Raw genomic sequence first — 71174 nt, 5'->3', positions numbered from 1 at the left:
ACAACCGGCTGGCTCCTTAAAATCTACGATACGCAGGATGGTTCCCAGACCAGAGGTGGCACCAGTGCCAAGTTGGGCTGGTTTGATAGTACCAAGTGGCTTCTGCAATCTGCCATCCAGAAGCGGGGCAGCTTACTTTTGTTTGCCAGGGAAACGGGCCGAGCTTTGTGTCTCGGGGCCTATGGCTGTGAGTGACCGGCTGGCTCCTGAAAAGCTTCGATAGGCAGGATGGTGACCAGACCCATGGTGGCACCAGTGCCAAGTTGGGCTGGTTTGATAGTACCAAGTGGCTCCTGCAATCTGCCATCAAAATGTTGTCAGGCGAGTTTTGTTTTCCAGGGAAAAGCGTCGTTGTTTGTGTTTGGGGGCCTGTGGTTGGGAGTGGCCGGCTGGCTCCTTAGAAACCACGATACGCAGCATGGTTCCCAGACAAGAGGTGCCACCAGTGCCAAGTTGGGCTGGTTGGATAGTACCAAGTGGTTCCTGCAATCTGCCATCCAGAAGCGGGGCAGCTTACTTTTGTTTGCCACGGAAACGGGCCGTTGTTTGTGTTTGGGGGCCTGTGGCTGGGAGTGGCCGACTGGCTCCTTAGAATCCACGATACGCAGGATGGTTCCCAGACCAGAGGTGGCACCAGTGCCAAGTTGGGCTGGTTTGATAATACCAAGTGGCTCCTGCAATCTGCCATCCAGAAGCGGGGCAGCTTAATTTTGTTTGCCAGGGAAACGGGCCAAGGTTTGTGTCTGGGGGCCTATGGCTGTGAGTGACCGGCTAGGTCCTGAAAAGCTACGAGAGGCATGATGGTGACCAGACCCATGGTGGCACCAGTGCCAAGTTGGGCTGGTTTGATAGTACCAAGTGGCTCCTGCAATCTGCCATCAAAAATCGGCAAGCGAGTGTTGATTTCCAGGGAAAAGCGTCGTTGTTTGTGTTTGGGGGCCTGTGGCTGGGAGTGGCCGGCTGGCTCCTTAGAATCCACGATACGCAGCATGGTTCCCAGACCCAAGGTGGCACCAGTGCCAAGTCGGGCTGGCTTGATAATACCAAGTGGTTCCTGCAATCGGCCATCAAAATGTTCGCAGGCGAGTTTTGTTTTCCAGGGAAAAGCGCCGTTGTTTGTGCCTGGGGCCCTATGGCCTGGAGTGGACGGATGGCTAATTAGAATCCACGATACACAGGATGGTTCCCAGACCCATGGTGGCACCAGTGCCAAGTTGGGCTGGTTTGATAGTACCAAGTGGTTCCTGCAATCTGCCATCCAGAAGCGGGGCAGCTTACTTTTGTTTGCCAGGGAAACGGTCCGAGGTTTGTGTCTGGGGGCCTATGGCTGGGAGTGACCGGCTGGCTCCTGAAAAGCTACGATAGGCAGGATGGTGACCAGACCCATGGTGGCACCAGTGCCAAGTTGGGCTGGCTTGATAATACCAAGTGGTTCCTGCAATCGGCCATCAAAAAGTTGGCAGGCGAGTTTTGTTTTCCAGGGAAAAGCGCCGTTGTTTGTGCCTGGGGCCCTATGGCCTGGAGTGGACGGATGCCTAATTAGAACCCACGATACGCAGGATGGTTCCCAGACCTGAGGTGGCACCAGTGCCATGTTGGGCTGGTTTGACGGTGCAAAGTGGCTCCTGCAATCTGCCATGCAGAAGCGGGGCAGCTTACTTTTGTTTGCCAGGGAAACGGGCCGAAATATTTGTCTGGGGGCCTCTGGCTGGGGGTGGCTGGCTGGCTCCTGAAAAGCTACGATAGGCAGGATGGTGACCAGACCCATGGTGGCACCAGTGCCAAGTTGGGCTGGTTTGATAGTACCAAGTGGCTCCTGCAATCTGCCATCAAAAACTTGGCAGGCGAGTTTTGTTTTCCAGGGAAAAGCGCCGTTGTTTGTGTTTGGGGGCCTGTGGCTGGGAGTGGCCGGCTGGCTCCTTAGAATCCACGATACGCAGCATGGTTCCCAGACCCAAGGTGGCACCAGTGCCAAGTCGGGCTGGCTTGATAATACCAAGTGGTTCCTGCAATCGGCCATCAAAATGTTCGCAGTCGAGTTTTGTTTTCCAGGGAAAAGCGCCTTTGTTTGTGCCTGGGGCCCTATGGCCTGGAGTGGACGGATGGCTAATTAGAATCCACGATACACAGGATGGTTCCCAGACCCATGGTGGCACCAGTGCCAAGTTGGGCTGGTTTGATAGTAACAAGTGGTTCCTGCAATCTGCCATCCAGAAGCGGGGCAGCTTACTTTTGTTTGCCAGGGAAACGGTCCGAGGTTTGTGTCTGGGGGCCTATGGCTGGGAGTGACCGGCTGGCTCCTGAAAAGCTACGATAGGCAGGATGGTGACCAGACCCATGGTGGCACCAGTGCCAAGTTGGGCTGGCTAGATAATACCAAGTGGTTCCTGCAATCGGCCATCAAAAAGTTGGCAGGCGAGTTTTGTTTTCCAGGGAAAAGCGCCGTTGTTTGTGCCTGGGGCCCTATGGCCTGGAGTGGACGGATGGCTAATTAGAATCCACGATACACAGGATGGTTCCCAGACCCATGGTGGCACCAGTGCCAAGTTGGGCTGGTTTGATAGTACCAAGTGGTTCCTGCAATCTGCCATCCAGAAGCGGGGCAGCTTACTTTTGTTTTCCAGGGAAACGGGCCGAGGTTTTTGTCTGGGGGCCTATGGCTGGGAGTGACCGGCTGGCTCCTGAAAAGCTACGATAGGCAGGATGGTGACCAGACCCATGACGGCACCAGTGCCAAGTTGGGCTGGTTTGATAGTACCAAGTGGCTCCTGCAATCTGCCATCAAAAAGTTGGCAGGCGAGTTTTGTTTTCCAGGGAAAAGCGCCGTTGTTTGTGTTTGGGGGCCTGTGGCTGGGAGTGGCCGGCTGGCTCCTTAGAATCCACGATACTCAGCATGGTTCCCAGATCAGAGGTGGCACCAGTGCCAAGTTGGGCTGGTTTGATAGTACCAAGTGCGTCCGGGAATCTGCCATCCAGAAGCGGGGCAGCTTACTTTTGTTTGCCAGGGAAACGGGCCGAGGTATTTGTCTGGGGGCCTATGGCTGGGAGTGACCCGCTGGCTCCTGAAAAGTTACGATAGGCAGGATGGTGACCAGACCCATGGTGGCACCAGTGCCAAGTTGGGCTGGTTTGATAGTACCAAGTGGCTCCTGCAATCTGCCATCAAAAAGTTGGCAGGCGAGTTTTGTTTTCCAGGGAAAAGCGTCGTTGTTTGTGTTTGGGGGCCTGTGGCTGGGAGTGGCCGGCTGGCTCCTTAGAATCCACGATACGCAGGATGGTTCCCAGACTTGACGTGGCACCAGTGCCAAATCGGGCTGGTTTGATAGTACCAAGTGCGTCCTGCAATCTGCCATCCAGAAGCGGGGCAGCTTACTTTTGTTTTCCAGGGAAACGGGCCGAGGTATTTGTCTGGGGGCCTATGGCTGGGAGTGACCGGCTGGCTCCTGAAAAGCTACGATAGGCAGGATGGTGACCAGACCCATGGTGGCACCAGTGCCAGGTTGGGCTGGTTTGATAGTACCAAGTGGCTCCTGCAATCTGCCATCAAAAAGTTGTCAGGCGAGTTTTGTTTTCCAGGGAAAAGCGCCGTTGTTTGTGTTTGGGGGCCTGTGGCAGGGAGTGGCCGGCTGGCTCCTTAGAATCCACGATACGCAGGATGGTTCCCAGACCAGTGGTGGCACCAGTGCCAAGTCGGGCTGGTTTGATAGTAACAAGTGCGTCCTACTATCTGCCATCCAGAAGCGGGGCAGCTTACTTTTGTTTGCCAGGGAAACGGGCCGAGCTTTGTGTCTGGGGGCCTATGGCTGGGAGTGACCGGCTGGCTCCTGAAAAGCTACGATAGGCAGGATGGTGACCAGACCCATGGTGGCACCAGTGCCAAGTTGGGCTGGTTTGATAGTACCAAGTGGCTCCTGCAATCTGCCATCAAAAAGTTGTCAGGCGAGTTTTGTTTTCCAGGGAAAAGCGCCGTTGTTTGTGTTTGGGGGCCTGTGGCTGGGAGTGGCCGGCTGGCTAATTAGAATCCACGATACGCAGGATGGTTCCCAGACCAGAGGTGGCAACAGTGACAAGTCGGGCCAGTTTGATGGTGCAAAGTGGCTCCTGCAATCTGCCATCCAGAAGCAGGGCTGCTTACTTTTGTTTGCCAGGGAAAGGAGCCGAGGTTTTTGTCTGGGGGCCTATGGCTGGGAGTGACCAGCTGGCTCCTGAAAAGGTACGATAGGCAGGATGGTGACCAGACCCATGGTGGCACCAGTGCCAAGTTCGGCTGATTTGATAGTACCAAGTGGCTCCTGCAATCTGCCATCAAAATGTTGGTAGGCGAGTTTTGTTTTCCAGAGAAAAGCGCCGTTGTTTGTGTTTGGGGGCCTGTGGGTGGGAGTGGCCGGATGGCTAATTAGAATCCACGATACGCAGGATGGTTCCCAGACCTAAAGTGGCACCAGTGACAAGTCGGGCCAGTTTGATGGTGCAAAGTTGCTACTGAAATCTGCCATCCAGAAACGGGGCAGCTTACTTTTGTTTGCCAGGGAAACGGGCCAAGGTTTGTGTCTGGGGGCCTATGGCTGTGCGTGACCGGCTAGGTCCTGAAAAGCTACGAGAGGCATAATGGTGACCAGACCCATGGTGGCACCAGTGCCAAGTTGGGCTGGTTTGATAGTACCAAGTGGCTCCTGCAATCTGCCATCAAAAAGTCGGGAAGCGAGTGTTGATTTCCAGGGAAAAGCGCCGTTGTTTTTGTTTGGGGGCCTATGGGTGGGAGTGGCCGGCTGGCTCCTTAGAATCCACGAGACGCAGGATGGTTCCCAGACCTGAGGTGGCACCAGTGCCAAGTTGGGCTGGTTTGACGGTGCAAAGTGGCTCCTGCAATCTGCCATGCAGAAGCGGGGCAGCTTACTTTTGTTTGCCAGGGAAACGGGCCGAAATATTTGTCTGGGGGCCTCTGGCTGGGGGTGGCTGGCTGGCTCCTGAAAAGCTACGATAGGCAGGATGGTGACCAGACCCATGGTGGCACCAGTGCCAACTTGGGCTGGTTTGATAGTACCAAGTGGCTCCTGCAATCTGCCATCAAAAACTTGGCAGGCGAGTTTTGTTTTCCAGGGAAAAGCGCCGTTGTTTGTGTTTGGGGGCCTGTGGCAGGGAGTGGCCGGATGGCTAATTAGAATCCACGATACGCAGGATGGTTCCCAGACCTAAAGTGGCACCAGTGACAAGTCGGGCCAGTTTGATGGTGCAAAGTTGCTACTGAAATCTGCCATCCAGAAACGGGGCAGCTTACTTTTGTTTGCCAGGGAAACGGGCCAAGGTTTGTGTCTGGGGGCCTATGGCTGTGCGTGACCGGCTAGGTCCTGAAAAGCTACGAGAGGCATAATGGTGACCAGACCCATGGTGGCACCAGTGCCAAGTTGGGCTGGTTTGATAGTACCAAGTGGCTCCTGCAATCTGCCATCAAAAAGTCGGGAAGCGAGTGTTGATTTCCAGGGAAAAGCGCCGTTGTTTTTGTTTGGGGGCCTATGGGTGGGAGTGGCCGGCTGGCTCCTTAGAATCCACGAGACGCAGGATGGTTCCCAGACCTGAGGTGGCACCAGTGCCAAGTTGGGCTGGTTTGACGGTGCAAAGTGGCTCCTGCAATCTGCCATGCAGAAGCGGGGCAGCTTACTTTTGTTTGCCAGGGAAACGGGCCGAAATATTTGTCTGGGGGCCTCTGGCTGGGGGTGGCTGGCTGGCTCCTGAAAAGCTACGATAGGCAGGATGGTGACCAGACCCATGGTGGCACCAGTGCCAACTTGGGCTGGTTTGATAGTACCAAGTGGCTCCTGCAATCTGCCATCAAAAACTTGGCAGGCGAGTTTTGTTTTCCAGGGAAAAGCGCCGTTGTTTGTGTTTGGGGGCCTGTGGCAGGGAGTGGCCGGCTGGCTCCTTAGAATCCATGATACGCAGCATGGTTCCCAGACCCAAGGTGGCACCAGTGCCAAGTCGGGCTGGCTTGATAATACCAAGTGGTTCCTGCAATCGGCCATCAAAAAGTTGGCAGGCGAGTTTTGTTTTCCAGGGAAAAGCGCCGTTGTTTGTGCCTGGGGCCCTATGGCCTGGAGTGGACGGATGGCTAATTAGAATCCACGATACACAGGATGGTTCCCAGACCCATGGTGGCACCAGTGCCAAGTTGGGCTGGTTTGATAGTAACAAGTGGTTCCTGCAATCTGCCATCCAGAAGCGGGGCAGCTTACTTTTGTTTGCCAGGGAAACGGTCCGAGGTTTGTGTCTGGGGGCCTATGGCTGGGAGTGACCGGCTGGCTCCTGAAAAGCTACGATAGGCAGGATGGTGACCAGACCCATGGTGGCACCAGTGCCAAGTTGGGCTGGCTAGATAATACCAAGTGGTTCCTGCAATCGGCCATCAAAAAGTTGGCAGGCGAGTTTTGTTTTCCAGGGAAAAGCGCTGTTGTTTGTGCCTGGGGCCCTATGGCCTGGAGTGGACGGATGGCTAATTAGAATCCACGATACACAGGATGGTTCCCAGACCCATGGTGGCACCAGTGCCAAGTTGGGCTGGTTTGATAGTACCAAGTGGTTCCTGCAATCTGCCATCCAGAAGCGGGGCAGCTTACTTTTGTTTTCCAGGGAAACGGGCCGAGGTTTTTGTCTGGGGGCCTATGGCTGGGAGTGACCGGCTGGCTCGTGAAAAGCTACGATAGGCAGGATGGTGACCAGACCCATGACGGCACCAGTGCCAAGTTGGGCTGGTTTGATAGTACCAAGTGGCTCCTGCAATCTGCCATCACAAACTTGGCGGGCGAGTTTTGTTTTCCAGGGAAAAGCGCCGTTGTTTGTGTTTGGGGGCCTGTGGCTGGGAGTGGCCGGCTGGCTCCTTAGAATCCACGATACTCAGCATGGTTCCCAGATCAGAGGTGGCACCAGTGCCAAGTTGGGCTGGATTGATAGTACCAAGTGCGTCCGGGAATCTGCCATCCAGAAGCGGGGCAGCTTACTTTTGTTTGCCAGGGAAACGGGCCGTGGGTTTTGTTTGGGGGCCTATGGCTGAGAGTGACCGGCTGGCTCCTGAAAAGTTACGATAGGCAGGATGGTGACCAGACCCATGGTGGCACCAGTGCCAAGTTGGGCTGGTTTGATAGTACCAAGTTGCTCCTGCAATCTGCCATCAAAAAGTTGGCAAGCGAGTTTTGTTTTCCAGGGAAAAGCGCCGTTGTTTGTGTTTGGGGGCCTGTGGCAGGGAGTGGCCGGCTGGCTCCTTAGAATCCACGATACGCAGGATGGTTCCCAGACTTGACGTGGCACCAGTGCCAAGTCGGGCTGGTTTGATAGTACCAAGTGGTTCCTGCAATCTGCCATCCAGAAGCGGGGCAGCTTACTTTTGTTTTCCAGGGAAACGGGCCGAGGTATTTGTCTGGGGGCCTATGGCTGGGAGTGACCGGCTGGCTCCTGAAAAGCTACGATAGGCAGGATGGTGACCAGACCCATGGTGGCACCAGTGCCAAGTTGGGCTGGTTTGATAGTACCAAGTGGCTCCTGCAATCTGCCATCAAAAAGTTGTCAGGCGAGTTTTGTTTTCCAGGGAAAAGCGCCGTCGTTTGTGTTTGGGTGCCTGTGGCTGGGAGTGGCCAGCTGGCTAATTAGAATCCACGATACGCAGGATGGTTCCCAGACCAGTGGTGGCACCAGTGCCAAGTCGGGCTGGTTTGATAGTACCAAGTGGCTCCTGCAATCTGCCATCCAGAAGCGGGGCAGCTTACTTTTGTTTGCCAGGGAAACGGGCCGAGGTTTGTGTCTCGGGGCCTATGGCTGGGAGTGACCGGCTGGCTCCTGAAAAGCTACGATAGGCAGGATGGTGACCAGACCCATGGTGGCACCAGTGCCAAGTTGGGCTGGTTTGATAGTACCAAGTGGCTCCTGCAATCTGCCATCAAAAATTTGGCAGGCGAGTTTGTTATCCAGGGAAAAGCGCCGTTGTTTGTGCCTGGGGCCCTATGGCCTGGAGTGGACGGATGGCTAATTAGAATCCACGATACACAGGATGGTTCCCAGACCCATGGTGGCACCAGTGCCAACTTGGGCTGGTTTGATAGTACCAAGTGGTTCCTGCAATCTGCCATCCAGAAGCGGGGCAGCTTACTTTTGTTTGCCAGGGAAACGGTCCGAGGATTGTGTCTGGGGGCCTAAGCCTGGAAGTGACCGGCTGGCTCGTGAAAAGCTACGATAGGCAGGATGGTGACCAGACCCATGACGGCACCAGTGCCAAGTTGGGCTGGTTTGATAGTACCAAGTGGCTCCTGCAATCTGCCATCAAAAACTTGGCAGGCGAGTTTTGTTTTCCAGGGAAAAGCGCCGTTGTTTGTGTTTGGGGGCCTGTGGCTGGGAGTGGCCGGCTGGCTCATTAGAATCCACGATACGCAGGATGGTTCCCAGACCAGAGGTGGCACCAGTGCCAAGTTGGGCTGGTTTGATTGTAACAAGTGCGTCCGGGAATCTGCCATCCAGAAGCGGGGCAGCTTACTTTTGTTTGCCAGGGAAACGGGCCGAGGTTTGTGTCTGGGGGCCTATGGCTGGGAGTGGCCGGCTGGCTCATGAAAAGCTACGATAGGCAGGATGGTGACCAGACCCATGGTGGCACCAGTGCCAAGTTGGGCTGGTTTGATAGTACCAAGTGGCTCCTGCAATCTGCCATCAAAAAGTCGGCAAGCGAGTGTTGATTTCCAGGGAAAAGCGTCGTTGTTGTGTTTGGGGGCCTGTGGCTGGGAGTGGCCGGCTGGCTCCTTAGAATCCACGATACGCAGCATGGTTCCCAGACCCAAGGTGGCACCAGTGCCAAGTCGGGCTGGCTTGATAATACCAAGTGGTTCCTGCAATCGGCCATCAAAATGTTCGCAGGCGAGTTTTGTTTTCCAGGGAAAAGCGCCGTTGTTTGTGCCTGGGGCCCTATGGCCTGGAGTGGACGGATGGCTAATTAGAATCCACGATACACAGGATGGTTCCCAGACCCATGGTGGCACCAGTGCCAAGTTGGGCTGGTTTGATAGTACCAAGTGGTTCCTGCAATCTGCCATCCAGAAGCGGGGCAGCTTACTTTTGTTTGCCAGGGAAACGGTCCGAGGTTTGTGTCTGGGGGCCTATGGCTGGGAGTGACCGGCTGGCTCCTGAAAAGCTACGATAGGCAGGATGGTGACCAGACCCATGGTGGCACCAGTGCCAAGTTGGGCTGGCTTGATAATACCAAGTGGTTCCTGCAATCGGCCATCAAAATGTTGGCAGGCGAGTTTTGTTTTCCAGGGAAAAGCGCCGTTGTTTGTGCCTGGGGCCCTATGGCCTGGAGTGGACGGATGGCTAATTAGAACCCACGAGACGCAGGATGGTTCCCAGACCTGAGGTGGCACCAGTGCCAAGTTGGGCTGGTTTGACGGTGCAAAGTGGCTCCTGCAATCTGCCATGCAGAAGCGGGGCAGCTTACTTTTGTTTGCCAGGGAAACGGGCCGAAATATTTGTCTGGGGGCCTCTGGCTGGGGGTGGCTGGCTGGCTCCTGAAAAGCTACGATAGGCAGGATGGTGACCAGACCCATGGTGGCACCAGTGCCAAGTTGGGCTGGTTTGATAGTACCAAGTGGCTCCTGCAATCTGCCATCAAAAACTTGGCAGGCGAGTTTTGTTTTCCAGGGAAAAGCGCCGTTGTTTGTGTTTGGGGGCCTGTGGCAGGGAGTGGCCGGCTGGCTCCTTAGAATCCACGATACGCAGCATGGTTCCCAGACCCAAGGTGGCACCAGTGCCAAGTCGGGCTGGCTTGATAATACCAAGTGGTTCCTGCAATCGGCCATCAAAAAGTTGGCAGGCGAGTTTTGTTTTCCAGGGAAAAGCGCCGTTGTTTGTGCCTGGGGCCCTATGGCCTGGAGTGGACGGATGGCTAATTAGAATCCACGATACAAAGGATGGTTCCCAGACCCATGGTGGCACCAGTGCCATGTTGGGCTGGTTTGATAGTAACAAGTGGTTCCTGCAATCTGCCATCCAGAAGCGGGGCAGCTTACTTTTGTTTGCCAGGGAAACGGGCCGAGGTTTTTGTCTGGGGGCCTATGGCTGGGAGTGACCGGCTGGCTCGTGAAAAGCTACGATAGGCAGGATGGTGACCAGACCCATGACGGCACCAGTGCCAAGTTGGGCTGGTTTGATAGTACCAAGTGGCTCCTGCAATCTGCCATCACAAACTTGGCGGGCGAGTTTTGTTTTCCAGGGAAAAGCGCCGTTGTTTGTGTTTGGGGGCCTGTGGCTGGGAGTGGCCGGCTGGCTCCTTAGAATCCACGATACTCAGCATGGTTCCCAGATCAGAGGTGGAACCTGTGCCAAGTTGGGCTGGTTTGATAGTACCAAGTGCGTCCGGGAATCTGCCATCCAGAAGCGGGGCAGCTTACTTTTGTTTGCCAGGGAAACGGGCCGAGGTTTGTGTCTGGGGGCCTATGGCTGAGAGTGACCGGCTGGCTCCTGAAAAGTTACGATAGGCAGGATGGTGACCAGACCCATGGTGGCACCAGTGCCAAGTTGGGCTGGTTTGATAGTACCAAGTTGCTCCTGCAATCTGCCATCAAAAAGTTGGCAGGCGAGTTTTGTTTTCCAGGGAAAAGCGCCGTTGTTTGTGTTTGGGGGCCTGTGGCTGGGAGTGGCCGGCTGGCTCCTTAGAATCCACGATACGCAGGATGGTTCCCAGACTTGACGTGGCACCAGTGCCAAGTCGGGCTGGTTTGATAGTACCAAGTGCGTCCTGCAATCTGCCATCCAGAAGCGGGGCAGCTTACTTTTGTTTGCCAGGGAAACGGGCAGAGCTTTGTGTCTGGGGGCATATGGCTGAGAGTGGCCGTCTGGCCCCTGAAAATCCACGATAGGCAGGATGGTTCCCAGACCAGAGGTGGCACCAGTGCCAAGTCGGGCTGGTTTGATAGTACCAAGTGGCTCCTGCAATCTGCCATCAAAAAGTTGTCAGGCGAGTTTTGTTTTCCAGGGAAAAGCGCCGTCGTTTGTGTTTGGGTGCCTGTGGCTGGGAGTGGCCGGCTGGCTAATTAGAATCCACGATACGCAGGATGGTTCCCAGACCAGTGGTGGCACCAGTGCCAAGTCGGGCTGGTTTGATAGTACCAAGTGGCTCCTGCAATCAGCCATCCAGAAGCGGGGCAGCTTACTTTTGTTTGCCAGGGAAACGGGCCGAGCTTTGTGTCTGGGGGCCTATGGCTGGGAGTGACCGGATGGCTCCTGAAAAGCTACGATAGGCAGGATGGTGACCAGACCCATGGTGGCACCAGTGCCAAGTTGGGCTGGTTTGATAGTACCAAGTGGCTCCTGCAATCTGCCATCAAAAAGTTGTCAGGCGAGTTTTGTTTTCCAGGGAAAAGCGCCGTTGTTTGTGTTTGGGGGCCTGTGGCTGGGAGTGGCCGGCTGGCTAATTAGAACCCACGATACGCAGGATGGTTCCCAGACCAGAGGTGGCAACAGTGACAAGTCGGGCCAGTTTGATGGTGCAAAGTGGCTCCTGCAATCTGCCATCCAGAAGCAGGGCTGCTTACTTTTGTTTGCCAGGGAAAGGAGCCGAGGTTTTTGTCTGGGGGCCTATGGCTGGGAGTGACCAGCTGGCTCCTGAAAAGGTACGATAGGCAGGATGGTTACCAGACCCATGGTGGCACCAGTGCCAAGTTGGGCTGATTTGATAGTACCAAGTGGCTCCTGCAATCTGCCATCAAAATGTTGGTAGGCGAGTTTTGTTTTCCAGGGAAAAGCGCCGTTGTTTGTGTTTGGGGGCCTGTGGGTGGGAGTGGCCGGATGGCTAATTAGAATCCACGATACGCAGGATGGTTCCCACACCTAAAGTGGCACCAGTGACAAGTCGGGCCAGTTTGATGGTGCAAAGTTGCTACTGAAATCTGCCATCCAGAAACGGGGCAGCTTACTTTTGTTTGCCAGGGAAACGGGCCAAGGTTTGTGTCTGGGGGCCTATGGCTGTGAGTGACCCGCTAGGTCCTTAAAAGCTACGAGAGGCATGATGGTGACCAGACCCATGGTGGCACCAGTGCCAAGTTGGGCTGGTTTGATAGTACCAAGTGGCTCCTGCAATCTGCCATCAAAAAGTCGGCAAGCGAGTGTTGATTTCCAGGGAAAAGCGCCGTTGTTTGTGTTTGGGGGCCTGTGGCAGGGAGTGGCCGGCTGGCTCCTTAGAATCCACGATACGCAGCATGGTTCCCAGACCCAAGGTGGCACCAGTGCCAAGTCGGGCTGGCTTGATAATACCAAGTGGTTCCTGCAATCGGCCATCAAAAAGTTGGCAGGCGAGTTTTGTTTTCCAGGGAAAAGCGCCGTTGTTTTTGTTTGGGGGCCTATGGGTGGGAGTGGCCGGCTGGCTCCTTAGAATCCACGAGACGCAGGATGGTTCCCAGACCTGAGGTGGCACCAGTGCCAAGTCGGGCTGGTTTGATAGTACCAAGTGCGTCCTGCAATCTGCCATCCAGAAGCGGGGTAGCTTACTTTTGTTTGCCAGGGAAACGGGCCGAGGTTTGTGTCTGGGGGCCTATGGCTGGGAGTGACCGGCTGGCTCCTGAAAAGCTACGATAGGCAGGATGGTGACCAGACCCATGGTGGCACCAGTGCCAAGTTGGGCTGGTTTGATAGTACCAAGTGGCTCCTGCAATCTGCCATCAAAAAGTTGGCAGGTGAGTTTTGTTTTCCAGGGAAAAGCGCCGTTGTTTGTGTTTGGGGGCCTGTGGTTGGGAGTGGCCAGCTGGCTCCTTAGAATCCACGATACGCAGGATGGTTCCCAGACCAGAGGTCGCAGCAGTGCCAAGTCGGGCTGGTTTGATGGTGCAAAGTGGCTCCTGCAATCTGCCATCCAGAAGCGGGGTAGCTTACTTTTGTTTGCCAGGGAAACGGGCCGAGGTTTGTGACTGGGGGCCTATGGCTGGGAGTGACCGGCTGGCGCCTGAAAAGCTACGATAGGCAGGATGGTGACCAGACCCATGGTGGCACCAGTGCCAAGTTGGGCTGGTTTGATAGTACCAAGTGGCTCCTGCAATCTGCCATCAAAAAGTTGGCAGGCCAGTTTTGTTTTCCAGGGAAAAGCGCCGTTGTTTCTGTTTGGGGGCCTGTGGCTGGGAGTGGCCGGCTGCCTCCTTTGAACCCAGGATACGCAGGATGGTTCCCAGAGCCAAGGTTACGCCAGTGCCAAGTTCGGCTGGTTTGATAGTACCAAGTGGATCCTGCAAACTGCCATCCAGAAGCGGGACAGCTTAATTTTGTTTCCCAGGGAAACGGGCCGAGGTATTTTTCTGGGGGCCTATGGCTGGGCGTGACTGGCTGGCTACTGAAAAGCTAGGATAGGCAGGATGGTTACCAGGCTCATGGTGGCCCCACTGCCAAGTCGGGCTGGTTTGATAATACTAAATAACTCCTGAAATCTGCCATCCAGACGCGGGGCAGCGGATTTCTGTTTGCTGGAGGAAAGTTCCGTGGTTTTTTTTTGGGGGTATATGGCTGGACGTGGCCGGCTGGCTCCTTAAAAATCTCGATACGCAGGATTGTTCCCTGACCCAAGGTGGCATGAGTGCCAAGTCGGGCTGTTTTCGTAGTACCAAGTGCGTCCTGCAATTTGCCATCCAGAAGAGGGGCAGTTGAGTTTTGTTTGCCAGAGAAAAGGACCGTGGTATATGTTTGGGGGCATATGGCTGAGAGTGGCCGGCTGGCCCCTGAAAATCCACGATAGGCAGGATGGTTCCCAGAACCAAGGTGGCACCAGTGCCATGTTGGCCTGGTTTGATAGTACCATGTGGCTCCTGCAATCTGCCATCCAGAAGCGGGGCTGCTTACTTTTGCTTGCCAGGGAAACGGGCCGAGATATTTGTCTGGGGGCCTATGGCTGGGAGTGACCGGCTGGCTCCTGAAAAGCTACGATAGGCAGGATGGTGACCAGACCCATGGTGGCACCAGTGCCATGTTGGGCTGGTTTGATAGTACCAAGTGGCTCCTGCAATCTGCCATCAAAAAGTTGGCAGGCCAGTTTTGTTTTCCAGGGAAAAGCGCCGTTGTTTCTGTTTGGGGGCCTGTGGCTGGGAGTGGCCGGCTGCCTCCTTTGAACCCAGGATACGCAGGATGGTTCCCAGAGCCAAGGTTACGCCAGTGCCAAGTTCGGCTGGTTTGATAGTACCAAGTGGATCCTGCAAACTGCCATCCAGAAGCGGGACAGCTTAATTTTGTTTCCCAGGGAAACGGGCCGAGGTATTTGTCTGGGGGCCTATGGCTGGGCGTGACTGGCTGGCTACTGAAAAGCTACGATAGGCAGGATGGTTACCAGGCTCATGGTGGCCCCACTGCCAAGTCGGGCTGGTTTGATAATACTAAATAACTCCTGAAATCTGCCATCCAGACGCGGGGCAGCGGATTTCTGTTTGCTGGAGAAAAGTTCCGTGGTTTTTTTTTGGGGGTATATGGCTGGACGTGGCCGGCTGGCTCCTTAAAAATCTCGATACGCAGGATTGTTCCCTGACCCAAGGTGGCATGAGTGCCAAGTCGGGCTGTTTTCGTAGTACCAAGTGCGTCCTGCAATTTGCCATCCAGAAGAGGGGCAGTTGAGTTTTGTTTGCCAGAGAAAAGGACCGTGGTATATGTTTGGGGGCATATGGCTGAGAGTGGCCGGCTGGCCCCTGAAAATCCACGATAGGCAGGATGGTTCCCAGAACCAAGGTGGCACCAGTGCCATGTTGGCCTGGTTTGATAGTACCATGTGGCTCCTGCAATCTGCCATCCAGAAGCGGGGCTGCTTACTTTTGCTTGCCAGGGAAACGGGCCGAGATATTTGTCTGGGGGCCTATGGCTGGGAGTGACCGGCTGGCTCCTGAAAAGCTACGATAGGCAGGATGGTGACCAGACCCATGGTGGCACCAGTGCCATGTTGGGCTGGTTTGATAGTACCAAGTGGCTCCTGCAATCTGCCATCAAAAAGTTGGCAGGCCAGTTTTGTTTTCCAGGGAAAAGCGCCGTTGTTTCTGTTTGGGGGCCTGTGGCTGGGAGTGGCCGGCTGCCTCCTTTGAACCCAGGATACGCAGGATGGTTCCCAGAGCCAAGGTTACGCCAGTGCCAAGTTCGGCTGGTTTGATAGTACCAAGTGGATCCTGCAAACTGCCATCCAGAAGCGGGACAGCTTAATTTTGTTTCCCAGGGAAACGGGCCGAGGTATTTGTCTTGGGGCCTATGGCTGGGCGTGACTGGCTGGCTACTGAAAAGCTACGATAGGCAGGATGGTTACCAGGCTCATGGTGGCCCCACTGCCAAGTCGGGCTGGTTTGATAATACTAAATAACTCCTGAAATCTGCCATCCAGACGCGGGGCAGCGGATTTCTGTTTGCTGGAGAAAAGTTCCGTGGTTTTTTTTTGGGGGTATATGGCTGGACGTGGCCGGCTGGCTCCTTAAAAATCTCGATACGCAGGATTGTTCCCTGACCCAAGGTGGCATGAGTGCCAAGTCGGGCTGTTTTCGTAGTACCAAGTGCGTCCTGCAATTTGCCATCCAGAAGAGGGGCAGTTGAGTTTTGTTTGCCAGAGAAAAGGACCGTGGTATATGTTTGGGGGCATATGGCTGAGAGTGGCCGGCTGGCCCCTGAAAATCCACGATAGGCAGGATGGTTCCCAGAACCAAGGTGGCACCAGTGCCATGTTGGCCTGGTTTGATAGTACCATGTGGCTCCTGCAATCTGCCATCCAGAAGCGGGGCAGCTTACTTTTGTTTGCCAGGGAAACGGGCCGAGCTTTGTGTCTGGGGGCCTATGGCTGGGAGTGACCGGCTGGCTCCTGAAAAGCTACGATAGGCAGGATGGTGACCAGACCCATGGTGGCACCAGTGCCAAGTTGGGCTGGTTTGATAGTACCAAGTGGCTCCTGCAATCTGCCATCAAAAAGTTGTCAGGCGAGTTTTGTTTTCCAGGGAAAAGCGCCGTTGTTTGTGTTTGGGGGCCTGTGGCTGGGAGTGGCCGGCTGGCTAATTAGAACCCACGATACGCAGGATGGTTCCCAGACCAGAGGTGGCAACAGTGACAAGTCGGGCCAGTTTGATGGTGCAAAGTGGCTCCTGCAATCTGCCATCCAGAAGCAGGGCTGCTTACTTTTGTTTGCCAGGGAAAGGAGCCGAGGTTTTTGTCTGGGGGCCTATGGCTGGGAGTGACCAGCTGGCTCCTGAAAAGGTACGATAGGCAGGATGGTTACCAGACCCATGGTGGCACCAGTGCCAAGTTGGGCTGATTTGATAGTACCAAGTGGCTCCTGCAATCTGCCATCAAAATGTTGGTAGGCGAGTTTTGTTTTCCAGGGAAAAGCGCCGTTGTTTGTGTTTGGGGGCCTGTGGGTGGGAGTGGCCGGATGGCTAATTAGAATCCACGATACGCAGGATGGTTCCCAGACCTAAAGTGGCACCAGTGACAAGTCGGGCCAGTTTGATGGTGCAAAGTTGCTACTGAAATCTGCCATCCAGAAACGGGGCAGCTTACTTTTGTTTGCCAGGGAAACGGGCCAAGGTTTGTGTCTGGGGGCCTATGGCTGTGAGTGACCCGCTAGGTCCTTAAAAGCTACGAGAGGCATGATGGTGACCAGACCCATGGTGGCACCAGTGCCAAGTTGGGCTGGTTTGATAGTACCAAGTGGCTCCTGCAATCTGCCATCAAAAAGTCGGCAAGCGAGTGTTGATTTCCAGGGAAAAGCGCCGTTGTTTGTGTTTGGGGGCCTGTGGCAGGGAGTGGCCGGCTGGCTCCTTAGAATCCACGATACGCAGCATGGTTCCCAGACCCAAGGTGGCACCAGTGCCAAGTCGGGCTGGCTTGATAATACCAAGTGGTTCCTGCAATCGGCCATCAAAAAGTTGGCAGGCGAGTTTTGTTTTCCAGGGAAAAGCGCCGTTGTTTTTGTTTGGGGGCCTATGGGTGGGAGTGGCCGGCTGGCTCCTTAGAATCCACGAGACGCAGGATGGTTCCCAGACCTGAGGTGGCACCAGTGCCAAGTTGGGCTGGTTTGATAGTACCAAGTGCGTCCTGCAATCTGCCATCCAGAAGCGGGGTAGCTTACTTTTGTTTGCCAGGGAAACGGGCCGAGGTTTGTGTCTGGGGGCCTATGGCTGGGAGTGACCGGCTGGCTCCTGAAAAGCTACGATAGGCAGGATGGTGACCAGACCCATGGTGGCACCAGTGCCAAGTTGGGCTGGTTTGATAGTACCAAGTGGCTCCTGCAATCTGCCATCAAAAAGTTGGCAGGTGAGTTTTGTTTTCCAGGGAAAAGCGCCGTTGTTTGTGTTTGGGGGCCTGTGGTTGGGAGTGGCCAGCTGGCTCCTTAGAATCCACGATACGCAGGATGGTTCCCAGACCAGAGGTCGCAGCAGTGCCAAGTCGGGCTGGTTTGATGGTGCAAAGTGGCTCCTGCAATCTGCCATCCAGAAGCGGGGTAGCTTACTTTTGTTTGCCAGGGAAACGGGCCGAGGTTTGTGACTGGGGGCCTATGGCTGGGAGTGACCGCCTGGCGCCTGAAAAGCTACGATAGGCAGGATGGTGACCAGACCCATGGTGGCACCAGTGCCAAGTTGGGCTGGTTTGATAGTACCAAGTGGCTCCTGCAATCTGCCATCAAAAAGTTGGCAGGCCAGTTTTGTTTTCCAGGGAAAAGCGCCGTTGTTTCTGTTTGGGGGCCTGTGGCTGGGAGTGGCCGGCTGCCTCCTTTGAACCCAGGATACGCAGGATGGTTCCCAGAGCCAAGGTTACGCCAGTGCCAAGTTCGGCTGGTTTGATAGTACCAAGTGGATCCTGCAAACTGCCATCCAGAAGCGGGACAGCTTAATTTTGTTTCCCAGGGAAACGGGCCGAGGTATTTGTCTGGGGGCCTATGGCTGGGCGTGACTGGCTGGCTACTGAAAAGCTACGATAGGCAGGATGGTTACCAGGCTCATGGTGGCCCCACTGCCAAGTCGGGCTGGTTTGATAATACTAAATAACTCCTGAAATCTGCCATCCAGACGCGGGGCAGCGGATTTCTGTTTGCTGGAGAAAAGTTCCGTGGTTTTTTTTTGGGGGTATATGGCTGGACGTGGCCGGCTGGCTCCTTAAAAATCTCGATACGCAGGATTGTTCCCTGACCCAAGGTGGCATGAGTGCCAAGTCGGGCTGTTTTCGTAGTACCAAGTGCGTCCTGCAATTTGCCATCCAGAAGAGGGGCAGTTGAGTTTTGTTTGCCAGAGAAAAGGACCGTGGTATATGTTTGGGGGCATATGGCTGAGAGTGGCCGGCTGGCCCCTGAAAATCCACGATAGGCAGGATGGTTCCCAGAACCAAGGTGGCACCAGTGCCATGTTGGCCTGGTTTGATAGTACCATGTGGCTCCTGCAATCTGCCATCCAGAAGCGGGGCTGCTTACTTTTGCTTGCCAGGGAAACGGGCCGAGATATTTGTCTGGGGGCCTATGGCTGGGAGTGACCGGCTGGCTCCTGAAAAGCTACGATAGGCAGGATGGTGACCAGACCCATGGTGGCACCAGTGCCATGTTGGGCTGGTTTGATAGTACCAAGTGGCTCCTGCAATCTGCCATCAAAAACTTGGCAGGCCAGTTTTGTTTTCCAGGGAAAAGCGCCGTTGTTTCTGTTTGGGGGCCTGTGGCTGGGAGTGGCCGGCTGCCTCCTTTGAACCCAGGATACGCAGGATGGTTCCCAGAGCCAAGGTTACGCCAGTGCAGAGTTCGGCTGGTTTGATAGTACCAAGTGGATCCTGCAAACTGCCATCCAGAAGCGGGACAGCTTAATTTTGTTTCCCAGGGAAACGGGCCGAGGTATTTGTCTGGGGGCCTATGGCTGGGCGTGACTGGCTGGCTACTGAAAAGCTACGATAGGCAGGATGGTTACCAGGCTCATGGTGGCCCCACTGCCAAGTCGGGCTGGTTTGATAATACTAAATAACTCCTGAAATCTGCCATCCAGACGCGGGGCAGCGGATTTCTGTTTGCTGGAGAAAAGTTCCGTGGTTTTTTTTTGGGGGTATATGGCTGGACGTGGCCGGCTGGCTCCTTAAAAATCTCGATACACAGGATTGTTCCCTGACCCAAGGTGGCATGAGTGCCAAGTCGGGCTGTTTTCGTAGTACCAAGTGCGTCCTGCAATTTGCCATCCAGAAGAGGGGCAGTTGAGTTTTGTTTGCCAGAGAAAAGGACCGTGGTATATGTTTGGGGGCATATGGCTGAGAGTGGCCGGCTGGCCCCTGAAAATCCACGATAGGCAGGATGGTTCCCAGAACCAAGGTGGCACCAGTGCCATGTTGGCCTGGTTTGATAGTACCATGTGGCTCCTGCAATCTGCCATCCAGAAGCGGGGCTGCTTACTTTTGCTTGCCAGGGAAACGGGCCGAGATATTTGTCTGGGGGCCTATGGCTGGGAGTGACCGGCTGGCTCCTGAAAAGCTACGATAGGCAGGATGGTGACCAGACCCATGGTGGCACCAGTGCCAAGTTGGGCTGGTTTGATAGTACCAAGTGGCTCCTGCAATCTGCCATCCAAAAGTTGTCAGGCGAGTTTTGTTTTCCAGGGAAAAGCGCCGTTGTTCTTGTTTAGAGGCCTGTGGCTGGGAGTGGCCGGCTGCCTCCTTTGAACCCAGGATACGCAGGATGGTTCCCAGAGCCAAGGTGGCACCAGTGCCAAGTTGGGCTGGTTTGATAGTACCAAGTGGCTCCTGCAATCTGCCATCCAGAAGCGGGACAGCTTACTTTTGTTTCCCAGGGAAACGGGCCGAGGTATTTGTCTGGGGGCCTATGGCTGGGAGTGACCGGCTGGCTACTGAAAAGCTACGATAGGCAGGATGGTTACCAGACTCATGGTGGCACCAGTGCCAAGTCGGGCTGGTTTGATAATACTAAATAGCTCCTGAAATCTGCCATTCAGACGCGGGGCAGCGGATTTTTGTTTGCTGGAGAAAAGTTCCGTGGTTTTTTTTGGGGGGCCTATGGCTGGACGTGGCCGGCTGGCTCCATAAAAAGATCGATACGCAGGATTGTTCCCTGACCCAAGGTGGCATCAGTGCCAAGTCGGGCTGTTTTCGTAGTACCAAGTGCGTCCTGCAATTTGCCATCCAGAAGAGGGGCAGTTGAGTTTTGTTTGTCAGAGAAAAGGGCCGTGGTATGTGTTTGGATCCATATGGCTGAGATTGGCCGGCTGGCCCCTGAAAATCCACGATAGGCAGGATGGTTCCCAGAGCCAAGGTGGCACCAGTGCCATGTTTGCCTGGTCTGATAGTACCATGTGCCTCCTGCAATCTGCCATCAAAATGTTGGCAGGCGAGTTTTGTTTTCCAGGGAAAAGCGCCGTATTTTGTGTTTGGGCGCCTGTGGCTCAGAGTGGCCGGGTGGCTGCTTAGAATCCACGATACGCAGGATGGTTCCCAGACCCAAGGTGGCACCAGTGCCAAGTCGGGCTGGTTTGACACTACCAAGTGGCTCCTGCAATCTGCCATCCAGAATCGGGGCAGCTTAATTTTGTTTGCCAGGGAAACGGTCCGAGGTTTGTGTCTGGGGGCCTATGGCTGGGAGTGACCGGCTGGCTCCTGAAATGCTACAATAGGCAGGATGGTTCCCAGACCCATAGTGGCACCAGTACCAAGTTGGGATGATTTGATAGTACCAAGTGGCTCCTGCAATCTGCCATCAAAAAGCTGGCAGGCGAGTTTTGTTTTCCAGGGAAAAGTGCCGTTGTTTGTGTTTGGGGGCCTGTGGCTGGGAGTGGCCGGCTGGCTCCTTAGAATCCACGATATGCAGGATTGTTCCCAGACCCAAGGTGGCACCAGTGCCAAGTCGGGCTGGTTTGATGGTGCAAAGTGGCTCCTGCAATCTGCCATCCAGACGCGGGGCAGCGGATTTTTGTTTCCATGAGAAATGGTCCGTGGTTTGTTTTTGGGGGTATATGGCTCAGCGTGGCCGGCTGGCTCCTTAAAAAGCTCGATATGCAGGATGGTTCCCTGACACAAGGTGGCACCAGTGCCACGTCGGGCGGTTTTCGTAGTACAAAGTGCGTCCTAAAATTTGCCATCCAGAAGAGGGGCAGTTGAGTTTTGTTTGCCTGTGAAACGGGCCGTTGTTTTTGATTGGGGTCTGTGGCCGAGAGTGTTCGGCTGGCTCCTGACAACCCACAATACGCAGGATGGTTCCCAGACCCAAGGTGGCACCAGTGCCAAGTCGGGCTGGTTTGATAGTACCAAGTGGCTCCTGCAATCTGCCATCCAGAAGCGGTGCAGTTGAGTTTTGTTTGCCAGAGAAAAGGGCCGTGGGTTGTGTTTGGGGGCATATGGCTTGGAGTGGCCGGCTGTCTCATTAAAAAGATCGATACGCAGGATGGTTCCGAGACCCAAGGTGGCACCAGTGCCAAGTCGGGCTGTTTTTATAGTACCAAGTGCGTCCTGCAATTTGCCATCCAGAAGAGGGGCAGTGGAGTTTTGTTTGCCAGAGAATAGCGCCGTTGTTTGTGTTTGGGGGCTTGTGGCTGGGAGTGGCCGACTGGCGCCTTAGAATCTGTGTTACGCAGCATGGTTCCCAGACCAGAGGTGGCACCAGTTCCAAGTCGGGCTGGTTTGATAGTACCAAGGGGCTCCTGCAATCTGCCATCCAGAAGCGGGGCAGCTTACTTTTGTTTGCCAGGGAAACGGGCCGAGGTTTGTGACTGGGGACCTATGGCTGGGAGTGACCGGCTGGCTCCTGAAAAGCTACGATAGGCAGGATGGTGACCAGACCCATGGTGGCACCAGTGCCAAGTTGGGCTGGTTTGATAGTACCAAGTGGCTCCTGCAATCTGCCATCAAAAAGTTGGCAGGCGAGTTTTGTTTTCCAGGGAAAAGCGCCGTTGTTTGTGTTTGAGGGCCTGTGGCTGGGAGTGGCCGGCTGGCTCCTTAGAATCCACGATACGCAGGATGGTTCCCAGACCAGAGGTGGCACCTTTGCCAAGTTGGGCTGGTTTGATAGTACCAAGTGCGTCCTGCAATCTGCCATCCAGAAGCGGGGCAGCTTACTTTTGTTTGCCAGGGAAACGGGCCGAGGTTTGTGTCTGGGGGCCTATGGCTGGGAGTGACCTGCTAGGTCCTGAAAAGCTGCGATAGGCAGGATGGTGACCAGACCCATGGTGGCACCAGTGCCAAGTTGGGCTGGTTTGATAGTACCAAGTGGCTCCTGCAATCTGCCATCCAGAAGCGGGGTAGCTTACTTTTGTTTGCCAGGGAAACGGGCAGAGCTTTGTGTCTGGGGGCATATGGCTGAGAGTGGCCGTCTGGCCCCTGAAAATCCACGATAGGCAGGATGGTTCCCAGACCAGAGGTGGCACCAGTGCCAAGTCGGGCTGGTTTGATAGTACTGAATAGACCCTGCAATCTGCCATCAAAAAGTTGGCAGGCCAGTTTTGTTTTCCAAGGAAAAGCACCGTTGTTTGTGTTTGGGGGACTGTGGCTGGGAGTGGCCGGCTGGCTCCTTAGAACACACGATACGCAGGATGGTTCCCAGACCCAAGGTGGCACCAGTACCACGTCGGGCTGGTTTGATGGTGAAAAGTGGCTCCTGCAATCTGCCATCCTGAAGCGGGGTAGCTTACTTTTGTGTGCCAGGGAAACGGGCCGAGGTTTATGACTGGGGGCCTAGGGCTAGGAGTGACAGGCTGGCTCCTGAAAAGCTACAATAGGCAGGATGGTTCCCAGACCCAAGGTGGCACCAGTGCCAAGTTGGGCTGGTTTGATGGTACCAAGTGGCTCCTGCAATCTGCCATCAAAAAGTTGGCAGGCCAGTTTTGTTTTCCAGGGAAAAGCGCCGTTGTTTGTGTTTGGGGGACTGTGGCTGGGAGTGGCCGGCTGGCTCCTTAGAACCCACGATACGCAGGATGGTTCCCAGACCAGAGGTGGCACCAGTGCCAAGTTGGGCTGGTTTGATAGTCCCAAGTGTCTCCTGCAATCTGCCATCCAGAAGCGGGGCAGCTTACTTTTGTTTGCCAGAGAAATAGGCCTAGGTTTTTGTTTGGGGGCCTGTGGCTAGGAGTGGCCGGCTGGCTCCTAAGAATCCACGATACGCAGGATGTTTACCAGACCCATGGTGGCACCAGTGCCAAGTTGGGCTGGTTTGATAGTACCATTGGCTCCTGCAAACTCCATCAAAAAGTTGGCAGGCGTGTTTTGTTTTCCAGGGAACAGCGCCGTTGATTTTGTTTGGGGGCCTGTGGCTGGGAGTGGCCGGCTGGCTCCTTAGAGACCACGATACGCAGGATGGTTCCCAGACCCAAGGTGGCACCAGTGCCAAGTCGGGCTGGTTTGATAGTACCAAGTGGCTCCTGCAATCTGCCATCCAGAAGTGAGGAAGCTAAGTTTTGTTTGCCAGAAAAAAGGGCCGTGGTTTTTGTTGGGGACCTGTGGCTGGGAGTAGCCGGCTGGCTCCTTAGAATCCACGATACGCAGGATGGTTCCCAGACCCAAGGTGGCACCAGTGCCAAGTTGGGCTGGTTTGATAGTACCAAGTGCGTCCTGCAATCTGCCATCCACAAGCGGCGCCGCTTAGTTTTGTTTGCCACCGAAACGGGCCGAGGTTTGTGTCTGGGGGCCTATGGCTGGGAGTGACCGGCTAGGTCCTGAAAATCTACGATAGGCAGGATGGTGACCAGACCCATGGTGGCACCAGTGCCAAGTTGGGCTGGTTTGATAGTACCAAGTGGCTCCGGCAATCTGCCATCAAAATTTGGCAGGCGAGTTTTGTTTTCCAGGGAAAAGCGCCGTTGTTTGTGTTTGAGGGCCTGTGGCTGGGAGTGGCCGGCTGGCTCCTTAGAATCCACGATACGCAGGATGGTTCCCAGACCTGAGGTGGCACCAGTGCCAAGTCGGGCTAGTTTGATGGTGCAAAGTGGCTCCTGCAATCTGCCATCCAGAAGCGGGGCAGCTTACTTTTCTTTTCCAGGGAAACGGGCCGAGCTTTTTGTCTGGGTTCTGTGGCTGGGAGTGACCGGCTGGCTCCTGAAAAGCTACGATAGGCAGGATGGTGACCAGACCCATGGTGGCACCAGAGCCATGTTCGGCTGATTTCAAAGTACAAAGTTGCTCCTGCAATCTTCCATCAAAAAGTCAGCAGGCGAGTTTTGTTTTCCAGGGAAAAGCGCCGTTGTTTGTGTCTGCGGGCCTGTGGCTGGAGTGGCCGGCTGGCTCCTTTCAACACACGATACGCCGGATGGTTCCCAGACCTGAGGTGGCACCAGTGCCAAGTTGGGCTGGTTTGATAGTACCAAGTGGTTCCTGTAATCTGCCATCAAAATGTTGGCAGGCGAGTTTTGTTTTCCAGGCAAAAGCGCCGTTGTTTTTTTTTGGGGGCCTGTGGCTGGGAGTGGCCGGCTGGCTCCTTAGAATCCACGATACGCAGGATGGTTCCCAGACCAGAGGTGGCACCAGTACCAAGTCGGGCTGGTTTGATAATAACAAGTGGATCCTGCAATCTGCCATCCAGAAGCGGGGCAGCTTACTTTTGTTTGCCAGGGAAACGGGCCGAGCTTTGTGTCTGGGGGCCTATGGCTGGGAGTGACCGGCTGGCTCCTGAAAAGCTACGATAGGCAGGATGGTGACCAGACCCATGGTGGCACCAGTGCCAAGTTGGGCTGGTTTGATAGTACCAAGTGGCTCCTGCAATCTGCCATCAAAAAGTTGGCAGGCGAGTTTTGTTTTCCAGGGAAAAGCGTCGTTGTTTGTGTTTGGGGGCCTGTGGCTGGGAGTGGCCGTCTTGCTAATTGGAATCCACGATACGCATGATGGTTCCCAGACCTGAGGTGGCACCAGTGACAAGTCGGGCCAGTTTGATGGTGCAAAGTGGCTCCTGCAATCTGCCATCCAGAAGCGGGGCAGCTTACTTTTGTTTGCCAGGGAAACGGGCCGAGGTTTGTGTCTGGGGGCCTATGGCTGGGAGTGACCGGCTGGCTCCTGAAAAGCTACGATAATCAGGATGGTGACCAGACCCATGGTGGCACCAGTGCCAAGTTGGGCTGATTTGATAGTACCAAGTGGCTCCTGCGATCTGCCATCAAAAAGTTGGCAGGCGAGTTTTGTTTTCCAGGGAAAAGCGCTGTTGTTTGTATTTGGGGGCCTGTGGCTGGGAGTGACCGGCTGGCTCCTTAGAATCCACGATACGCAGGATGGTTCCCAGACCCAAGGTGGCACCAGTGCCAAGTTGGGCTGGTTTGATTATACCAAGTGGTTCCTGCAATCTGCCATCCAGAAGCGGGGCAGCTTACTTTTGTTTGCCAGGGAAACGGGCCGAGCTTTGTGTCTGGGGGCCTATGGCTGGGAGTGACCTGCTAGGTCCTGAAAAGCTACGATAGGCAGGATGGTGACCAGACCCATGGTGGCACCAGTGCCAAGTTGGGCTGGTTTGATAGTACCAAGTGGCTCCTGCAATCTGCCATCAAAAAGTTGGCAGGCGAGTTTTGTTTTCCAGGAAAAAGCGCCGTTGTTTGTGTTTGGGGGCCTGTGGCTGGGAGTGGCCGGCTGGCTCCTTAGAATCCACGATACGCAGCATTGTTCCCAGACCAGAGGTGGCACCAGTGCCAAGTCGGGCTAGTTTGATGGTGCAAAGTGGCTCCTGCAATCTGCCATCCAGTAGCGGGGTAGCTTACTTTTTTTTGCCAGGGAAACGGGCCGAGGTTTTTGTCTGGAGGCCTATGGCTGGGAGTGACCGGCTAGGTCCTGAAAAGCTACGATAGGCAGGATGGTGACCAGACCCATGGTGGCACCAGTGCCAAGTTGGGCTGGTTTGATAGTACCAAGTGGCTCCTGCAATCTGCCATCAAAACGTTGTCAGGCGAGTTTTGTTTTCCAGGGAAAAGCGCCGTTGTTTGTGTTTGCGGGCCTGTGGCTGGGAGTGGCCGGCTGACTCCTTAGAATCCACGATACGCAGGATGGTTCCCAGACCCAAGATGGCACCAGTGCCAAGTCGGGCTGGTTTGATAGTACCAAGTGGTTCCTGCAATCTGCCATCCAGAAGCGGGGTAGCTTACTTTTGTTTGCCAGGGAAACGGGCCGAGCTTTGTTTTTGGGGGCCTGTGGCTGGCAGTGGCCAGCTGGCTCCTGAAAATCCATGATACGCAGCATGGTTCCCAGACCCAAGATGGCACCAGTGCCAAGTGGGGCTGGTTTGACAGTGTCAAGTGCCTCATGCAATCTCCCATCCAGAAACGGGGCAGCTGAGTTCTTTTGCCTGTGAACCGGCCGTTGTTTTTGATTGGGGTCTGTGGCCGAGAATGGTCGACTGGCTACTGACAATCCACAATACGCAGGATGGTTCCCAGACTCAAGGTGGCACCAGGGCCAAGTCGGGCTCGTTTGATAGTACCAAGTGGCTCCTGCAATCTGCCATCCTGACGCGGGGCAGCGGATCTTTGTTTGCCAGAGTAAAGTTCCGTGGTTTGTTTTTGGGGGCATATGGCTGGGAGTGGCCGACTGGCTCCTTAAGAAGCTCGATACGCATGATGGTTCCCAGATCCATGGTGGCACCATTGCCTAGTTTGGCTGTTTTTGTAGTACCAAGTGCGTCCTGCAATTTTCCATCCAGAAGAAGGGCAGTTGAGTTTTGTTTTCCAGGGAAAAGCGCCGTTGTTTTTGTTTGGAGGCCTGTGGCTGGGAGTGGCCGGCTGGCTCCTTTCAACACACGATACGCCGGATGGTTCCCAACCCAAGGTGGCACCAGTGCCAAGTTGGGCTGGTTTGATAGTACCAAGTGGCTCCTGCAATCTGCCATCCAGAAGCGGGGCAGCTTACTTTTGTTTGCCAGGGAAACGGGCCGAGGTTTGTGACTGGGGGCCTATGGCTGGGAGTGACCGGCTGGCTCCTGAAAAGCTACGATAATCAGGATGGTGACCAGACCCATGGTGGCACCAGTGCCAAGTTGGGCTGATTTGATAGTACCAAGTGGCTCCTGCGATCTGCCATCAAAAAGTTGGCAGGCGAGTTTTGTTTTCCAGGGAAAAGCGCTGTTGTTTGTATTTGGGGGCCTGTGGCTGGGAGTGACCGGCTGGCTCCTTAGAATCCACGATACGCAGGATGGTTCCCAGACCCAAGGTGGCACCAGTGCCAAGTTGGGCTGGTTTGATTATACCAAGTGGTTCCTGCAATCTGCCATCCAGAAGCGGGGCAGCTTACTTTTGTTTGCCAGGGAAACGGGCCGAGCTTTGTGTCTGGGGGCCTATGGCTGGGAGTGACCTGCTAGGTCCTGAAAAGCTACGATAGGCAGGATGGTGACCAGACCCATGGTGGCACCAGTGCCAAGTTGGGCTGGTTTGATAGTACCAAGTGGCTCCTGCAATCTGCCATCAAAAAGTTGGCAGGCGAGTTTTGTTTTCCAGGAAAAAGCGCCGTTGTTTGTGTTTGGGGGCCTGTGGCTGGGAGTGGCCGGCTGGCTCCTTAGAATCCACGATACGCAGCATTGTTCCCAGACCAGAGGTGGCACCAGTGCCAAGTCGGGCTAGTTTGATGGTGCAAAGTGGCTCCTGCAATCTGCCATCCAGTAGCGGGGTAGCTTACTTTTTTTTGCCAGGGAAACGGGCCGAGGTTTTTGTCTGGAGGCCTATGGCTGGGAGTGACCGGCTAGGTCCTGAAAAGCTACGATAGGCAGGATGGTGACCAGACCCATGGTGGCACCAGTGCCAAGTTGGGCTGGTTTGATAGTACCAAGTGGCTCCTGCAATCTGCCATCAAAACGTTGTCAGGCGAGTTTTGTTTTCCAGGGAAAAGCGCCGTTGTTTGTGTTTGCGGGCCTGTGGCTGGGAGTGGCCGGCTGGCTCCTTAGAATCCACGATACGCAGGATGGTTCCCAGACCCAAGATGGCACCAGTGCCAAGTCGGGCTGGTTTGATAGTACCAAGTGGTTCCTGCAATCTGCCATCCAGAAGCGGGGTAGCTTACTTTTGTTTGCCAGGGAAACGGGCCGAGCTTTGTTTTTGGGGGCCTGTGGCTGGCAGTGGCCAGCTGGCTCCTGAAAATGCATGATACGCAGCATGGTTCCCAGACCCAAGATGGCACCAGTGCCAAGTGGGGCTGGTTTGACAGTGTCAAGTGCCTCATGCAATCTCCCATCCAGAAACGGGGCAGCTGAGTTCTTTTGCCTGTGAACCGGCCGTTGTTTTTGATTGGGGTCTGTGGCCGAGAATGGTCGACTGGCTACTGACAATCCACAATACGCAGGATGGTTCCCAGACTCAAGGTGGCACCAGGGCCAAGTCGGGCTCGTTTGATAGTACCAAGTGGCTCCTGCAATCTGCCATCCTGACGCGGGGCAGCGGATCTTTGTTTGCCAGAGTAAAGTTCCGTGGTTTGTTTTTGGGGGCATATGGCTGGGAGTGGCCGGCTGGCTCCTTAAGAAGCTCGATACGCAGGATGGTTCCCAGATCCATGGTGGCACCATTGCCTAGTTTGGCTGTTTTTGTAGTACCAAGTGCGTCCTGCAATTTTCCATCCAGAAGAAGGGCAGTTGAGTTTTGTTTTCCAGGGAAAAGCGCCGTTGTTTTTGTTTGGAGGCCTGTGGCTGGGAGTGGCCGGCTGGCTCCTTTCAACACACGATACGCCGGATGGTTCCCAACCCAAGGTGGCACCAGTGCCAAGTTGGGCTGGTTTGATGGTGCAAAGTGGCTCCTGCAATCTGCCATCCTGAAGTGGGGTAGCTTACTTTTGTGTGCCAGGGAAACGGGCCGAGGTTTATGACTGGGGGCCTAGGGCTAGGAGTGACAGGCTGGCTCCTGAAAAGCTACAATAGGCAGGATGGTTCCCAGACCCAAGGTGGCACCAGTGCCAAGTTGGGCTGGTTTGATGGTACCAAGTGGCTCCTGCAATCTGCCATCAAAAAGTTGGCAGGCCAGTTTTGTTTTCCAGGGAAAAGCGCCGTTGTTTGTGTTTGGGGGACTGTGGCTGGGAGTGGCCGGCTGGCTCCTTAGAACACAAGATACGCAGGATGGTTCCCAGACCAGAGGTGGCACCAGTGCCAAGTTGGGCTGGTTTGATAGTCCCAAGTGTCTCCTGCAATCTGCCATCCAGAAGCGGGGCAGCTTACTTTTGTTTGCCAGAGAAATAGGCCTAGGTTTTTGTTTGGGGGCCTGTGGCTAGGAGTGGCCGGCTGGCTCCTAAGAATCCACGATACGCAGGATGTTTACATGACCCATGGTGGCACCAGTGCCAAGTTGGGCTGGTTTGATAGTACCAAGTGGCTCCTGCAAACTCCATCAAAAAGTTGGCAGGCGTGTTTTGTTTTCCAGGGAACAGCGCCGTTGATTTTGTTTGGGGGCCTGTGGCTGGGAGTGGCCGGCTGGCTCCTTAGAATCCACGATACGCAGGATGGTTCCCAGACCCAAGGTGGCACCAGTGGCAAGTCGGGCTGGTTTGATAGTACCAAGTGGCTCCGGCAATCTGCCATCCAGAAGTGAGGCAGCTAAGTTTTGTTTGCCAGAAAAAAGGGCCGTGGTTTTTGTTGGGGGCCTGTGGCTGGGAGTAGCCGGCTGGCTCCTTAAAATCCACGATAGGCAGGATGGTTCCCAGACCCAAGGTGGCACCAGTGCCAAGTCGGGCTGGTTTGATAGTACCAAGTGGCTCCTGCAATCTGCCATCCAGAAGCGGGGCAGCTGAGTTTTGTTTGCCAGAGAAAAAGGCTGTGGTTTGTGTTTGGGGGCCTGTGGCTGGCAGTGGCCGGCTGGCTCCTGAAAATCCACGATACGCAGCATGGTTCCCAGACCCAAGGTGGCACCAGTGCCAAGTGGGTCTCGTTTGACAGTGTAAAGTGCCTCCTGCAATCTCCCATCCAGAAGCGGGGCAGCTGAGTTTTTTTTGCCAGGGAAACGGACCTTTGTTTTTGATTGGGGTCTGTGGCCGAGAGTGGTCGGCTGTCTCCTGACAATCCACAATACGCAGGATGGTTCCCAGACCAAAGGTGGCACCAATGCCAAGTCGGGCTGGTTTGATAGTACCAAGTGTCTCCTGCAATCTGCCATCCAGAAGCGGGGCAGCTGAGTTTTGTTTGCCAGAGAAAAGGGCCGTGGGTTGTGTTTGGGGGCATATGGCTGGGAGTGGCCACCTGGCTCCTTAAAATGCACGATACGCCGCATGGTAACCAGACGCAAGGTGGCACCAGTGCCAAGTCGGGCTGTTTTTGTAGTACCCAGTGGCTTCTGCAATTTGCCATCCAGAAGCGGGGCAGCTAAATTTTGTTTGCTAGAGAAAAGGGCTGTGGTTTGTGTTTGGGGGCCTATGGCTGAGAGTGGCCGGCTGGCCCCTGAAAATCAACGATAGGCAGGATGGTTCCCAGATCCAAGGTGGCACCAGTGCCAAGTAAGGCTGGTTGTATGGTTCAAAGTGACTCCTGCAATCTGCCATCCAGAAGCGGGACAGCTGAGTTTTTTTTGCCAGAGAAAAGGTCCATGGTTTCTTTTTGGGGCATACGGCTGGGAATTGCCGGCTGGCTCCTTAAAATGCTCGATACGCAGGATGGTTCCCAGAGCCAAGGTGGCACCACTGCCAAGTCGGGCTCTTTTTGTAGTACCAAGTGCGTCCTGCAATTTGCCATCCAGAAGAGGGGCAGTTGAGTTTTGTTTGCCAGAGAAAAGGGCCGAGGTTTGTGTTTGGGGGCATATGGCTGGGAGTGTTCGGCTGGTTCCTGAATATGTACGATACGCAGGATTGTTCCCAGATCCAAGGTGGCAGCAGTGCCATGTTGTGCTGGTGTGATAGTCCCAAGTGGCTCCTGCAATCTGCCATCCAGAAGTGGGGCAGCTGATTTTTGTTTGCCAGAGAAAAGGTCCGTGGTTTGTGTTTGGGGGCATATGGCTGAGAGTGGCCGGCTGGCCCCTGAAAATCCACGATACACAGGATGGTTCCCAGATCCAAGGTGGCACCTGTGCCAAGTCGGGCTGATTTGATAGTACTAAGTAGCTCCTGCAATCTGCCATGCAGAAGCGGGGCAGCTTACTTTTGTTTGCCAGGGAAACGGGCCGAGGTTTGTGTTTGGGGGCCTATGGCTGAGAGTGACCGGCTGGCTCCTGAAAAGCTACAATAGGCAGGATGGTGACCAGACCCATGGTGGCACCAGTGCCAAGTTGGGCTGGTTTGATAGTACCAAGTGGCTCCTGCAATCTGCCATCCAGAAGCAGGGCAGCTGAGTTTTGTTTGCCAGAGAAAAGGGCCTTGGTTTGTGTTTGGGGGCATATGGCTGGGTGTGGCCAGCTGGCTCCTTAAAATGCACGATATGCAACATGGCTCCCAGACCCAAGGTGGCACAAGTGCCAAGTTGGGCTGGTTTGATAGTACCAAGTGGCTCCTGCAATCTTCCATGATCACGTGGAGAAATACTTTCTGGTTTCAGCCTCATGCTCTTTCTTCTCTCCCTCAACTTCTCTATCACCTCTCATCTGGTTCACATGCGCTGTCTTCAAGGTCCACAGGCTACTTTTCACAGAATCTTCTGGCCTGATGAAGTAAGGATGATGAATAGAACAGAGCTGGGATCTATTTTCCAGTTTGGATAAAATGCATTCTGCACACAAATCCAAGGAGAACGGGCTGCCCCGATGCCCAGAAAATCTTTCACTCCTGCTAGTGTTCTACGTCAACCGCAACTTAGTCTGAAAGAAAAGCTTTTTCTCTGAGAGCATCTGAGAGGTTTGCATGAAGCACTGATATCTGACATATGCAATTTTGAATAGGAGAGGAAAAAGAAAATGGCAAGGAGTTTTTAATTTTAGTGGTTTCAATTTTAATTTCCGTGCACTTTTTCAAAACTTGTCAGCTCAAATGCCCATCAACATCTTTTAGTCATCTGTAAGTCAGTATTCATATAAAATGTGCTTCAAATCCAAAGAATTTCAAATTTGCACTCCAAGCTTCTATGCCTAGATTTATGATTTCCTACACATATTAGATGAAAGGAAGGCCTTTTTTACTGTGGGAGTGCTGGAACACTGGAACAGGTTGCCCAGAGAAGTTGTGGGTGTCCCATCCCTGAAAGTATTCAAGGTCACCTTGGACGGGGCTTGGAGCAGCAACAAAGGAGAAGCTTGATGGTAGAGAAACAAAGTTGGACTATAGAAGAAACTCGGATTGAAGTATAGGATCAAGTTTTCTCTCAGCTCTTGGGGTAAATTCAAAGTTGTACAAAATGACATTTATCTGTGCTATTCACTACTGTAACAGAAAGTTTCATGAAAACTGTACAGAAGATAGTAAATTTTAAAAGAGATAAGAATTACAGCATAAAATCCATGGGATAGGTTACAACATGAGACACTCTCTAAGAGAAAATCTCTGTGTTTCAGCACTTCATCGGGGTAAGATTTCATGAAGTGCCAAAGAAGGCGGCAAAATATCATTCGGGACATTATTTACTGGAATTCAGCCTGGCCATTAGTAGGAACTGCCTTTGAACATATCATGTAGATATACCACACACACTTTCCCTTCACTGAAAAATTACTGTTTACAACAAATAAGCAATTGACGATCAAAATTGATTGAAAGCATCTTAAACATGTCAAGTATTTCATTGTAGATGATCTGTGATCCAAATGCTTCTTCCACCTTCGAGAGGGACAGAAGAATTCTTCCATATCATGATGGTTTAAAATTGTATCAACCAATGTTTTCTGCTGAAAAGATATCATCTATTTTTTTCTATTTTTGGAAGAAAATATTCCTAGACATACAACAGGTGAGAACTAAGTAATTTTAAAGAAACAAATGAAATGAAAATATTCTGTAAATAGAATGAAATGAAAAGCTGTGTTTTAAATAGGAGCTAAATATTAAACAGAATTTTTGTACCAGGCATTTGAATTACTGCACCAGCTCTTTTGCCCATCAAGAGAGGCATTTAGCATTTCAGTCTTTTCCAAGGTGTTCATGATCTGCTATGCTGATCTCTGTGTGTGCCTAGGTGTGTGTGGAGGGGGGGGCATATGAAGGGGAGTGTGTATGTTTGCTTTACAATTGTTGTGGCAGATTCATGCCTCAGCTCCACATTTTGTTTTAAAAAGGTCACACCGAGTGGATATGAAGTTTACTATCAACAAGAGATCGATTCCCAAATCATCCATTTGACTCTCCCTTATAAATCATGTGCTTTGTTGCATATTTTATCAAATATACTTTCAAGCCAGATGGAGGAAGGAGGATGTGGGAATCCCTCCACCATCTTGCAACTTTTATGTAAGTAGGTTTTCAAGAAAATCATCATTTCTCTTTTAAATATGTCTGGAACAGGCATGATGGTAGTGTCAACCTGTTGGAGTTTTTGTTGCTGGAAGAAGTTGTACAAAAGGATTGGTTTTTACATTGACCAGTTACTGAATCAAGCGCAGGAATACATTGGAAATTTAGCTGGGGGTTCCTTTTCCCAGCAGACTACTTCTAGAACGAGCTTGTACACTGAAGCTGACTCTTTTGCTCTCTTTTTGTTTCTTTCCTATTTTCTTGGCTTCTTTGCCACTATCTAGACAATTTTGGAACTTTGTTCCCAACTAAAATGGTTTCAATAGTCTGATTGTGATCATACATTTTTACAAGGAATTTTTAAAATCTTTCCTCGAGTCCAGAAAGTCAAGGACTTAGATCTTTTTCTTCCCTTATCAATATTGCCATGAAATTGATAAATAAAGACCAACTCTTTATTTTTGTTTTTAACCCACGTAGATAATTCCCATCCATTAATCCATTTTGTGGACCAATAGCTGCCATTCTGATGGAAGCTGTCACTTCTTAACAATAGGCATTCTGTGACTATGTTGACAGCACTTTGGGTGAAGATCCTAACTGGTCTTAGATATACATAGGGAGAAATTTGCTCAGCCAGTGTCAGTCTTAAGCATGCGTATCAGAAGATCTTTCTAGAGCTGGGAATTTTCCCATGAAAGGGATTCAGTTAGGGAAGAGACACTTGTGCCAGAGTTTTACATTCTTCTTGAACACTGCTTAAGGAACTTAGATGCCATGTCCATTTGGATCTCTGTCTGCACAGAACTTTGTCATGCCAGTGCTTTGAAATGCATCTTGAAGAGAATTCACTAGCACAGAATGAAAGAGAGTGGAAGGGGTTGGTGGGGCTAACCAGGCCCAACCCCCCTGCCTAAACCAGGATACCTAGAGCCTCTTGCCCAGGATTCTATCTGGGTGTACTTTTAATGTCTTCAAAGATCCAGGCTCCACAATCTTTCTGGGCAGTCTGTGCCGTGGTTCAGTCACCCTGACAGTAAAGAAACATTTACTGATGTTCAAAGGCAATCTCCTGTATTTCAGTGTGTGCCCACTGCCTCTTGTCTTTTCCCTCAGCATCACTGAAAAGACACTGATTCCCTCCCCTTTGCACTATTGCTTCCATATGTATGTGTGATGCCATGTAGAGGTATGTCAAAAACCTCCCTGAAGCCCAGGCAGATAATATTCCCTTCATCTACCAGTCAAGTTGATTCATCAGAGGAGTTTAAAGTGATGTTCAGCATGAAATTCCCCTGAAAAATCATGCTAACTACATTATTTGGTCATCTGTCATGTGCCTGGCAAGGATTTCCAGGAAGAGCTGCTTCATCAACTTCCTGGGGATAAAAAAGAGGCTGGCTGGTTTGTACTATGGCGAGTCCTCTTAATTGCCTTTTTTGAAGATGGGTGTCATTTGCTAACATCCACTCTTTAGCCTCTCTTGTCGTCTACATCTTAGCAAAACGCTTTTCCACTATGTCTGGCTAGGAAAAACTGTGCCAGCACAGAAAACATCTCCCATCGTGTTCTAGAAGTTGCACGGATGTCTGCCAAGTGTTTGGCAGGAAGAAAAGAAAAGTTGTCCAAAACAGCTTCCAATCGAATGTTCCTGTGATTGGAAAAGTCAGGAGAGTGCAAAGGTACTGTTTTCTATCAGTTGGCAAGGTGCGCACACAATCCCAGTGTTGTACAGCTTGCTTCTTCACCTTCCCGAAGCTGCCGCTCTCGCCGGCTGCCGGAGCCCAAGAAGCGGCTTCTTCGCGCAAAGACGATTGTGCCGCTCACAGGGCTCTCCTTAGCGCGGCTTCTGCCGAAAGACGCCCGGCAGCGGCTCTTACCTCCGGAGAGCATCCTACCTTCGTCTTTCGCGTCTTTTGTAGTCTACATCTTAGCAAAACGCTTCTCCACTATGTCTGGCTAGGAAAAACTGTGCCAGCACAGAAAACATCTCCCATCGTGTTCTAGAAGTTGCACGGATGTCTGCCAAGTGTTTGGCAGGAAGAAAAGAAAAGTTGTCCAAAACAGCTTCCAATCGAATGTTCCTGTGATTGGAAAAGTCAGGAGAGTGCAAAGGTACTGTTTTCTATCAGTTGGCAAGGTGCGCACACAATCCCAGTGTTGTACAGCTTGCTTCTTCACCTTCCCGAAGCTGCCGCTCTCGCCGGCTGCCGGAGCCCAAGAAGCGGCTTCTTCGCGCAAAGACGATTGTGCCGCTCACAGTGCTCTCCTTAGCGCGGCTTCTGCCGAAAGACGCCCGGCAGCGGCTCTTACCTCCGGAGAGCATCCTACCTTCGTCTTTCGCGTCTTTTGTAGTCTACATCTTAGCAAAACGCTTTTCCACTATGTCTGGCTAGGAAAAACTGTGCCAGCACAGAAAACATCTCCCATCGTGTTCTAGAAGTTGCACGGATGTCTGCCAAGTGTTTGGCAGGAAGAAAAGAAAAGTTGTCCAAAACAGCTTCCAATCGAATGTTCCTGTGATTGGAAAAGTCAGGAGAGTGCAAAGGTACTGTTTTCTATCAGTTGGCAAGGTGCGCACACAATCCCAGTGTTGTACAGCTTGCTTCTTCACCTTCCCGAAGCTGCCGCTCTCGCCGGCTGCCGGAGCCCAAGAAGCGGCTTCTTCGCGCAAAGACGATTGTGCCGCTCACAGGGCTCTCCTTAGCGCGGCTTCTGCCGAAAGACGCCCGGCAGCGGCTCTTACCTCCGGAGAGCATCCTACCTTCGTCTTTCGCGTCTTTTGTAGTCTACATCTTAGCAAAACGCTTTTCCACTATGTCTGGCTAGGAAAAACTGTGCCAGCACAGAAAACATCTCCCATCGTGTTCTAGAAGTTGCACGGATGTCTGCCAAGTGTTTGGCAGGAAGAAAAGAAAAGTTGTCCAAAACAGCTTCCAATCGAATGTTCCTGTGATTGGAAAAGTCAGGAGAGTGCAAAGGTACTGTTTTCTATCAGTTGGCAAGGTGCGCACACAATCCCAGTGTTGTACAGCTTGCTTCTTCACCTTCCCGAAGCTGCCGCTCTCGCCGGCTGCCGGAGCCCAAGAAGCGGCTTCTTCGCGCAAAGACGATTGTGCCGCTCACAGGGCTCTCCTTAGCGCGGCTTCTGCCGAAAGACGCCCGGCAGCGGCTCTTACCTCCGGAGAGCATCCTACCTTCGTCTTTCGCGTCTTTTGTAGTCTACATCTTAGCAAAACGCTTTTCCACTATGTCTGGCTAGGAAAAACTGTGCCAGCACAGAAAACATCTCCCATCGTGTTCTAGAAGTTGCACGGATGTCTGCCAAGTGTTTGGCAGGAAGAAAAGAAAAGTTGTCCAAAACAGCTTCCAATCGAATGTTCCTGTGATTGGAAAAGTCAGGAGAGTGCAAAGGTACTGTTTTCTATCAGTTGGCAAGGTGCGCACACAATCCCAGTGTTGTACAGCTTGCTTCTTCACCTTCCCGAAGCTGCCGCTCTCGCCGGCTGCCGGAGCCCAAGAAGCGGCTTCTTCGCGCAAAGACGATTGTGCCGCTTACAGGGCTCTCCTTAGCGCGGCTTCTGCCGAAAGACGCCCGGCAGCGGCTCTTACCTCCGGAGAGCATCCTACCTTCGTCTTTCGCGTCTTTTGTAGTCTACATCTTAGCAAAACGCTTTTCCACTATGTCTGGCTAGGAAAACCCGTGCCAGCACAGAAAACATCTCCCATCGTTTTCTAGAAGTTGCACGGATGTCTGCCAAGTGTTTGGCAGGAAGAAAAGAAAAGTTGTCCAAAACAGCTTCCAATCGAATGTTCATGTGATTGGAAAAGTCAGGAGAGTGCAAAGGTACTGTTTTCTATCAGTTGGCAAGGTGCGCACACAATCCCAGTGTTGTACAGCTTGCTTCTTCACCTTCCCGAAGCTGCCGCTCTCGCCGGCTGCCGGAGCCCAAGAAGCGGCTTCTTCGCGCAAAGACGATTGTGCCGCTTACAGGGCTCTCCTTAGCGCGGCTTCTGCCGAAAGACGCCCGGCAGCGGCTCTTACCTCCGGAGAGCATCCTACCTTCGTCTTTCGCGTCTTTTGTAGTCTACATCTTAGCAAAACGCTTTTCCACTATGTCTGGCTAGGAAAAACTGTGCCAGCACAGAAAACATCTCCCATCGTGTTCTAGAAGTTGCACGGATGTCTGCCAAGTGTTTGGCAGGAAGAAAAGAAAAGTTGTCCAAAACAGCTTCCAATCGAATGTTCCTGTGATTGGAAAAGTCAGGAGAGTGCAAAGGTACTGTTTTCTATCAGTTGGCAAGGTGCGCACACAATCCCAGTGTTGTACAGCTTGCTTCTTCACCTTCCCGAAGCTGCCGCTCTCGCCGGCTGCCGGAGCCCAAGAAGCGGCTTCTTCGCGCAAAGACGATTGTGCCGCTCACAGTGCTCTCCTTAGCGCGGCTTCTGCCGAAAGACGCCCGGCAGCGGCTCTTACCTCCGGAGAGCATCCTACCTTCGTCTTTCGCGTCTTTTGTAGTCTACATCTTAGCAAAACGCTTTTCCACTATGTCTGGCTAGGAAAAACTGTGCCAGCACAGAAAACATCTCCCATCGTGTTCTAGAAGTTGCACGGATGTCTGCCAAGTGTTTGGCAGGAAGAAAAGAAAAGTTGTCCAAAACAGCTTCCAATCGAATGTTCCTGTGATTGGAAAAGTCAGGAGAGTGCAAAGATACTGTTTTCTATCAGTTGGCAAGGTGCGCACACAATCCCAGTGTTGTACAGCTTGCTTCTTCACCTTCCCGAAGCTGCCGCTCTCGCCGGCTGCCGGAGCCCAAGAAGCGGCTTCTTCGCGCAAAGACGATTGTGCCGCTCACAGTGCTCTCCTTAGCGCGGCTTCTGCCGAAAGACGCCCGGCAGCGGCTCTTACCTCCGGAGAGCATCCTACCTTCGTCTTTCGCGTCTTTTGTAGTCTACATCTTAGCAAAACGCTTTTCCACTATGTCTGGCTAGGAAAAACTGTGCCAGCACAGAAAACATCTCCCATCGTGTTCTAGAAGTTGCACGGATGTCTGCCAAGTGTTTGGCAGGAAGAAAAGAAAAGTTGTCCAAAACAGCTTCCAATCGAATGTTCCTGTGATTGGAAAAGTCAGGAGAGTGCAAAGGTACTGTTTTCTATCAGTTGGCAAGGTGCGCACACAATCCCAGTGTTGTACAGCTTGCTTCTTCACCTTCCCGAAGCTGCCGCTCTCGCCGGCTGCCGGAGCCCAAGAAGCGGCTTCTTCGCGCAAAGACGATTGTGCCGCTTACAGGGCTCTCCTTAGCGCGGCTTCTGCCGAAAGACGCCCGGCAGCGGCTCTTACCTCCGGAGAGCATCCTACCTTCGTCTTTCGCGTCTTTTGTAGTCTACATCTTAGCAAAACGCTTTTCCACTATGTCTGGCTAGGAAAACCCGTGCCAGCACAGAAAACATCTCCCATCGTTTTCTAGAAGTTGCACGGATGTCTGCCAAGTGTTTGGCAGGAAGAAAAGAAAAGTTGTCCAAAACAGCTTCCAATCGAATGTTCATGTGATTGGAAAAGTCAGGAGAGTGCAAAGGTACTGTTTTCTATCAGTTGGCAAGGTGCGCACACAATCCCAGTGTTGTACAGCTTGCTTCTTCACCTTCCCGAAGCTGCCGCTCTCGCCGGCTGCCGGAGCCCAAGAAGCGGCTTCTTCGCGCAAAGACGATTGTGCCGCTCACAGTGCTCTCCTTAGCGCGGCTTCTGCCGAAAGACGCCCGGCAGCGGCTCTTACCTCCGGAGAGCATCCTACCTTCGTCTTTCGCGTCTTTTGTAGTCTACATCTTAGCAAAACGCTTTTCCACTATGTCTGGCTAGGAAAAACTGTGCCAGCACAGAAAACATCTCCCATCGTGTTCTAGAAGTTGCACGGATGTCTGCCAAGTGTTTGGCAGGAAGAAAAGAAAAGTTGTCCAAAACAGCTTCCAATCGAATGTTCCTGTGATTGGAAAAGTCAGGAGAGTGCAAAGGTACTGTTTTCTATCAGTTGGCAAGGTGCGCACACAATCCCAGTGTTGTACAGCTTGCTTCTTCACCTTCCCGAAGCTGCCGCTCTCGCCGGCTGCCGGAGCCCAAGAAGCGGCTTCTTCGCGCAAAGACGATTGTGCCGCTCACAGTGCTCTCCTTAGCGCGGCTTCTGCCGAAAGACGCCCGGCAGCGGCTCTTACCTCCGGAGAGCATCCTACCTTCGTCTTTAGCTCCTCTTCTCATCTACACCTCGGCAAAAAGCTTTTCCACTATGTCTGGCTAGGAAAAACTGTGCCAGCACAGAAAACATCTCCCATCGTGTTCTAGAAGTTGCACGGATGTCTGCCAAGTGTTTGGCAGGAAGAAAAGAAAAGTTGTCCAAAACAGCTTCCAATCGAATGTTCCTGTGATTGGAAAAGTCAGGAGAGTGCAAAGATACTGTTTTCTATCAGTTGGCAAGGTGCGCACACAATCCCAGTGTTGTACAGCTTGCTTCTTCACCTTCCCGAAGCTGCCGCTCTCGCCGGCTGCCGGAGCCCAAGAAGCGGCTTCTTCGCGCAAAGACGATTGTGCCGCTCACAGTGCTCTCCTTAGCGCGGCTTCTGCCGAAAGACGCCCGGCAGCGGCTCTTACCTCCGGAGAGCATCCTACCTTCGTCTTTCGCGTCTTTTGTAGTCTACATCTTAGCAAAACGCTTTTCCACTATGTCTGGCTAGGAAAAACTGTGCCAGCACAGAAAACATCTCCCATCGTGTTCTAGAAGTTGCACGGATGTCTGCCAAGTGTTTGGCAGGAAGAAAAGAAAAGTTGTCCAAAACAGCTTCCAATCGAATGTTCCTGTGATTGGAAAAGTCAGGAGAGTGCAAAGGTACTGTTTTCTATCAGTTGGCAAGGTGCGCACACAATCCCAGTGTTGTACAGCTTGCTTCTTCATCTTCCCGAAGCTGCCACTCTCAGGAGGTAAGAGCCGCTGCCGGGCGTCTTTCGGCAGAAGCTGCGCTAAGGAGAGCACTGTGAGCGGCACAATCGTCTTTGCGCGAAGAAGCCGCTTCTTGGGCTCCGGCAGCCGGCGAAAGCGGCTGCTTCGGGAAGGTGAAGAAGCAAGCTGTACAACACTGGGATTGTGTGCGCACCTTGCCAACTGATAGAAAACAGTACCTTTGCACTCTCCTGACTTTTCCAATCACAGGAACATTCGATTGGAAGCTGTTTTGGACAACTTTTCTTTTCTTCCTGCCAAACACTTGGCAGACATCCGTGCAACTTCTAGAACACGATGGGAGATGTTTTCTGTGCTGGCACAGTTTTTCCTAGCCAGACATAGTGGAAAAGCGTTTTGCTAAGATGTAGACTACAAAAGACGCGAAAGACGAAGGTAGGATGCTCTCCGGAGGTAAGAGCCGCTGCCGGGCGTCTTTCGGCAGAAGCCGCGCTAAGGAGAGCACTGTGAGCGGCACAATCGTCTTTGCGCGAAGAAGCCGCTTCTTGGGCTCCGGCAGCCGGCGAGAGCGGCAGCTTCGGGAAGGTGAAGAAGCAAGCTGTACAACACTGGGATTGTGTGCGCACCTTGCCAACTGATAGAAAACAGTACCTTTGCACTCTCCTGACTTTTCCAATCACAGGAACATTCGATTGGAAGCTGTTTTGGACAACTTTTCTTTTCTTCCTGCCAAACACTTGGCAGACATCCGTGCAACTTCTAGAACACGATGGGAGATGTTTTCTGTGCTGGCACAGTTTTTCCTAGCCAGACATAGTGGAGAAGTTTTTGCCGAGGTGTAGATGAGAAGAGGAGCTAAAGACGAAGGTAGGGTGCTCTCCGGAGGTAAGAGCCGCTGCCGGGCGTCTTTCGGCAGAAACCGCGCTAAGGAGAGCACTGTGAGCGGCACAATCGTCTTTGCGCGAAGAAGCCGCTTCTTGGGCTCCGGCAGCCGGCGAGAGCGGCAGCTTCGGGAAGGTGAAGAAGCAAGCTGTACAACACTGGGATTGTGTGCGCACCTTGCCAACTGATAGAAAACAGTACCTTTGCACTCTCCTGACTTTTCCAATCACAGGAACATTCGATTGGAAGCTGTTTTGGACAACTTTTCTTTTCTTCCTGCCAAACACTTGGCAGACATCCGTGCAACTTCTAGAACACGATGGGAGATGTTTTCTGTGCTGGCACAGTTTTTCCTAGCCAGACATAGTGGAAAAGCGTTTTGCTAAGATGTAGACGACAAGAGAGGCTAAAGAGTGGATGTTAGCAAATGACACCCATCTTCAAAAAAGGCAATTAAGAGGACTCGCCATAGTACAAACCAGCCAGCCTCTTTTTTATCCCCAGGAAGTTGATGAAGCAGCTCTTCCTGGAAATCCTTGCCAGGCACATGACAGATGACCAAATAATGTAGTTAGCATGATTTTTCAGGGGAATTTCATGCTGAACATCACTTTAAACTCCTCTGATGAATCAACTTGACTGGTAGATGAAGGGAATATTATCTGCCTGGGCTTCAGGGAGGTTTTTGACGTACCTCTACATGGCATCACACATACATATGGAAGCAATAGTGCAAAGGGGAGGGAATCAGTGTCTTTTCAGTGATGCTGAGGGAAAAGACAAGAGGCAGTGGGCACACACTGAAATACAGGAGATTGCCTTTGAACATCAGTAAATGTTTCTTTACTGTCAGGGTGACTGAACCACGGCACAGACTGCCCAGAAAGATTGTGGAGCCTGGATCTTTGAAGACATTAAAAGTACACCCAGATAGAATCCTGGGCAAGAGGCTCTAGGTATCCTGGTTTAGGCAGGGGGGTTGGGCCTGGTTAGCCCCACCAACCCCTTCCACTCTCTTTCATTCTGTGCTAGTGAATTCTCTTCAAGATGCATTTCAAAGCACTGGCATGACAAAGTTCTGTGCAGACAGAGATCCAAATGGACATGGCATCTAAGTTCCTTAAGCAGTGTTCAAGAAGAATGTAAAACTCTGGCACAAGTGTCTCTTCCCTAACTGAATCCCTTTCATGGGAAAATTCCCAGCTCTAGAAAGATCTTCTGATACGCATGCTTAAGACTGACACTGGCTGAGCAAATTTCTCCCTATGTATATCTAAGACCAGTTAGGATCTTCACCCAAAGTGCTGTCAACATAGTCACAGAATGCCTATTGTTAAGAAGTGACAGCTTCCATCAGAATGGCAGCTATTGGTCCACAAAATGGATTAATGGATGGGAATTATCTACGTGGGTTAAAAACAAAAATAAAGAGTTGGTCTTTATTTATCAATTTCATGGCAATATTGATAAGGGAAGAAAAAGATCTAAGTCCTTGACTTTCTGGACTCGAGGAAAGATTTTAAAAATTCCTTGTAAAAATGTATGATCACAATCAGACTATTGAAACCATTTTAGTTGGGAACAAAGTTCCAAAATTGTCTAGATAGTGGCAAAGAAGCCAAGAAAATAGGAAAGAAACAAAAAGAGAGCAAAAGAGTCAGCTTCAGTGTACAAGCTCGTTCTAGAAGTAGTCTGCTGGGAAAAGGAACCCCCAGCTAAATTTCCAATGTATTCCTGCGCTTGATTCAGTAACTGGTCAATGTAAAAACCAATCCTTTTGTACAACTTCTTCCAGCAACAAAAACTCCAACAGGTTGACACTACCATCATGCCTGTTCCAGACATATTTAAAAGAGAAATGATGATTTTCTTGAAAACCTACTTACATAAAAGTTGCAAGATGGTGGAGGGATTCCCACATCCTCCTTCCTCCATCTGGCTTGAAAGTATATTTGATAAAATATGCAACAAAGCACATGATTTATAAGGGAGAGTCAAATGGATGATTTGGGAATCGATCTCTTGTTGATAGTAAACTTCATATCCACTCGGTGTGACCTTTTTAAAACAAAATGTGGAGCTGAGGCATGAATCTGCCACAACAATTGTAAAGCAAACATACACACTCCCCTTCATATGCCCCCCCCTCCACACACACCTAGGCACACACAGAGATCAGCATAGCAGATCATGAACACCTTGGAAAAGACTGAAATGCTAAATGCCTCTCTTGATGGGCAAAAGAGCTGGTGCAGTAATTCAAATGCCTGGTACAAAAATTCTGTTTAATATTTAGCTCCTATTTAAAACACAGCTTTTCATTTCATTCTATTTACAGAATATTTTCATTTCATTTGTTTCTTTAAAATTACTTAGTTCTCACCTGTTGTATGTCTAGGAATATTTTCTTCCAAAAATAGAAAAAAATAGATGATATCTTTTCAGCAGAAAACATTGGTTGATACAATTTTAAACCATCATGATATGGAAGAATTCTTCTGTCCCTCTCGAAGGTGGAAGAAGCATTTGGATCACAGATCATCTACAATGAAATACTTGACATGTTTAAGATGCTTTCAATCAATTTTGATCGTCAATTGCTTATTTGTTGTAAACAGTAATTTTTCAGTGAAGGGAAAGCGTGTGTGGTATATCTACATGATATGTTCAAAGGCAGTTCCTACTAATGGCCAGGCTGAATTCCAGTAAATAATGTCCCGAATGATATTTTGCCGCCTTCTTTGGCACTTCATGAAATCTTACCCCGATGAAGTGCTGAAACACAGAGATTTTCTCTTAGAGAGTGTCTCATGTTGTAACCTATCCCATGGATTTTATGCTGTAATTCTTATCTCTTTTAAAATTTACTATCTTCTGTACAGTTTTCATGAAACTTTCTGTTACAGTAGTGAATAGCACAGATAAATGTCATTTTGTACAACTTTGAATTTACCCCAAGAGCTGAGAGAAAACTTGATCCTATACTTCAATCCGAGTTTCTTCTATAGTCCAACTTTGTTTCTCTACCATCAAGCTTCTCCTTTGTTGCTGCTCCAAGCCCCGTCCAAGGTGACCTTGAATACTTTCAGGGATGGGACACCCACAACTTCTCTGGGCAACCTGTTCCAGTGTTCCAGCACTCCCACAGTAAAAAAGGCCTTCCTTTCATCTAATATGTGTAGGAAATCATAAATCTAGGCATAGAAGCTTGGAGTGCAAATTTGAAATTCTTTGGATTTGAAGCACATTTTATATGAATACTGACTTACAGATGACTAAAAGATGTTGATGGGCATTTGAGCTGACAAGTTTTGAAAAAGTGCACGGAAATTAAAATTGAAACCACTAAAATTAAAAACTCCTTGCCATTTTCTTTTTCCTCTCCTATTCAAAATTGCATATGTCAGATATCAGTGCTTCATGCAAACCTCTCAGATGCTCTCAGAGAAAAAGCTTTTCTTTCAGACTAAGTTGCGGTTGACGTAGAACACTAGCAGGAGTGAAAGATTTTCTGGGCATCGGGGCAGCCCGTTCTCCTTGGATTTGTGTGCAGAATGCATTTTATCCAAACTGGAAAATAGATCCCAGCTCTGTTCTATTCATCATCCTTACTTCATCAGGCCAGAAGATTCTGTGAAAAGTAGCCTGTGGACCTTGAAGACAGCGCATGTGAACCAGATGAGAGGTGATAGAGAAGTTGAGGGAGAGAAGAAAGAGCATGAGGCTGAAACCAGAAAGTATTTCTCCACGTGATCATGGAAGATTGCAGGAGCCACTTGGTACTATCAAACCAGCCCAACTTGGCACTTGTGCCACCTTGGGTCTGGGAGCCATGTTGCATATCGTGCATTTTAAGGAGCCAGCTGGCCACACCCAGCCATATGCCCCCAAACACAAACCAAGGCCCTTTTCTCTGGCAAACAAAACTCAGCTGCCCTGCTTCTGGATGGCAGATTGCAGGAGCCACTTGGTACTATCAAACCAGCCCAACTTGGCACTGGTGCCACCATGGGTCTGGTCACCATCCTGCCTATTGTAGCTTTTCAGGAGCCAGCCGGTCACTCTCAGCCATAGGCCCCCAAACACAAACCTCGGCCCGTTTCCCTGGAAAACAAAAGTAAGCTGCCCCGCTTCTGCATGGCAGATTGCAGGAGCTACTTAGTACTATCAAATCAGCCCGACTTGGCACAGGTGCCACCTTGGATCTGGGAACCATCCTGTGTATCGTGGATTTTCAGGGGCCAGCCGGCCACTCTCAGCCATATGCCCCCAAACACAAACCACGGACCTTTTCTCTGGCAAACAAAAATCAGCTGCCCCACTTCTGGATGGCAGATTGCAGGAGCCACTTGGGACTATCACACCAGCACAACATGGCACTGCTGCCACCTTGGATCTGGGAACAATCCTGCGTATCGTACATATTCAGGAACCAGCCGAACACTCCCAGCCATATGCCCCCAAACACAAACCTCGGCCCTTTTCTCTGGCAAACAAAACTCAACTGCCCCTCTTCTGGATGGCAAATTGCAGGACGCACTTGGTACTACAAAAAGAGCCCGACTTGGCAGTGGTGCCACCTTGGCTCTGGGAACCATCCTGCGTATCGAGCATTTTAAGGAGCCAGCCGGCAATTCCCAGCCGTATGCCCCAAAAAGAAACCATGGACCTTTTCTCTGGCAAAAAAAACTCAGCTGTCCCGCTTCTGGATGGCAGATTGCAGGAGTCACTTTGAACCATACAACCAGCCTTACTTGGCACTGGTGCCACCTTGGATCTGGGAACCATCCTGCCTATCGTTGATTTTCAGGGGCCAGCCGGCCACTCTCAGCCATAGGCCCCCAAACACAAACCACAGCCCTTTTCTCTAGCAAACAAAATTTAGCTGCCCCGCTTCTGGATGGCAAATTGCAGAAGCCACTGGGTACTACAAAAACAGCCCGACTTGGCACTGGTGCCACCTTGCGTCTGGTTACCATGCGGCGTATCGTGCATTTTAAGGAGCCAGGTGGCCACTCCCAGCCATATGCCCCCAAACACAACCCACGGCCCTTTTCTCTGGCAAACAAAACTCAGCTGCCCCGCTTCTGGATGGCAGATTGCAGGAGACACTTGGTACTATCAAACCAGCCCGACTTGGCACTGGTGCCACCTTGGGTCTGGGAACCATCCTGCCTATCGTGGATTTTAAGGAGCCAGCCGGCTACTCCCAGCCACAGGCCCCCACTAAAAACCACGGCCCTTTTTTCTGGCAAACAAAACTTAGCTGCCTCACTTCTGGATGGCAGATTGCCGGAGCCACTTGGTACTATCAAACCAGCCCGACTTGGCACTGGTGCCACCTTGGGTCTGGGAACCATCCTGCGTATCGTGGATTCTAAGGAGCCAGCCGGCCACTCCCAGCCACAGGCCCCCAAACAAAATCAACGGCGCTGTTCCCTGGAAAACAAAACACGCCTGCCAACTTTTTGATGGAGTTTGCAGGAGCCACTTGGTACTATCAAACCAGCCCAACTTGGCACTGGTGCCACCATGGGTCATGTAAACCTCCTGCGTATCGTGGATTCTTAGGAGCCAGCCGGCCACACCTAGCCACAGGCCCCCAAACAAAAACCTAGGCCTATTTCTCTGGCAAACAAAAGTAAGCTGCCCCGCTTCTGGATGGCAGATTGCCGGAGCCACTTGGGACTATCAAACCAGCCCAACTTGGCACTGGTGCCACCTCTGGTCTGGGAACCATCCTGCGTATCTTGTGTTCTAAGGAGCCAGCCGGCCACTCCCAGCCACAGTCCCCCAAACACAAACAACGGCGCTTTTCCCTGGAAAACAAAACTGGCCTGCCAACTTTTTGATGGCAGATTGCAGGAGCCACTTGGTACCATCAAACCAGCCCAACTTGGCACTGGTGCCACCTTGGGTCTGGGAACCATCCTGCCTATTGTAGCTTTTCAGGAGCCAGCCTGTCACTCCTAGCCCTAGGCCCCCAGTCATAAACCTCGGCCCGTTTCCCTGGCACACAAAAGTAAGCTACCCCGCTTCAGGATGGCAGATTGCAGGAGCCACTTTTCACCATCAAACCAGCCCGACGTGGCACTGGTGCCACCTTGGGTCTGGGAACCATCCTGCGTATCGTGTGTTCTAAGGAGCCAGCCGGCCACTCCCAGCCACAGTCCCCCAAACACAAACAACGGTGCTTTTCCCTGGAAAAGAAAACTGGCCTGCCAACTTTTTGATGGCAGATTGCAGGTGCTATTTAGTACTATCAAACCAGCCCGACTTGGCACTGGTGCCACCTCTGGTCTGGGAACCATCCTGCCTATCGTGGATTTTCAGGGGCCAGACGGCCACTCTCAGCCATATGCCCCCAAAAAAAAACCACGGCCCTTTTCTCTGATAAACAAAACTCAACTGCCCCTCTTCTGGATGGCAAATTTTAGGACGCACTTTGTACTACGAAAACCGCCCGACTTGGCACTGGTGCCACCTTGGGTCAGGGAACCATCCTGCCTATCGTAGCTTTTTAAGGAGCCAGCAGGCCACGCCCAGCCATATACCCCCAAAAACAAACCACGGACCATTTCTCTTGGAAACAAAAATCTGCTGCCCTGCGTCTGGATGGCAGATTGCAGGAGCCACTTTGCACCATCAAACCAGCCCGACTTGGCACTGGTGCCACCTTGGATCTGGGAACCATCCTGCCTATCGTAGCTTTTCAGGAGCCAGCCGGTTACTCCCAACCATAGGCCCCCAGACACAAACCTCGGCCCGTTTCCCTGGCAAACAAAAGTAAGCTACCCCACTTCTGGATGGCAGATTGCAGGAGCCACTTGGTACTATCAAACCAGTCCGACTTGGCACTGGTGCCACCTTGGGTCTGGGAACCATCCTGCATATCGTGGATTCTAAGGAGCCAGCCGGCCACTCCCACCCACAGGCCCCCAAACACAAACAACGGCGCTTTTCCCTGGAAAACAAAACTCGCCTGCCAAGTTTTTGATGGCAGATTGCAGGAGCCACTTGGTACTATCAAACCAGCCCAACTTGGCACTGGTGCCACCATGGGTCTGGTCACCATCCTGCCTATCGTAGCTTTTCAGGAGCCAGCCGGTCACTCCCAGCCATAGGCCCCCAGTCACAAACCTCGGCCCGTTTCCCTGGCAAACAAAAGTAAGCTGCCCCGCTTCTGGATGGCAGATTGCAGGAGCCACTTGGTACTATCAAACCAGCCCAACTTGGCACTGGTGCCACCTTGGGTTGGGAACCATCCGGCGTATCGTGTGTTGAAAGGAGCCAGCCGGCCACTCCCAGCCACAGGCCTCCAAACAAAAACAACGGCGCTTTTCCCTGGAAAACAAAACTCAACTGCCCTTCTTCTGGATGGAAAATTGCAGGACGCACTTGGTACTACAAAAACAGCCAAACTAGGCAATGGTGCCACCATGGATCTGGGAACCATCCTGCGTATCGAGCTTCTTAAGGAGCCAGCCGGCCACTCCCAGCCATATGCCCCCAAAAACAAACCACGGAACTTTACTCTGGCAAACAAAGATCCGCTGCCCCGCGTCAGGATGGCAGATTGCAGGAGCCACTTGGTACTATCAAACGAGCCCGACTTGGCCCTGGTGCCACCTTGAGTCTGGGAACCATCCTGCGTATTGTGGATTGTCAGTAGCCAGTCGACCATTCTCGGCCACAGACCCCAATCAAAAACAACGGCCGGTTCACAGGCAAAAGAACTCAGCTGCCCCGTTTCTGGATGGGAGATTGCATGAGGCACTTGACACTGTCAAACCAGCCCCACTTGGCACTGGTGCCATCTTGGGTCTGGGAACCATGCTGCGTATCATGGATTTTCAGGAGCCAGCTGGCCACTGCCAGCCACAGGCCCCCAAAAACAAAGCTCGGCCCGTTTCCCTGGCAAACAAAAGTAAGCTACCCCGCTACTGGATGGCAGATTGCAGGAACCACTTGGTACTATCAAACCAGCCCGACTTGGCACTGGTGCCATCTTGGGTCTGGGAACCATCCTGCGTATCGTGGATTCTAAGGAGCCAGCCGGCCACTCCCAGCCACAGGCCCGCAAACACAAACAACGGCGCTTTTCCCTGGAAAACAAAACTCGCCTGACAACGTTTTGATGGCAGATTGCAGGAGCCACTTGGTACTATCAAACCAGCCCAACTTGGCACTGGTGCCACCATGGGTCTGGTCACCATCCTGCCTATCGTAGCTTTTCAGGACCTAGCCGGTCACTCCCAGCCATAGGCCTCCAGACAAAAACCTCGGCCCGTTTCCCTGGCAAAAAAAAGTAAGCTACCCCGCTACTGGATGGCAGATTGCAGGAGCCACTTTGCACCATCAAACTAGCCCGACTTGGCACTGGTGCCACCTCTGGTCTGGGAACAATGCTGCGTATCGTGGATTCTAAGGAGCCAGCCGGCCACTCCCAGCCACAGGCCCCCAAACACAAACAACGGCGCTTTTTCCTGGAAAACAAAACTCGCCTGCCAACTTTTTGATGGCAGATTGCAGGAGCCACTTGGTACTATCAAACCAGCCCAACTTGGCACTGGTGCCACCATGGGTCTGGTCACCATCCTGCCTATCGTAGCTTTTCAGGACCTAGCAGGTCACTCCCAGCCATAGGCCCCCAGACACAAAGCTCGGCCCGTTTCCCTGGCAAACAAAAGTAAGCTGCCCCGCTTCTGGATGGCAGATTGCAGGAACCACTTGGTATAATCAAACCAGCCCAACTTGGCACTGGTGCCACCTTGGGTCTGGGAACCATCCTGCGTATCGTGGATTCTAAGGAGCCAGCCGGTCACTCCCAGCCACAGGCCCCCAAATACAAACAACAGCGCTTTTCCCTGGAAAACAAAACTCGCCTGCCAACTTTTTGATGGCAGATCGCAGGAGCCACTTGGTACTATCAAATCAGCCCAACTTGGCACTGGTGCCACCATGGGTCTGGTCACCATCCTGATTATCGTAGCTTTTCAGGAGCCAGCCGGTCACTCCCAGCCATAGGCCCCCAGTCACAAACCTCGGCCCGTTTCCCTGGCAAACAAAAGTAAGCTGCCCCGCTTCTGGATGGCAGATTGCAGGAGCCACTTGGTACTATCAAACCAGCCCAACTTGGCACTGGTGCCACCTTGGGTTGGGAACCATCCGGCGTATCGTGTGTTGAAAGGAGCCAGCCGGCCACTCCCAGCCACAGGCCTCCAAACAAAAACAACGGCGCTTTTCCCTGGAAAACAAAACTCAACTGCCCTTCTTCTGGATGGAAAATTGCAGGACGCACTTGGTACTACAAAAACAGCCAAACTAGGCAATGGTGCCACCATGGATCTGGGAACCATCCTGCGTATCGAGCTTCTTAAGGAGCCAGCCGGCCACTCCCAGCCATATGCCCCCAAAAACAAACCACGGAACTTTACTCTGGCAAACAAAGATCCGCTGCCCCGCGTCAGGATGGCAGATTGCAGGAGCCACTTGGTACTATGAAACGAGCCCGACTTGGCCCTGGTGCCACCTTGAGTCTGGGAACCATCCTGCGTATTGTGGATTGTCAGTAGCCAGTCGACCATTCTCGGCCACAGACCCCAATCAAAAACAACGGCCGGTTCACAGGCAAAAGAACTCAGCTGCCCCGTTTCTGGATGGGAGATTGCATGAGGCACTTGACACTGTCAAACCAGCCCCACTTGGCACTGGTGCCATCTTGGGTCTGGGAACCATGCTGCGTATCATGGATTTTCAGGAGCCAGCTGGCCACTGCCAGCCACAGGCCCCCAAAAACAAAGCTCGGCCCGTTTCCCTGGCAAACAAAAGTAAGCTACCCGCTTCTGGATGGCAGATTGCAGGAACCACTTGGTACTATCAAACCAGCCCGACTTGGCACTGGTGCCATCTTGGGTCTGGGAACCATCCTGCGTATCGTGGATTCTAAGGAGCCAGCCGGCCACTCCCAGCCACAGGCCCGCAAACACAAACAACGGCGCTTTTCCCTGGAAAACAAAACTCGCCTGACAACGTTTTGATGGCAGATTGCAGGAGCCACTTGGTACTATCAAACCAGCCCAACTTGGCACTGGTGCCACCATGGGTCTGGTCACCATCCTGCCTATCGTAGCTTTTCAGGACCTAGCCGGTCACTCCCAGCCATAGGCCTCCAGACAAAAACCTCGGCCCGTTTCCCTGGCAAAAAAAAGTAAGCTACCCCGCTACTGGATGGCAGATTGCAGGAGCCACTTTGCACCATCAAACTAGCCCGACTTGGCACTGGTGCCACCTCTGGTCTGGGAACAATGCTGCGTATCGTGGATTCTAAGGAGCCAGCCGGCCACTCCCAGCCACAGGCCCCCAAACACAAACAACGGCGCTTTTTCCTGGAAAACAAAACTCGCCTGCCAACTTTTTGATGGCAGATTGCAGGAGCCACTTGGTACTATCAAACCAGCCCAACTTGGCACTGGTGCCACCATGGGTCTGGTCACCATCCTGCCTATCGTAGCTTTTCAGGACCTAGCAGGTCACTCCCAGCCATAGGCCCCCAGACACAAACCTCGGCCCGTTTCCCTGGCAAACAAAAGTAAGCTGCCCCGCTTCTGGATGGCAGATTGCAGGAACCACTTGGTATAATCAAACCAGCCCAACTTGGCACTGGTGCCACCTTGGGTCTGGGAACCATCCTGCGTATCGTGGATTCTAAGGAGCCAGCCGGTCACTCCCAGCCACAGGCCCCCAAATACAAACAACAGCGCTTTTCCCTGGAAAACAAAACTCGCCTGCCAACTTTTTGATGGCAGATCGCAGGAGCCACTTGGTACTATCAAATCAGCCCAACTTGGCACTGGTGCCACCATGGGTCTGGTCACCATCCTGATTATCGTAGCTTTTCAGGAGCCAGCCGGTCACTCCCAGCCATAGGCCCCCAGTCACAAACCTCGGCCCGTTTCCCTGGCAAACAAAAGTAAGCTGCCCCGCTTCTGGATGGCAGATTGCAGGAGCCACTTGGTACTATCAAACCAGCCCAACTTGGCACTGGTGCCACCTTGGGTTGAGAACCATCCGGCGTATCGTGTGTTGAAAGGAGCCAGCCGGCCACTCCCAGCCACAGGCCTCCAAACAAAAACAACGGCGCTTTTCCCTGGAAAACAAAACTCAACTGCCCTTCTTCTGGATGGAAAATTGCAGGACGCACTTGGTACTACAAAAACAGCCAAACTAGGCAATGGTGCCACCATGGATCTGGGAACCATCCTGCGTATCGAGCTTCTTAAGGAGCCAGCCGGCCACTCCCAGCCATATGCCCCCAAAAACAAACCACGGAACTTTACTCTGGCAAACAAAGATCCGCTGCCCCGCGTCAGGATGGCAGATTGCAGGAGCCACTTGGTACTATCAAACGAGCCCGACTTGGCCCTGGTGCCACCTTGAGTCTGGGAACCATCCTGCGTATTGTGGATTGTCAGTAGCCAGTCGACCATTCTCGGCCACAGACCCCAATCAAAAACAACGGCCGGTTCACAGGCAAAAGAACTCAGCTGCCCCGTTTCTGGATGGGAGATTGCATGAGGCACTTGACACTGTCAAACCAGCCCCACTTGGCACTGGTGCCATCTTGGGTCTGGGAACCATGCTGCGTATCATGGATTTTCAGGAGCCAGCTGGCCACTGCCAGCCACAGGCCCCCAAAAACAAAGCTCGGCCCGTTTCCCTGGCAAACAAAAGTAAGCTACCCGCTTCTGGATGGCAGATTGCAGGAACCACTTGGTACTATCAAACCAGCCCGACTTGGCACTGGTGCCATCTTGGGTCTGGGAACCATCCTGCGTATCGTGGATTCTAAGGAGTCAGCCGGCCACTCCCAGCCACAGGCCCGCAAACACAAACAACGGCGCTTTTCCCTGGAAAACAAAACTCGCCTGACAACGTTTTGATGGCAGATTGCAGGAGCCACTTGGTACTATCAAACCAGCCCAACTTGGCACTTGTGCCACCATGGGTCTGGTCACCATCCTGCCTATCGTAGCTTTTCAGGACCTAGCCGGTCACTCCCAGCCATAGGCCTCCAGACAAAAACCTCGGCCCGTTTCCCTGGCAAAAAAAAGTAAGCTACCCCGCTACTGGATGGCAGATTGCAGGAGCCACTTTGCACCATCAAACTAGCCCGACTTGGCACTGGTGCCAGCTCTGGTCTGGGAACAATGCTGCGTATCGTGGATTCTAAGGAGCCAGCCGGCCACTCCCAGCCACAGGCCCCCAAACACAAACAACGGCGCTTTTTCCTGGAAAACAAATCTCGCCTGCCAACTTTTTGATGGCAGATTGCAGGAGCCACTTGGTACTATCAAACCAGCCCAACTTGGCACTGGTGCCACCATGGGTCTGGTCACCATCCTGCCTATCGTAGCTTTTCAGGACCTAGCAGGTCACTCCCAGCCATAGGCCCCCAGACACAAAGCTCGGCCCGTTTCCCTGGCAAACAAAAGTAAGCTGCCCCGCTTCTGGATGGCAGATTGCAGGAACCACTTGGTATAATCAAACCAGCCCAACTTGGCACTGGTGCCACCTTGGGTCTGGGAACCATCCTGCGTATCGTGGATTCTAAGGAGCCAGCCGGTCACTCCCAGCCACAGGCCCCCAAATACAAACAACAGCGCTTTTCCCTGGAAAACAAAACTCGCCTGCCAACTTTTTGATGGCAGATCGCAGGAGCCACTTGGTACTATCAAATCAGCCCAACTTGGCACTGGTGCCACCATGGGTCTGGTCACCATCCTGATTATCGTAGCTTTTCAGGAGCCAGCCGGTCACTCCCAGCCATAGGCCCCCAGACACAAACCTCGGCCCGTTTCCCTGGCAAACAAAAGTAAGCTGCCCCGCTTCTGGATGGCAGATTGCAGGAGCCACTTTGCACCATCAAACTGGCCCGACTTGTCACTGGTGCCACCTCAGGTCTGGGAACCATCATGCGTATCGTGGATTCCAATTAGCAAGACGGCCACTCCCAGCCACAGGCCCCCAAACACAAACAACGACGCTTTTCCCTGGAAAACAAAACTCGCCTGCCAACTTTTTGATGGCAGATTGCAGGAGCCACTTGGTACTATCAAACCAGCCCAACTTGGCACTGGTGCCACCATGGGTCTGGTCACCATCCTGCCTATCGTAGCTTTTCAGGAGCCAGCCGGTCACTCCCAGCCATAGGCCCCCAGACACAAAGCTCGGCCCGTTTCCCTGGCAAACAAAAGTAAGCTGCCCCGCTTCTGGATGGCAGATTGCAGGATCCACTTGTTATTATCAAACCAGCCCGACTTGGTACTGGTGCCACCTCTGGTCTGGGAACCATCCTGCGTATCGTGGATTCTAAGGAGCCAGCCGGCCACTCCCAGCCACAGGCCCCCAAAAAAAAACAACGGCGCTTTTCCCTGGAAAACAAAACTCGTCTGCCAACATTTTGATGGCAGATTGCAGGAACCACTTGGTACTATCAAACCAGCCCAACTTGGCACTGGTGCCACCTCAGGTCTGGGAACCATCCGGCGTATCGTGTGTTGAAAGGAGCCAGCCGGCCACTCCAGCCACAGGCCCGCAGACACAAACAACGGCGCTTTTCCCTGGAAAACAAAACTCGCCTGCTGACTTTTTGATGGAAGATTGCAGGAGCAACTTTGTACTTTGAAATCAGCCGAACATGGCTCTGGTGCCATCATGGGTCTGGTTACCATCCTGCCTATCGTAGCTTTTCAGGAGCCAGCCGGTCACTCCCAGCCATAGACCCCAGACAAAAAGCTCGGCCCGTTTCCCTGGAAAACAAAAGTAAGCTGCCCCGCTTCTGGATGGCAGATTGCAGGAGCCACTTTGCACCATCAAACTAGCCCGACTTGGCACTGGTGCCACCTCAGGTCTGGGAACCATCCTGCGTATCGTGGATTCTAAGGAGCCAGCCGGCCACTCCCAGCCACAGGCCCTCAAACACAAACAACGGCGCTTTTCCCTGGAAAACAAAACTCGCCTGCCAAATTTTGATGGCAGATTGCCGGAGCCACTTGGTACTATCAAACCAGCCCAACTTGGCACTGGTGCCACCATGGGTCTGGTCACCATCCTGCCTATCGTAGATTTTCAGGACCTAGCCGGTCACTCCCAGCCATAGGCCCCCAGACACAAACCTCGGCCCGTTTCCGTGGCAAACAAAACTAAGCGGCGCCGCTTGTGGATGGCAGATTGCAGGACGCACTTGGTACTATCAAACCAGCCCAACTTGGCACTGGTGCCACCTTGGGTCTGGGAACCATCCTGCGTATCGTGGATTCTAAGGAGCCAGCCGGCTACTCCCAGCCACAGGCCCCCAACAAAAACCACGGCCCTTTTTTCTGGCAAACAAAACTTAGCTTCCTCACTTCTGGATGGCAGATTGCAGGAGCCACTTGGTACTATCAAACCAGCCCGACTTGGCACTGGTGCCACCTTGGGTCTGGGAACCATCCTGCGTATCGTGGTCTCTAAGGAGCCAGCCGGCCACTCCCAGCCACAGGCCCCCAAACAAAATCAACGGCGCTGTTCCCTGGAAAACAAAACACGCCTGCCAACTTTTTGATGGAGTTTGCAGGAGCCAATGGTACTATCAAACCAGCCCAACTTGGCACTGGTGCCACCATGGGTCTGGTAAACATCCTGCGTATCGTGGATTCTTAGGAGCCAGCCGGCCACTCCTAGCCACAGGCCCCCAAACAAAAACCTAGGCCTATTTCTCTGGCAAACAAAAGTAAGCTGCCCCGCTTCTGCATGGCAGATTGCAGGAGACACTTGGGACTATCAAACCAGCCCAACTTGGCACTGGTGCCACCATGGGTCTGGGAACCATCCTGCCTATTGTAGCTTTTCAGGAGCCAGCCTGTCACTCCTAGCCCTAGGCCCCCAGTCATAAACCTCGGCCCGTTTCCCTGGCACACAAAAGTAAGCTACCCCGCTTCAGGATGGCAGATTGCAGGAGCCACTTTTCACCATCAAACCAGCCCGACGTGGCACTGGTGCCACCTTGGGTCTGGGAACCATCCTGCGTATCGTGTGTTCTAAGGAGCCAGCCGGCCACTCCCAGCCACAGTCCCCCAAACACAAACAACGGTGCTTTTCCTTGGAAAACAAAACTGGCCTGCCAACTTTTTGATGGCAGATTGCAGGTGCTATTTAGTACTATCAAACCAGCCCGACTTGGCACTGGTGCCACCTCTGGTCTGGGAACCATCCTGCCTATCGTGGATTTTCAGGGGCCAGACGGCCACTCTCAGCCATATGCCCCCAGACACAAAGCTCTGCCCGTTTCCCTGGCAAACAAAAGTAAGCTACCCCGCTTCTGGATGGCAGATTGCAGGAGCCACTTGGTACTATCAAACCAGCCCAACTTGGCACTGGTGCCACCATGGGTCTGGTCACCATCCTGCCTATCGCAGCTTTTCAGGACCTAGCAGGTCACTCCCAGCCATAGGCCCCCAGACACAAACCTCGGCCCGTTTCCCTGGCAAACAAAAGTAAGCTGCCCCGCTTCTGGATGGCAGATTGCAGGACGCACTTGGTACTATCAAACCAGCCCAACTTGGCAAAGGTGCCACCTCTGGTCTGGGAACCATCCTGCGTATCGTGGATTCTAAGGAGCCAGCCGGCCACTCCCAGCCACAGGCCCCCAAACACAAACAACGGCGCTTTTCCCTGGAAAACAAAACTCGCCTGCCAGCTTTTTGATGGCAGTTTGCAGGAGCCACTTGGTACTATCAAATCATCCCAACTTGGCACTGGTGCCACTATGGGTCTGGGAACCATCCTGCCTATTGTAGCATTTCAGGAGCCAGCCGGTCACTCCCAGCCATAGGCCCCCAGACACAAACCTCGGACCGTTTCCCTGGCAAACAAAATTAAGCTGCCCCGATTCTGGATGGCAGATTGCAGGAGCCACTTGGTAGTGTCAAACCAGCCCGACTTGGCACTGGTGCCACCTTGGGTCTGGGAACCATCCTGCGTATCGTGGATTCTAAGCAGCCACCCGGCCACTCTGAGCCACAGGCGCCCAAACACAAAATACGGCGCTTTTCCCTGGAAAACAAAACTCGCCTGCCAACATTTTGATGGCAGATAGCAGGAGGCACATGGTACTATCATACCAGGCAAACATGGCACTGGTGCCACCTTGGCTCTGGAAACCATCCTGCCTATCGTGGATTTTCAGGGGCCAGCCGGCCAATCTCAGCCATATGGATCCAAACACATACCACGGCCCTTTTCTCTGACAAACAAAACTCAACTGCCCCTCTTCTGGATGGCAAATTGCAGGACGCACTTGGTACTACGAAAACAGCCCGACTTGGCACTGATGCCACCTTGGGTCAGGGAACAATCCTGCGTATCGATCTTTTTATGGAGCCAGCCGGCCACGTCCAGCCATATACCCCCAAAAACAAACCACGGAACTTTTCTCCAGCAAACAAAAATCCGCTGCCCCGCGTCTGAATGGCAGATTTCAGGAGCTATTTAGTATTATCAAACCAGCCCGACTTGGCACTGGTGCCACCATGAGTCTGGTAACCATCCTGCCTATCGTAGCTTTTCAGGAGCCAGCCGGTCACTCCCAGCCATAGGCCCCCAGACAAATACCTCGGCCCGTTTCCCTGGGAAACAAAAGTAAGCTGTCCCGCTTCTGGATGGCAGATTGCAGGAGCCACTTGGTACTATCAAACCAGCCCAACTTGGCACTGGTGCCACCTTGGCTCTGGGAACCATCCTGCGTATCCTGGGTTCAAAGGAGGCAGCCGGCCACTCCCAGCCACAGGCCTCTAAACAAGAACAACGGCGCTTTTCCCTGGAAAACAAAACTCGCCTGACAACTTTTTGATGGCAGATTGCAGGAGCCACTTGGTACTATCAAACCAGCCCAACTTGGCACTGGTGCCACCATGGGTCTGGTCACCATCCTGCCTATCGTAGCTTTTCAGGAGCCAGCCGGTCACTCCCAGCCATAGGCCCCCAGACAAATATCTCGGCCCGTTTCCCTGGCAAGCAAAAGTAAGCAGCCCCGCTTCTGGATGGCAGATTGCAGGAGCCACATGGTACTATCAAACCAGGCCAACATGGCACTGGTGCCACCTTGGTTCTGGGAACCATCCTGCCTATCGTGGATTTTCAGGGGCCAGCCGGCCACTCTCAGCCATATGCCCCCAAACATATACCACGGTCCTTTTCTCTGGCAAACAAAACTCAACTGCCCCTCTTCTGGATGGCAAATTGCAGGACGCACTTGGTACTACGAAAACAGCCCGACTTGGCACTCATGCCACCTTGGGTCAGGGAACAATCCTGCGTATCGAGATTTTTAAGGAGCCAGCCGGCCACGTCCAGCCATATACCCCCAAAAAAAAACCACGGAACTTTTCTCCAGCAAACAGAAATCCGCTGCCCCGCGTCTGGATGGCAGATTTCAGGAGTTATTTAGTATTATCAAACCAGCCCGACTTGGCAGTGGGGCCACCATGAGCCTGGTAACCATCCTGCCTATCGTAGCTTTTCAGTAGCCAGCCAGTCACGCCCAGCCATAGGCCCCCAGACAAATACCTCGGCCCGTTTCCCTGGGAAACAAAATTAAGCTGTCCCGCTTCTGGATGGCAGTTTGCAGGATCCACTTGGTACTATCAAACCAGCCGAACTTGGCACTGGCGTAACCTTGGCTCTGGGAACCATCCTGCGTATCCTGGGTTCAAAGGAGGCAGCCGGCCACTCCCAGCCACAGGCCCCCAAACAGAAACAACGGCGCTTTTCCCTGGAAAACAAAACTGGCCTGCCAAGTTTTTGATGGCAGATTGCAGGAGCCACTTGGTACTATCAAACCAGCCCGACTTGGCACTGGTGCCACCATGGGTCTGGTCACCATCCTGCCTATCGTAGCTTTTCAGGCGCCAGCCGGTCACTCCCAGCCATAGGCCCCCAGTCACAAACCTCGGCCCGTTTCCCCGGCAAACAAAAGTAAGCAGCCCTGCTTCTGGATGGCAGATTGCAGGAGCCACTTTGCACCATCAAACCAGCCCGACTTGGCACTGCTGCGACCTCTGGTCTGGGAACCATCCTGCGTATCGTGGATTCTAAGGAGCCAGCTGGCCACTCCCAACCACAGGCCCCCAAACACAAACAACGGCGCTTTTCCCTGGAAAACAAAACTCACCTGCCAACTTTTTGATGGCAGATTGCAGGAGCCACTTGGTACTATCAAACCAGCCCAACTTGGCACTGGTGCCACCATGGGTCTGGTCACCATCCTGCCTATCGTAGCTTTTCAGGAGCCAGCCGGTCACTCCCAGCCGTAGGCCCCGAGACACAAACCTCGGCCCGTTTCCCTGGCAAACAAAAGTAAGCTACCCCGCTTCTGGATGGCAGATTGCAGGACGCACTTGGTACTATCAAACCAGCCCAACTTGGCACTGGTGCCACCTCAGGTCTGGGAACCATCCTGCGTCTCGTGGATTCTAAGGAGCCAGCCGGCCACTCCCACCCATAGGCCCCCAAACAAAAACAACGGCGCTTTTCCCTGGAAAACAAAACTCGCCTGCCAACTTTTTGATGGCCGATTGCAGGAACCACTTGGTATTATCAAGCCAGCCCGACTTGGCACTGGTGCCACCTTGGGTCTGGGAACCATGCTGCGTATCGTGGATTCTAAGGAGCCAGCCGGCCACTCCCTGCCACAGGCCCCCAAACACAAACAACGGCGCTTTTCCCTGGAAATCAACACTCGCTTGCCGACTTTTTGATGGCAGATTGCAGGAGCCACTTGGTACTATCAAACCAGCCCAACTTGGCACTGGTGCCACCATGGGTCTGGTCACCATCATGCCTCTCGTAGCTTTTAAGGACCTAGCGGGTCACTCACAGCCATAGGCCCCCAGACACAAACCTTGGCCCGTTTCCCTGGCAAACAAAAGTAAGCTGCCCCGTTTCTGGATGGCATATTTCAGTAGCAACTTTGCACCATCAAACTGGCCCGACTTGTCACTGGTGCCACTTTAGGTCTGGGAACCATCCTGCGTATCGTGGATTCTAATTAGCCATCCGGCCACTCCCACCCACAGGCCCCCAAACACAAACAACGGCGCTTTTCCCTGGAAAACAAAACTCGCCTACCAACATTTTGATGGCAGATTGCAGGAGCCACTTGGTACTATCAAATCAGCCCAACTTGGCACTGGTGCCACCATGGGTCTGGTCACCATCCTGCCTATCGTACCTTTTCAGGAGCCAGCTGGTCACTCCCAGCCATAGGCCCCCAGACAAAAACCTCCGCTCCTTTCCCTGGCAAACAAAAGTAAGCAGCCCTGCTTCTGGATGGCAGATTGCAGGAGCCACTTTGCACCATCAAACTGGCCCGACTTGTCACTGTTGCCACCTCTGGTCTGGGAACCATCCTGCGTATCGTGGGTTCTAATTAGCCAGCCGGCCACTCCCAGCCACAGGCCCCCAAACACAAACAACGGCGCTTTTCCCTGGAAAACAAAACTCGCCTGACAACTTTTTGATGGTAGATTGCAGGAGCCACTTGGTACTATCAAACCAGCCCAACTTGGCACTGGTGCCACCATGGGTCTGGTCACCATCCTGCCTATCGTAGCTTTTCAGGAGCCAGCCGGTCACTCCCAGCCATAGGCCCCCAGACACAAAGCTCGGCCCGTTTCCCTGGCAAACAAAAGTAAGCTGCCCCGCTTCTGGATGGCTGATTGCAGGAGCCACTTGGTACTATCAAACCAGCCCGACTTGGCACTGGTGCCACGTCAAGTCTGGGAACCATCCTGCGTATCGTGGATTCTAAGGAGCCAGCCGGCCACTCCCAGCCACAGGCCCCCAAACACAAACAACGGCGCTTTTCCCTGGAAAACAAAACTCGCCTGCCAACTTTTTGATGGCAGATTGCAGGAGCAACTTGGTACTATCAAACCAGCCCAACTTGGCACTAGTGCCACCATGGGTCTGGTCACCATCCTGCCTATCGTAACTTTTCAGGAGCCAGCCGGTCACTCTCAGCCATAGGCCCCCAAACAAAACCCACGGCCCGTTTCCCTGGCAAACAAAAGTAAGCTGCCCCGCTTCTGGATGGCAGATTCCCGGACGCACTTGGTACTATCAAACCAGCCCAACTTGGCACAGGTTCCACCTCTGATCTGGGAACCAAGCTGAGTATCGTGGATTCTAAGGAGCCAGCCGGCCACTCCCAGCCACAGGCCCCCAAACACAAACAACGGCGCTTTTCCCTGGAAAACAAAACTCGCCCGCCAAGTTTGTGATGGCAGATTGCAGGAGCCACTTAGTACTATCAAACCAGCCCAACTTGGCACTGGTGCCGTCATGGGTCTGGTCACCATCCTGCCTATCGTAGCTTTTCACGAGCCAGCCGGTCACTCCCAGCCATAGGCCCCCAGACAAAAACCTCGGCCCGTTTCCCTGGAAAACAAAAGTAAGCTGCCCCGCTTCTGGATGGCAGATTGCAGGAACCACTTGGTACTATCAAACCAGCCCAACTTGGCACTGGTGCCACCATGGGTCTGGGAACCATCCTTTGTATCGTGGATTCTAATTAGCCATCCGTCCACTCCAGGCCATAGGGCCCCAGGCACAAACAACAGCGCTTTTCCCTGGAAAACAAAACTCGCCTGCCAACTTTTTGATGGCCGATTGCAGGAACCACTTGGTATTATCTAGCCAGCCCAACTTGGCACTGGTGCCACCATGGGTCTGGTCACCATCCTGCCTATCGTAGCTTTTCAGGAGCCAGCCGGTCACTCCCAGCCATAGGCCCCGAGACACAAACCTCGGACCGTTTTCCTGGCAAACAAAAGTAAGCTGCCCCGCTTCTGGATGGCAGATTGCAGGAACCACTTGTTACTATCAAACCAGCCCAACTTGGCACTGGTGCCACCATGGGTCTGGGAACCATCCTGTGTATCGTGGATTCTAATTAGCCATCCGTCCACTCCAGGCCATAGGGCCCCAGGCACAAACAACGGCGCTTTTCCCTGGAAAACAAACTCGCCTGCCAACTTTTTGATGGCCGATTGCAGGAACCACTTGGTATTATCAAGCCAGCCCGACTTGGCACTGGTGCCACCTTGGGTCTGGGAACCATGCTGCGTATCGTGGATTCTAAGGAGCCAGCCGGCCACTCCCTGCCACAGGCCCCCAAACACAAACAACGGCGCTTTTCCCTGGAAAACAAAACTCGCCTGCCAAGTTTTTGATGGCAGATTGCAGGAGCCACTTGGTACTATCAAACCAGCCCAACTTGGCACTGGTGCCACCATGGGTCTGGTCACCATCCTGCCTATCGTAGCTTTTCAGGAGCCAGCCAGCCACCCCCAGCCAGAGGCCCCCAGACAAATATTTCGGCCCGTTTCCCTGGCAAACAAAAGTAAGCTGCCCCGCTTCTGCATGGCAGATTGCAGGAGCCACTTTGCACCGTCAAACCAGCCCAACTTGGCACTGGTGCCACCTCAGGTCTGGGAACCATCCTGCGTCTCGTGGGTTCTAATTAGCCATCCGTCCACTCCAGGCCATAGGGCCCCAGGCACAAACAACGGCGCTTTTCCCTGGAAAACAAAACTCGCCTGCCAAGTTTTTGATGGCCGATTGCAGGAACCACTTGGTATTATCAAGCCAGCCCAACTTGGCACTGGTGCCACCATGGGTCTGGTCACCATCCTGCCTATCGTAGCTTTTCAGGAGCCAGCCGGTCACTCCCAGCCATAGGCCCCCAGACACAAACCTCGGCCCGTTTCCCTGGCAAACAAAAGTAAGCTGCCCCGCTTCTGGATGGCAGATTGCAGGAACCACTTGGTACTATCAAACCAGCCCAACTTGGCACTGGTGCCACCATGGGTCTGGGAACCATCCTGGGTATCGTGGATTCTAATTAGCCATCCGTCCACTCCAGGCCATAGGGCCCCAGGCACAAACAACGGCGCTTTTCCCTGGATAACAAACTCGCCTGCCAAATTTTTGATGGCAGATTGCAGGAGCCACTTGGTACTATCAAACCAGCCCAACTTGGCACTGGTGCCACCATGGGTCTGGTCACCATCCTGCCTATCGTAGCTTTTCAGGAGCCAGCCGGTCACTCCCAGCCATAGGCCCCGAGACACAAACCTCGGCCCGTTTCCCTGGCAAACAAAAGTAAGCTGCCCCGCTTCTGGATGGCAGATTGCAGGAGCCACTTGGTACTATCAAACCAGCCCGACTTGGCACTGGTGCCACCACTGGTCTGGGAACCATCCTGTGTATCGTGGATTCTAATTAGCCAGCTGGACACTCCCAGCCACAGGCACCCAAACACAAACGACGGCGCTTTTCCCTGGAAAACAAAACTCGCCTGACAACTTTTTGATGGCAGATTGCAGGAGCCACTTGGTACTATCAAACCAGCCCAACTTGGCACTGGTGCCACCATGGGTCTGGTCACCATCCTGCCTATCGTAGCTTTTCAGGAGCCAGCCGGTCACTCCCAGCCATAGGCCCCCAGACAAATACCTCGGCCCGTTTCCCTGGAAAACAAAAGTAAGCTGCCCCGCTTCTGGATGGCAGATTCCCGGACGCACTTGGTACTATCAAACCAGCCCGACTTGGCACTGGTGCCACGTCAAGTCTGGGAACCATCCTGCGTATCGTGGATTCTAAGGAGCCAGCCGGCCACTCCCTGCCACAGGCCCCCAAACACAAACAACGGCGCTTTTCCCTGGAAAACAAAACTCGCCTGCCAACATTTTGATGGCAGATTGCAGGAGCAACTTGGTACTATCAAACCAGCCCAACTTGGCACTGGTGCCACCATGGGTCTGGTCACCATCCTGCCTATCGTAACTTTTCAGGAGCCAGCCGGTCACTCTCAGCCATAGGCCCCCAAACAAAACCCACGGCCCGTTTCCCTGGCAAACAAAAGTAAGCTGCCCCGCTTCTGGATGGCAGATTCCCGGACGCACTTGGTACTATCAAACCAGCCCAACTTGGCACTGGTTCCACCTCTGATCTGGGAACCATGCTGAGTATCGTGGATTCTAAGGAGCCAGCCGGCCACTCCCAGCCACAGGCCCCCAAACACAAACAACGGCGCTTTTCCCTGGAAAACAAAACTCGCCCGCCAAGTTTGTGATGGCAGATTGCAGGAGCCACTTGGTACTATCAAACCAGCCCAACTTGGCACTGGTGCCGTCATGGGTCTGGTCACCATCCTGCCTATCGTAGCTTTTCACGAGCCAGCCGGTCACTCCCAGCCATAGGCCCCCAGACAAAAACCTCGGCCCGTTTCCCTGGAAAACAAAAGTAAGCTGCCCCGCTTCTGGATGGCAGATTGCAGGAGCCACTTGGTACTATCAAACCAGCCCAACTTGGCACTGGTGCCACCATGGGTCTGGGAACCATCCTGTGTATCGTGGATTCTAATTAGCCATCCGTCCACTCCAGGCCATAGGGCCCCAGGCACAAACAACAGCGCTTTTCCCTGGAAAACAAAACTCGCCTGCCAACTTTTTGATGGCCGATTGCAGGAACCACTTGGTATTATCTAGCCAGCCCAACTTGGCACTGGTGCCACCATGGGTCTGGTCACCATCCTGCCTATCGTAGCTTTTCAGGAGCCAGCCGGTCACTCCCAGCCATAGGCCCCCAGACACAAACCTCGGACCGTTTCCCTGGCAAACAAAAGTAAGCTGCCCCGCTTCTGGATGGCAGATTGCAGGAACCACTTGTTACTATCAAACCAGCCCAACTTGGCACTGGTGCCACCATGGGTCTGGGAACCATCCTGTGTATCGTGGATTCTAATTAGCCATCCGTCCACTCCAGGCCATAGGGCCCCAGGCACAAACAACGGCGCTTTTCCCTGGAAAACAAAACTCGCCTGCCAACTTTTTGATGGCCGATTGCAGGAACCACTTGGTATTATCAAGCCAGCCCGACTTGGCACTGGTGCCACCTTGGGTCTGGGAACCATGCTGCGTATCATGGATTCTAAGGAGCCAGCCGGCCACTCCCTGCCACAGGCCCCCAAACACAAACAACGGCGCTTTTCCCTGGAAAACAAAACTCGCCTGCCAAGTTTTTGATGGCAGATTGCAGGAGCCACTTGGTACTATCAAACCAGCCCAACTTGGCACTGGTGCCGTCATGGGTCTGGTCACCATCCTGCCTATCGTAGCTTTTCACGAGCCAGCCGGTCACTTCCAGGCTTAGGCCCCCAGACACAATCCTCGGACCGTTTCCCTGGCAAACAAAAGTAAGCTGCCCCGCTTCTGGATGGCAGATTGCAGGAACCACTTGGTACTATCAAACCAGCCCAACTTGGCACTGGTGCCACCATGGGTCTGGGAACCATCCTGTGTATCGTGGATTCTAAGGAGCCAGCCGTCCACTCCAGGCCATAGGGCCCCAGGCACAAACAACGGCGCTTTTCCCTGGATAACAAACTCGCCTGCCAAATTTTTGATGGCAGATTGCAGGAGCCACTTGGTACTATCAAACCAGCCCAACTTGGCACTGGTGCCACCATGGGTCTGGTCACCATCCTGCCTATCGTAGCTTTTCAGGAGCCAGCCGGTCACTCCCAGCCATAGGCCCCGAGACACAAACCTCGGACCGTTTCCCTGGCAAACAAAAGTAAGCTACCCCGCTTCTGGATGGCAGATTGCAGGACGCACTTGGTACTATCAAACCAGCCCAACTTGGCACTGGTGCCACCTCAGGTCTGGGAACCATCCTGCGTCTCGTGGATTCTAAGGAGCCAGCCGGCCACTCCCACCCATAGGCCCCCAAACAAAAACAACGGCGCTTTTCCCTGGAAATCAACACTCGCTTCCCGACTTTTTGATGGCAGATTGCAGGAGCCACTTGGTACTATCAAACCAGCCCAACTTGGCACTGGTGCCACCATGGGTCTGGTCACCATCATGCCTCTCGTAGCTTTTCAGGACCTAGCCGGTCACGCACAGCCATAGGCCCCCAGACACAAACCTTGGCCCGTTTCCCTGGCAAACAAAAGTAAGCTGCCCCGTTTCTGGATGGCAGATTTCAGTAGCAACTTTGCACCATCAAACTGGCCCGACTTGTCACTGGTGCCACTTTAGGTCTGGGAACCATCCTGCGTATCGTGGATTCTAATTAGCCATCCGGCCACTCCCACCCACAGGCCCCCAAACACAAACAACGGCGCTTTTCTCTGGAAAACAAAACTCGCCTACCAACATTTTGATGGCAGATTGCAGGAGCCACTTGGTACTATCAAATCAGCCGAACTTGGCACTGGTGCCACCATGGGTCTGGTAACCATCCTGCCTATCGTACCTTTTCAGGAGCCAGCTGGTCACTCCCAGCCATAGGCCCCCACACACAAACCTCGGCTCCTTTCCCTGGCAAACAAAAGTAAGCAGCCCTGCTTCTGGATGGCAGATTGCAGGAGCCACTTTGCACCATCAAACTGGCCCGACTTGTCACTGTTGCCACCTCTGGTCTGGGAACCATCCTGCGTATCGTGGATTCTAAGGAGCCAGCCGGCCACTCCCAGCCACAGGCCCCCAAACACAAACAACGGCGCTTTTCCCTGGAAAACAAAACTCGCCTGACAACTTTTTGATGGCAGATTGCAGGAGCCACTTGGTACTATCAAACCAGGCCAACTTGGCACTGGTGCCACCATGGGTCTGGTCACCATCCTGCCTATCGTAGCTTTTCAGGAGCCAGCCGGTCACTCCCAGCCATAGGCCCCCAGACACAAAGCTCGGCCCGTTTCCCTGGCAAACAAAAGTAAGCTGCCCCGCTTCTGGATGGCAGATAGTAGGACGCACTTGTTACTATCAAACCAGCCCGACTTGGCACTGGTGCCACCACTGGTCTGGGAACCATCCTGCGTATCGTGGATTCTAAGGAGCCAGCCGGCCACTCCCAGCCACAGGCACCCAAACACAAACAACGGCGCTTTTCCCTGGAAAACAAAACTCGCCTGACAACTTTTTGATGGCAGATTGCAGGAGCCACTTGGTACTATCAAACCAGCCCAACTTGGCACTGGTGCCACCATGGGTCTGGTCACCATCCTGCCTATCGTAGCTTTTCAGGAGCCAGCCGGTCACTCCCAGCCATAGGCCCCCAGACAAATACCTCGGCCCGTTTCCCTGGAAAACAAAAGTAAGCTGCCCCGCTTCTGGATGGCAGATTGCAGGACGCACTTGGTACTATCAAACCAGCCCGACTTGGCACTGGTGCCACGTCAAGTCTGGGAACCATCCTGCGTATCGTGGATTCTAAGGAGCCAGCCGGCCACTCCCAGCCACAGGCCCCCAAACACAAACAACGGCGCTTTTCCCTGGAAAACAAAACTCGCCTGCCAACTTTTTGATGGCAGATTGCAGGAGCCACTTGGTACTATCAAACCAGCCCAACTTGGCACTGGTGCCACCATGGGTCTGGTCACCATCCTGCCTATCGTAACTTTTCAGGAGCCAGCGGGTCACTCCCAGCCATAGGCCCCCAGACAAATACCTCGGCACGTTTCCCTGGCAAACAAAAGTAAGCTGCCCCGCTTCTGGATGGCAGATTCCCGGACGCACTTGGTACTATCAAACCAGCCCAACTTGGCACTGGTGCCACCTCTGATCTGGGAACCATGCTGAGTATCGTGGATTCTAAGGAGCCAGCCGGCCACTCCCAGCCACAGGCCCCCAAACACAAACAACGGCGCTTTTCCCTGGAAAACAAAACTCGCCTGCCAACTTTTTGATGGCAGATTGCAGGAGCCACTTGGTACTATCAAACCAGCCCAACTTGGCACTGGTGCCGTCATGGGTCTGGTCACCATCCTGCCTATCGTAGCTTTTCAGGAGCCAGCCGGTCACTCCCAGCCATAGGCCCCCAGACAAAAACCTCGGCCCGTTTCCCTGGAAAACAAAAGTAAGCTGCCCCGCTTCTGGATGGCAGATTGCAGGAACCACTTGGTACTATCAAACCAGCCCAACTTGGCACTGGTGCCACCATGGGTCTGGGAACCATCCTGTGTATCGTGGATTCTAATTAGCCATCCGTCCACTCCAGGCCTTAGGGCCCCAGGCACAAACAACGGCGCTTTTCCCTGGAAAACAAAACTCGCCTGCCAACTTTTTGATGGCCGATTGCAGGAACCACTTGGTATTATCTAGCCAGCCCAACTTGGCACTGGTGCCACCATGGGTCTGGTCACCATCCTGCCTATCGTAGCTTTTCAGGAGCCAGCCGGTCACTCCCAGCCATAGGCCCCCAGACACAAACCTCGGACCGTTTCCCTGGCAAACAAAAGTAAGCTGCCCCGCTTCTGGATGGCAGATTGCAGGAACCACTTGTTACTATCAAACCAGCCCAACTTGGCACTGGTGCCACCATGGGTCTGGGAACCATCCTGTGTATCGTGGATTCTAATCAGCCATCCGTCCAGTCCAGGCCATAGGGCCCCAGGCACAAACAAAGGCGCTTTTCCCTGGAAAACAAAACTCGCCTGCGAACATTTTGATGGCCGATTGCAGGAACCACTTGGTATTATCAAGCCAGCCCGACTTGGCACTGGTGCCACCTTGGGTCTGGGAACCATGCTGCGTATCGTGGATTCTAAGGAGCCAGCCGGCCACTCCCAGCCACAGGCCCCCAAACACAAACAACGGCGCTTTTCCCTGGAAAACAAAACTCGCCTGCCAAGTTTTTGATGGCAGATTGCAGGAGCCACTTGGTACTATCAAACCAGCCCAACTTGGCACTGGTGCCACCATGGGTCTGGTCACCATCCTGCCTATCGTAGCTTTTCAGGAGCCAGCCAGCCACCCCCAGCCAGAGGCCCCCAGACAAATATTTCGGCCCGTTTCCCTGGCAAACAAAAGTAAGCTGCCCCGCTTCTGCATGGCAGATTGCAGGAGCCACTTTGCACCGTCAAACCAGCCCAACTTGGCACTGGTGCCACCTCAGGTCTGGGAACCATCCTGCGTATCGTGGGTTCTAATTAGGCATCCGTCCACTCCAGGCCATAGGGCCCCAGGCACAAACAACGGCGCTTTTCCCTGGAAAACAAAACTCGCCTGCCAACTTTTTGATGGCCGATTGCAGGAACCACTTGGTATTATCAAGCCAGCCCAACTTGGCACTGGTGCCACCATGGGTCTGGTCACCATCCTGCCTATCGTAGCTTTTCAGGAGCCAGCCGGTCACTCCCAGCCATAGGCCCCCAGACACAAACCTCGGACCGTTTCCCTGGCAAACAAAAGTAAGCTGCCCCGCTTCTGGATGGCAGATTGCAGGAACCACTTGGTACTATCAAACCAGCCCAACTTGGCACTGGTGCCACCATGGGTCTGGGAACCATCCTGTGTATCGTGGATTCTAATTAGCCATCCGTCCACCCCAGGCCATAGGGCCCCAGGCACAAACAACGGCGCTTTTCCCTGGAAAACAAAACTCGCCTGCGAACATTTTGATGGCCGATTGCAGGAACCACTTGGTATTATCAAGCCAGCCCGACTTGGCACTGGTGCCACCTTGGGTCTGGGAACCATGCTGCGTATCGTGGATTCTAAGGAGCCAGCCGGCCACTCCCAGCCACAGGCCCCCAAACACAAACAACGACGCTTTTCCCTGGAAATCAACACTCGCTTGCCGATTTTTGATGGCAGATTGCAGGAGCCACTTGGTACTATCAAACCAGCCCAACTTGGCACTGGTGCCACCATGGGTCTGGTCACCATCATGCCTCTCGTAGCTTTTCAGGACCTAGCCGGTCACTCACAGCCATAGGCCCCCAGACACAAACCTTGGCCCGTTTCCCTGGCAAACAAAATTAAGCTGCCCCGCTTCTGGATGGCAGATTGCAGGAGCCACTTGGTATTATCAAACCAGCCCAACTTGGCACTGGTGCCACCTCTGGTCTGGGAACCATCCTGCGTATCGTGGATTCTAAGGAGCCAGTCGGCCACTCCCAGCCACAGGCCCCCAAACACAAACAACGGCCCGTTTCCGTGGCAAACAAAAGTAAGCTGCCCCGCTTCTGGATGGCAGATTGCAGGAACCACTTGGTACTATCAAACCAGCCAAACTTGGCACTGGTGGCACCTCTTGTCTGGGAACCATGCTGCGTATCGTGGTTTCTAAGGAGCCAGCCGGCCACTCCCAGCCACAGGCCCCCAAACACAAACAACGACGCTTTTCCCTGGAAAACAAAACTCGCCTGACAACATTTTGATGGCAGATTGCAGGAGCCACTTGGTACTATCAAACCAGCCCAACTTGGCACTGGTGCCACCATGGGTCTGGTCACCATCCTGCCTATCGAAGCTTTTCAGGAGCCAGCCGGTCACTCACAGCCATAGGCCCCGAGACACAAAGCTCGGCCCGTTTCCCTGGCAAACAAAAGTAAGCTGCCCCGCTTCTGGATGGCAGATTGCAGAAGCCACTTGGTACTATCAAACCAGCCCAACTTGGCACTGGTGCCACCTCTGGTCTGGGAACCATCCTGCGTATCGTAGATTTTAAGGAGCCAGCCGGTTGTCCCAGCCATAGGCCCCCAAACACAAACAACGGTCCGTTTCCCTGGCAAACAAAAGTAAGCTGCCCCGCTTCTGGATGGCAGATTGCAGGAACCACTTGGTAGTATCAAACCAGCCCAACTTGGCACTGGTGGCACCTCTTGTCTGGGAACCATGCTGCGTATCGTGGTTTCTAAGGAGCCAGCCGGCCACTCCCAGCCATAGGCCCCCAGACACAAACCTCGGCCCGTTTCCCTGGAAAACAAAAGTAAGCTACCCCGATTCTGGATGGCAGATTGCAGGAGCCACTTGGTACTATCAAATCAGCCCAACTTGGCACTGGTGCCACCATGGGTCTGGTAAACATCCTGCCTATCGTAGCTTTTCAGGAGCCAGCCGGCCACTCTCAGCCATATGCCCCCAAAAACAAACCACGGCCCTTTTCTCTGGCAAACAAAACTCAACTGCCCCTCTTCTGGATGGCAAATTTTAGGACGCACTTTGTACTACGAAAACCGCCCGACGTGGCACTGGTGCCACCTTGTGTCAGGGAACCATCCTGCAT

Source organism: Melospiza melodia, chromosome 3 (assembly GCF_035770615.1).
Source record: "Melospiza melodia melodia isolate bMelMel2 chromosome 3, bMelMel2.pri, whole genome shotgun sequence".
Classification (NCBI taxonomy): Eukaryota; Metazoa; Chordata; class Aves; order Passeriformes; family Passerellidae; genus Melospiza; species Melospiza melodia.
This window is presented reverse-complemented; position numbering follows the sequence as displayed.